The 72,089-nt window shown below is 44.7% G+C and overlaps 2 protein-coding genes, 2 long non-coding RNA genes, 1 other non-coding gene and 2 pseudogenes across 7 annotated transcripts; 2 read left to right on the forward strand and 5 right to left on the reverse strand.

Annotated features, from left to right (window-relative positions):
* Positions 1-1,540: 1,540 nt before the first annotated feature.
* Positions 1,541-5,250, forward strand: LOC109763139 (uncharacterized). Its single transcript, XR_012187242.1, has 4 exons — positions 1,541-1,775; positions 1,862-3,567; positions 3,649-4,679; positions 4,794-5,250. It is a non-coding gene; the product is annotated as an uncharacterized protein (transcript).
* A 6,587-nt stretch (positions 5,251-11,837) lies between these two features.
* On the reverse strand, positions 11,838-14,167 carry LOC109763137 (G-type lectin S-receptor-like serine/threonine-protein kinase LECRK1; annotated as a pseudogene).
* A 13,936-nt stretch (positions 14,168-28,103) lies between these two features.
* Positions 28,104-30,240, forward strand: LOC109763136 (G-type lectin S-receptor-like serine/threonine-protein kinase LECRK1). The gene has a single exon (XM_073500626.1). The coding sequence runs from the start codon at positions 28,104-28,106 to the stop codon at positions 29,796-29,798; it is 1,695 nt and encodes a 564-aa protein (XP_073356727.1). The 3' UTR covers positions 29,799-30,240.
* A 4,982-nt stretch (positions 30,241-35,222) lies between these two features.
* LOC109763135 (uncharacterized) lies at positions 35,223-35,933 on the reverse strand. Its single transcript, XM_020321991.3, has one exon. It carries the CDS (start codon positions 35,931-35,933, stop codon positions 35,223-35,225), a length of 711 nt encoding a protein of 236 aa, XP_020177580.3.
* A 3,477-nt stretch (positions 35,934-39,410) lies between these two features.
* On the reverse strand, positions 39,411-41,643 carry LOC109763140 (uncharacterized; annotated as a pseudogene).
* Positions 41,644-42,812: 1,169 nt separating this feature from the next.
* Positions 42,813-47,998, reverse strand: LOC109763132 (uncharacterized). 2 transcript variants are annotated; one of them, XR_012187243.1, is made up of 5 exons: positions 45,784-47,998; positions 44,739-44,829; positions 44,114-44,363; positions 43,911-43,998; positions 42,813-43,198 (listed from the first exon to the last, which is right to left on the reverse strand). It is a non-coding gene; the product is annotated as an uncharacterized lncRNA (long non-coding RNA). The 2 variants fall into 2 exon arrangements; XR_005759415.3 differs by having other exon boundaries at positions 44,114-44,412; positions 45,784-46,782.
* An 8,983-nt stretch (positions 47,999-56,981) lies between these two features.
* Positions 56,982-58,672, reverse strand: LOC120966194 (uncharacterized). Of its 2 annotated transcripts, XR_006665057.2 has the most exons (4): positions 58,190-58,672; positions 57,904-58,096; positions 57,741-57,820; positions 56,982-57,309 (listed from the first exon to the last, which is right to left on the reverse strand). It is a non-coding gene; the product is annotated as an uncharacterized lncRNA (long non-coding RNA). The 2 variants fall into 2 exon arrangements; XR_005759417.3 differs by having other exon boundaries at positions 57,904-58,672.
* Positions 58,673-72,089: the final 13,417 nt, after the last annotated feature.

Genomic DNA, 72,089 nt, shown 5'->3' on the forward strand with positions numbered 1-72,089 from the left:
AGGTGCAGTAGATTGACGGGTAGCTAATTGTGGTTCCGGTCGAGGTGAAGATACCCCGAACAAACCCCTCAAAGGATTGTTTTCCATAGTAACAAGTGACAATAAATTTCAGCACACTATATAAATGTTTCCTTACCAAATTCCACTTACCAAAGGCGCTTCACTCCCCGGCAATGGCGCCAGCAAATAGCCTTGATGACCCACAAGTATAGGCGATCAATTGTAGCTCTTTTCGATAAGTAAGAGTGTCGAACCCAACGAGGAGCAAAAGGAAATGACAAGTAGTTTTCAGTAAGGTAATGTCTGCAAGTGCTGAAATTGTAAGTAGCAGAGTAGTTTGATTGCAAGGTAATTTGTAACGAGCAAGTAACGATAGTAGTAACAAAAGTGCAGCAAGGTAGCCCAATCCTTTTGAGGCAAAGGACAGGCCAAAACGGTCTCTTATGATAAGCAAAGCGTTCCTGAGGGTACACGGGATTTTCATCTAGTCACTTTCATCATGTTGGTTTAATTCGTGTTCGGTACTTTGATAATTTGATATGTGGGTGGACCGGTGCTTAGGTGCTATTCTTACTTTAACAAACCTCCTACTTATGATTAACCCTCCTGCAAGCATCCGCAACTACGAGAAAAGAATTAAGAATAAATACTAACCATAGCATTAAACTTTTGGGTCCAATCGGTCCCTTACGGAATATCGCATAAACTGGGGTTTAAGCTTCTGTCACTCTCGCAACCCATCATCTAATTTCTACTCCACAATGCATTCCCTTAGGCCCAAATATGATGAAGTGTCATGTAGTCGACATTCACATGACACCACTAAGGGAATCACAACATACATACTATCAAAATATCGAACATATATCAAGTTCATATGATTACTTGCAACATGATTTCTCCCGTGACCTCAAGAACAAAAGTAACTACTCACAAATGATAATCATGCTCATGACCAGAGGGGTATTAAATCATAATGGATCTGAACATATAATCTTCCACCAAATAAACCATATAGTAATCAACTACAAGATGTAATCAACACTACTAGTCACCCACAAGTACCAATCTATAGTTCCGGTAACAAGATTGAACACAAGGGATGAACTAGGGTTTGAGATGAGATGGTGCTGTTGAAGATGTTGATGGAGATTGCCCTCCCCAAGATGGGAGAGTTGTTGGTGATGATGATGACGATGATTTAACCCTCCGGGAGGGAAGTTCCCCCGCGGAATCGCTCCGTCGGAGGGCCAAAGTGCTCCTGCCCAAGTTCCGCCTCGAGACGGTGGCACTCCGTCCCAAAAGTATATTTTTTGTCCTCGAACTCTGGCGGTAGTATAGAAATCGTCCCTCAACTCCGAAACCAGTAAAACCCAGTCGCTGAACTATTTAAACCGGATACTTTTCGTCCCTCGCTGCACTTTAAGTGGTTTTGGTATGACGTGGACCCGGTTTTGACTAAAATTGTACACGTGGCTGGTTTTGACCGCCATGTCACTTAAGTGACCCCGGCTCTCTCTCTCCCGTGCATTCTTTCGATCCCTTCTCACCCAGGAACCCTAAACCTAGCAGCGGCGGCGGCGGCGACTCGCTCATGGGCTGCGGTGTCGGCAGCGGCGGTAGTGGCGGCGGCCGGCGGTGAGGTCGCACTTCGGCGGCGGGGCGGCATGGCCTGCGAGGCGCCGCGGTTGCTGGCTGGGCAGGGGAGCGGCGGCAACGGTGATTTAGGCGGCGGCGACGGCTTTGACCCACGACAAGGAGCTCGATTTCCAGAGGTAATTTGTGCCTGCACTCATTCCAATCTTACATTCAGGAGCAAAGGGCACACCTCACGTTATGCTTCTCTGTTGTATGAACATAGGCCACTCAAATGGATCCAGGAGACGTGCTGTTCATCAGATTTCATTTTGAAGGCCAGTTTTTGAATGATGGGAAATCACTTGATATAGTGGGGGAAAAGTGGCCATGTCATTTGTTTATCGCAAGAACTTCTTTTTTTATCTGGTTCAGAGTTTTGGTACGCACTGCCAAACAAAGGATGACAAGATGTTTCATTGGTTATATCCTGGAAAAGAGATGGTTTGCGGTCTGAAAATGGTTGCTTTAGACACCGATTGCAAGCAGATTAGAGATTGTGTTGCTGTTGGAAGTATAGCTGAAATATATGTGGAGCTATATCCAAATTCTGAAAACGACAAACACGACAGGGATCCAGGCAGAGATGTTGAGCTTCTGATGGGTCCGAATGCTAATAGTAAATCAGAGGGAGCTGCAGATCATTTTGTTGCATTGGCTACTTGTCCACCTATGGACAATGATTGTGTTGCAATCAGTAACTCAAAAGAGCCTGAAGAAGAAAATTCAGATGCTGAAAATGACAATTCAGATGCTGAAAATGACAATTCGGATGCTGCAAATGAAAATTCAGAGGAAGATGAAGACGAGGATAGCGGCGAGAGTGATTACTGCCCTAATGATGACATCATTTCCGATGAAGATGAAGAGGCTGTCGAGATCAACAAGAAATATAAGGAGTATAAGGCAAAGATGAAGGCTGGACAACTAGAGCACCGTGATGATGCTATGCTAGATAGTGGGCCTGCAATAGGGTCATCAAATAAGGTGGGGGAAGAAAATGATGGAAATGGTACTGCATATGAAGATAGCTCTGATTTGTATGATTCTTTCGATGAGATTGGCAGTGATGGTGAAGTAAAGACATTCAGGTTTAGATATAGATGGTTCAAGGACAAAGGGGAGGTACCAGAGTTTACTCTTGGTATGAAGTTTGATGGCAATGAAGAATTTAGGAAAGCAATTATCAGATATGGTCTGCATCACAAGAAGCTTATCAGATTTCCAAAAAATGACAAGGCAATAGTTAGGGCAAAGTGTGATTGGCCAACATGTCCTTGGGTATGTCTTTTGAGTAAAACCTCTAGATCATGTAGTTGGCAGATCAGCTCTTTTCATGATGTTCATTTATGCCCAAAAAGGAAGGACAATAAGTTAGTTAATTCCACAAGAATTGCTCCCAAGTATGACAAGCTAATTAGATCTAATCCAATGTGGAAGATTTCAAGCTTGAAACAACACATTCAAGAAGATATGTTTGCCAATGTGACTACTGCTCAGGTGAAGAGAGCTAAGAAGATTGTGATGAAAAGGTGGCTGGATGCAAGGAAAGGTCAATATAGCAGAATATTTGACTATCAGTTGGAGTTGTTAAGGAGTAACCCAGGTAGCACAGTAGTGGTTAAATTAGAACCAAAGCAAGTGAAGCCTATCTTCCAAAGGATATATATCTGCTTGGAGGCATGCAAAAAGGGGTTCATCGTTGGCTGTAGGAAGGTTATTGGACTTGATGGGTGCTTTCTCAAGGGAGAAACCAATGGAGATATTTTATGTGCCGTAGGGAGGGATGCCAACAACCAGATGTACCCTTTGGCATGGGCAGTAGTTGAACAAGAGAACAATGATAATTGGGACTGGTTTTGTTCTTTGCTTTTCAGAGATGTGAATGTGCTAGATGGTGATGGTTGGGTGATTATATTAGATCAACAAAAGGTAATTGTTGTATACTGGATGTCATAACTTGCCTGCTTTTGCACTCTATTCCATGTCATAAGTTGTCTATCACCATTATAGGGTATCATCACCGCTGTTTCAAATTGGGCACCGAGGGCTGAACATAGGAATTGTGCCAGGGATATTTATGCCAACTAGAGGATGAAGTTCAAGAATAAGGAATGGAAGAAACCATTCTGGGCTTGTGCAAAGGCTGCAAGTGTAAGCTTTTTCAACTATTGCAGAGCCAAGCTTGCTCAACTTACAGTCCTTGGATCTAGAGCAATGCTAAAACTGATCCAAAGCATTGGTGTAGAGCATGGTTCAACTTAGGCAGCAATTGTGACTCTGTCGACAATAATATGTGCGAAAGTTTTAACAAATGGATAGTAGAAGCTAGGTTTCTCCCAATTCTTTTCATGCTAGAGACAATTAGGAGAATGGTGATGGTTAGAATACAAGAGAACAGAGACAAATGTGAGAAATGGGATGATCCTATATGTCCCAACATAAACAAGAAATTAAGCAAGGCCATCGATGTATCTGGGATATGTCATGCAGTTAGCAATGGAAATAATTGTTTTGAGGTGCAACATGGATCTCAAAGGTTTACAGTTGATCTCAACCAGATGACCTGTAGATGTAGGTATTGGCAGTTATCTGGTATAGTTTGTGCTCATGCCGTCTCTGCAATCCATCAACACACCAATCAGTTACATGGTTATGTGGCTAGTTGCTACTCAGTGGAAGCATTCAAGAGAACCTATGCACATTGCCTGCAACCAGTTGAAGGACCCCAAGGTTGGCCCGAATCTGACAAGCGTAAACCACTAGCTCCTAGATATGTTAAGATGCCAGGAAGACCTCGGAAAGAGAGAAAAAGAGAGGGTACTGAAAAACCAAAAGCTACCAAAGTTTCGAGGGTTGGAACTTTGATTAGATGCAGGAAATGCAAGTGTATTGGTCACAATAAAACTGCATGTCCAGGAAATGCTTCTTCAACTTCAAATGGACCAGCTACAACTGGACAAAATGCAGCTTCAACTTCAAATGCTAGATCATTTACCAAGTCCAGAAGCAATGCAAAAGCCTCCAAGATGTCTACTTCCAAGGTACAATAGACTTGCTGATGTTAAATCTTTCTTCCCTTGTAAATGAATTTCTTGCTCTTGTTAAATCTTGTAAATGAATTTCTTGCTGATGTTAATTCTTTCTTCCCTTGTCAGGAAAATGTGAAAACAGCCCAACAAAGCACCAGCCGAAAAAGAGCTGCTACAACTGATGAGAACCCTGGTCCTATGCAGAAGAGGGCATATAAATCCCTAGGACTGCCTAAGCACAAGATGAAGGCTTCCTCCAATATTGTTGTAAAAAATGTGACAGTAAATGTGCAGTCTAGTTCATCATTTACAGTCAATGTTACATCTGGTGCTGCAAGTTCTCAAGTTGGAGGAAATAAAAGAGCAAAGAAAGTCCCAGCGAAACTACTGGACTAGTGTACTAGTACTGATGTTTGTGGTTATCCCTTGTGGTTATGTCAGAATTCATGTTTATGGTTGCTTGTAAGACTAATCTGTACTATTTCTCATTTACTTTGTCAGACTTTGAGAATTCACTTGTGGTTTGCTTGTAAAACTATTCAGTATTATGCTTGTGGTTATGTCAGACTTTGAGAATTCCCTTGTGGTTTGCTTGCAAGAACAATCTTCTATGAACTAGTGAACAATCTGCTATCCCAAACCATCTAAGCTAGCATACAATTTGCTGTGACCAAACTGGACAAGTACTCTGCCCAATTTTTCATAAATAACATATGTCAGATTACATAGCACATTCAGTTCTCATCTATTTGCCATAGCAAATTGCCTACAATTACTACATGAAATGATATAGAAGAAGGGTGATAAAACACATCAGTACATGTAATTCAGTTGTCTTGTGCAACAGCAGCTCATCCTTCTTTCAGCACATAGCACTTGTCCAGAATGGGGGAGAAGCGACCGAGAGGGATCGATGGTGAAGAACGAGACCCACGGGAGCGGCTTGAACTATGCGAGGTTGCCATCTGCTTGCCCAGCCAAGGGATTCAATGGGCGACCCCCCGCCTGAATCGCCGCTGCCGCCTCAGTCGCCGCGGCCGCCTGAATAGCCGTTGCTGCCGCTCCCCTGTCCAGCCAGCCAGCAACAGCCGCGCCTCATAGGCCGCCTGCCACCTCACCGCCGGCCGCCACCACTGCCGCCGCCGACGCCGCCACAGCCCATGAGCGAGTCGCCGCCGCCGCTGCTAGGTTTAGGGTGCGTGGGTGAGAGGGGATCGAGAGAATGCCATGGGAGAGAGACAGAGCCGGGGGTCACTTAAGTGACATGGCAGTCAAAACGAGGCCACGTGTACAGTTTTAGTCAAAACCAGGTCCACGTCATACCAAAACCACTTAAAGTGCAGCGAGGGACGAAAAGTATCCGGTTTAAATAGTTGAGGGACTGAGTTTTATTGGTTTCGGAGTTGAGGGACGATATCTATACTACCGCCAAAGTTCGAGGAAGAAAAATATACTTATCCCTTTTTTCTAGGTCAAAATGACCTATATACCACAAGATGAGCACCAGAGGTGGGCCTGGGTGAGCACAACCCACCAGGGCGCGCCTGGGCTCCCTGGCGCTCCCAGGTGGGTTGTGCCCACCTGGTGGGCCCTCTCTGGTAGTTATTTGCTCCAATATTCCTCAAATATTCCATAAAAAATCTCCGTGAAGTTTTAGCTTTCTTGGAGTTGTGCAGAATAGGTAGCCCGACGTAGCTTTTCCAGGTCCAGATTTCCAGCTGCCAGAATTCTCCCTCTTTGTGTATACCTTGCATATTATGAGAGAAAAGGCATTAGAATTACTCCAAAAAGCATTATTATGGATAAAAATGTTATAAATAACAGTAAGAAAACATGATGGAAAATGGACGTATCATTCCTACATATTCTACGAACATCTTTATCGGTCAAACCGTAATGACAACATACGTCATTCCCTTTGTCATCGGTATGTTACTTGCCCGAGATTCGATCGTCGGTATCTTCATACCTAGTTCAATCTCGTTACCGGCAAGTCTCTTTACTCGTTCTGTAATGCATCATCCCGTAACTAACTCATTAGTCCCATTGCTTGCAAAGCTTATCATGATGTGCATTACCGAGAGGGCCCAGAGATACCTCTCCGATACTCGGAGTGACAAATCATAATCTCGATCTATGCCAACCCAACAAACACCTTCGGAGACACCTGTAGAGCATCTTTATAATCACCTAGTTACGTTGTGACGTTTGATAGCACACAAGGTGTTCCTCCGGTATTCGGGAGTTGCATAATCTCATAGTCAAAGGAATATGTATAAGTCATGAAGAAAGCAATAGCAATAAAACTTAACGATCATTATGCTAAGCTAACGGATGGGTCTTGTCCATCGCATCATTCTCCCAATGATGTGATCCCGTTCATCAAATGACAACACATGTCTATGGTTAGGAAACTTAACCATCTTTGATTAACGAGCTAGTCTTAGTAGAGGCATACTAGGGACACTGTGTTTTGTCTATGTATCCACACATGTATCAAGTTTCCGGTTAATACAATTCTAGCATGAATAATAAATATTTATCATGATATAAGGAAATATAAATAACAACTTTATTGCCTCTAGGGCATATTTCCTTCACGTTCTTCTAACATCATACCCTCAATGTTATTTTAGGACAACTGTTACACTTAACGATATCCTAAATCTGAAAAACGTGATCACCAACAACAGTTGAGCTAGTCTCAGAGGCGAGACTAGGAATCATATTTTACCGTCCATCATTCCACACGTGCATATGAGTTTTCAGCTGAATCACATATTCTAGGACCATAGTAGTTATAGCATAGAATATAAAATCTTAATTATGAACATGAAAATATAATAATATAATATTACTGCCTCTAGGGCATAGTTCCAATAGTTTTATGATGAAATTTGGCAAGCATCGAGAAAATTTGTCAATGTTTGCTAAAAATATCCGTTTTTTCATTTTTTTGGAATTTACTGTTCACCCGAGTTCATTTGAGCCCGGGCTGAGAAACATCACGTCCGTGAGTCTAGCGCTCATCTAGATGAGTCTTAACCAAGTCACATCTAACTCCTACACCACTTGATTTTCTTGAAGATTCATGCAGGTTTATTATTATTTCTCATCTAGATGAGGTTTAGCAAACATGTTCTATAAAACCCACCCATTTTTTAAAATCTACCAATATAGATTTTGCCCACTGCTACTTCTTGAGCTTGCATTGGTTTTTTCCTTGAAGAGGAAAGGGTGATGCAACAAAGTAGAGATAAGTATTTCCCTTAGTTAAGAACCAAGGTATCAATCCAGTAGGAGGTACAAGCAAGTCTCCAATAGATGCACCTGCACAAACTAACAAATTCTTGCACCCAATGCGATAAATGGGTTGTCAATCCCTTCACGGTTACTTGCAAGGATGAGATCTAATAGAGATAGATATAAAAATAAGTAAAAGGCAAAATAAAGTAAATATAAATAAATTGCAGAAAGGTATTTTTGGGTTTTTGGTTATATATATATGAAAATATATGATGATAAATAGACCCGGGGGCCATAGGTTTCACTAGAGGCTTCTCTCTTGAAGAAAGCATACGGTGGGTAAACAAATTACTGTTGAGCAATTGATAGAAAAGCGCAAAGTTATGACGATATCTAAGGCAATGACCATGAATATAGGCATCACGTTCGTGAAAAATAGACTGACTCCTGCATGCATCTACTACTATTACTCCACACATCAACCGTTATCCAGCATGCATCTAGAGTATTAAGTTCATAAGAATGGAGTAACGCCTTAAGCAAGATGACATGATGTAGAGGGATAGATCCAATCAATATGGTAAAACCGCCATCTTTTTATCCTTAATGGCAGTAATACAATACATGCCTCGCTACCCCTACTGTCACTGGTTGAGGACACCGCAAGATTGAACCCATCACAAAGCACCTCTCCCATTGCAAGAAAACCCAATCTAGTTGGCCAAACCAAATCGATAGATCGGGCAGAAATACAAAGCTATTTTAATCATGCATAAAACAGTTCAGGAAAGACTCAAATAATTTTCATAGATAATTTGGTCATAAATCCACAATTCATCGGATCTCAACAAACGCACCGCAAAATAAGATTACATCGAATAGATCTCCAAGAACATCGAGGAGAACATTGTATTAAAGATCAAAGAGAGAGAAGAAGTCATCTAGCTACTAGGTATGGACACTTAGGTCCGTGGTAAACTACTCACACATCATCGGAAGGACAGCAAGGTTGGTGTAGAGGCCCTCCGTGATCGAATCCCCCTCCGGCAGAGTGCCGAAAAAGGCCCCAAGATGGGATCTCACGAGAACAGAAGTTTGCGGCGGCGGAAAAGTATTTTTGGTGTGCCCCTTGACGTAAGGGGAATATTTGGCTATTTATATAGCCGGAGATAGGGTTAGAAGGTCTGCGATGGGCCCACAAGCCTAGGGGGCGCGCCCCTAGGGCTTGTGGCCTCCTCGTGGGTCTTATGGCCTCCTCCCGAAGCTTCCTAGGTGTCTTGTTGTCGAAGAAAAATCGTCAAAAAGTTTCGTTCCATTTGGACTCCATTTGGTATTCATTTTCTGCGAAAGACAAAAACAAGGAAAAAACAGCAACTGGCACTGGGCACTAGGTTAATAGGTTAGTCCAAAAAATGATATAAAATAGCATATTAATGCATACAAAACATCGAAAATAGATAATATAATAGCATGGAACAATCAAAAATTATAAATACGTTGGAGACGTATCATTTCTCTATTATAACATTTTCACAGATCTCCCCTTAAGCATCCCTTCCTTTCTATAAATATATAAAAAGTATATATTATCAACCATAATTTTTTGTTGTAAATTAATATAGTAAGACATCAATCTTTATTGCAAATCATATGATTCTTAACAATGGTTTTTCTCCCAAGTCCACGAGAGCATGATGGAACTACTCACAAGACATTATAATGAACATGGTCTGTGAGAAATGAAAATGTATGAAAATATTGCAATATATATCTTTCACTAATAAAACACAACACATGAAGTACTAAACAACGATTAACACAATCAAGTGAGCACGGTAACCGAGCAACACTGATAACCTATAAGTGTATGGGATCAATTGTAGATCTTTTAAAAAAGTAAAGTGTTGAACCCAATAAGGAGCAGAAGAAATTGGTTTGTGGAAAATATCAAGGAACCATAGTAAAAACTGCAAAGGTCGTTTGCATATTTGTTCGCTCATGAGAATAATTGTAAGAATCTAAACTAAAATAAAAAAATGTTATGGTGCAGCAAGTGACACAATCCTCAATTATGCTAAGGACAAGGCGACAATATTACTTATATGGATCAAATCGTTCTCAAGGACGACGAGAATTCCACCTAGTTCCATTGACATTAACTTTCACTACTTTGATAAGTGTTGTGTGGTGAAGCCTAAACTTATGTATTGTTCTCACTTGAACAAAATACGTACTTATGGTTATACCTTCCGTGCAAGTATCCACAAATAAACGAGAATATTAAGATAATATCCATAGCATTAAACTTTGGGGTCCCTAATTACTCCGTGTGCAATAACTTCACACACACATGACATGGTAATATCTGTCACCCCGTCCATTTATCCCAAGAAAATTTATCACATAATGCTCTCTAGGCCCATAGAGGTGAATTGACATGCAGTCCACGCTCGCACAACACCACTAAAGAATTACAACACAACATAATATCAAAATATTAAACTTTATTCAATTTTACATGGTCACAGCAAAAAGGTTTCTCCCAAGTCCTCAAAAACGTAAAAATACTACTCACAAGACATCATATATTATATGATTAGTGGGGTAATAATATGATAAACAATTTGTACATATAAATCTTTTACCAACAAATCACTAAGAGCATCTCCAGCGGTCTCCTCAAAATTCTCTCCCAATAAGTGTGTTTAGGGGCTCACTCAATTACTTTATTGGGAGAGAAAGGTGTGCGACTATAGCCGTCTCCCTATCATCTCTCTTTAATTTGTTTTCCCCGTTTCTCTCTACACTAGTGTGTACATACATATACAAAACCAATTGTCATCAAAATAACTCATTATTTTTCTCAAACACATATAATTCATCATAATTTCAAAGTAGTCATGAAGAAGTTCAACGCCCATGTAGCTCCCACAAGTGCTCCACAAGGTCATCACGAAGTTGTTCATGCTTCGTGCGCTCTTCAATCTGTTGATGCACTTGAAGAAATCTATGAAGACGATGTTCATCCATGCTTGGGTTCACATGAGCTATGTAAGTTTCTTGCCCTCATTATGATACTGAAAGCCCTCTCGTTGACCTCGCTCGTCTTCTATTATCACACTATGCATGATCATACACACTGTCACAATGCTTCATAAAAGCTTTTGATCCCAAAATCTTGTCGGGGCATGAACAATGACAAATCGAGCTTGCAATACTCTGGATGCTCTCATCATCCTTCCTACAAGGGATGCTCTTTCGTGCTCACGCATTACAACAGCTTGATTTCCGATAGCAACCTAAATCACGGCGTGAGAAAATCAAATGATGCACCGGGCCTCACCTGTTGAATTTTTTTGGGGGGGGGGGGGGGGGGGAGATTTATGGAAGGACATGCTGGGCCCCACCATTAGAATTTGGGGAGGGAGGTGAGGGGCCCGGTGGTCACTACATGGAAGGACAACGACCAACACGTAATGCTCGATCAAGCATTCCAACGCGCGGCCGTGAAGGAGCTTTCTTGCCTTCGTACGTGCTTCTTAGACGCTTAGCAAACCAAATTCTCTTGTTTCCTTGAGGGTTTAATATATGGGATCCTTAATATATCCTTTTTTTAGAAAAAAAAACAAAGAAAATAGTATCACCGTGTTTGTACCCTCCTTTCGAAAATATAAGGCGCATTCGACTTTGCGCGGTCTTTGATGCACGACTTTGACCGTTTATATATAAGCGTGGTCTTTGATGCATGAGTACCAAAATATATGGATTGAACATATATCAATAGTATCATCATTTTGTCTTGCAAAACAATTCTGCTTCATATGTCTATTTAGTAATTTTGTAGGGATACAATAAATAAAAATCATAGTCAAAATTATGTCATGAAGGAGGGAGTGCCATTTTTTGGACTCCACCAATTTTAACGGCATCTGCATTTGATAGCTGAGTTGTTCATCATGTTCCGAGCGACCTGGGTGATATGAAAGTTCATCACTAGCTAGGAAGCCGGGCGGGAAGGAAGTGGTACGTCTAGATGTCCTTCCAGCATTAATATGGCGGTTTTGATGGACGGCCTAGACTCAGGTTCTCCTTGCACGCACAAGAGACCAACCTTCACGACCCGCTCCACGGACGCCGTATCAACAACCTCCTCCTCGCTTTTCATGGCCCTCTTCACCTCACCCTTCAGTAGGCACTCATACACCAGCTCCATCAGCGTTTGTTCCTCGCCGGCCTCCTCCATTTCCATGCTCCTCGTGCACGTCACGATCTCGAGCAGCACCACGCCGTAGCTGTACACATCAACCTTCGCCGTGACAGGGCCCGTGCCCCTGTACCACTCGGGGGCCAGGTACCCACGCGTGCCGCGGACACCGGTGAAGGTGCGTGTCTGGTCAGGTTGGAGCAGTTTGGCGAGCCCGAAGTCGGCGATCTTGGCGGTGCCGTCCGCGTCTATGAGGATGTTCTGTGGCTTGACATCGCAGTGGATCACGCGACAGTCGAGCTCGTCGTGGAGGTACCGCAGGCCCCGGGCCACGTCGAGCGCGATGCCAAGGCGGTCGGACCATGGAGGCGTCAAGGCAGCACCCCTGAAGAGCAAGTCGGCCACCGAGCCATTGCTCATGAACTCATACACCAGGAGGCGGTTGGCGCCCTGGTGGCAGAAGCCGAGGAGGCGGACCAGGTTGCGGTGGCTCGTCCGCCCAATGGCGCGCACCTCTCTCTGGAACTCCCGTTCGCCGTCCTCCACGAGCTTCTCCAGTCGCTTCACGGCGATAGCCTGCTCGCCGTTGCGCAGCGCGCCTTTGAACACCGTGCCAAACACGCCGCGGCCCACCGGGTCACGGAAGCAGTACGTGGCGCGCTCCAGCTCCCGGTAACTGTACGACCTCAGGCTCAGGGGCGCCGCCTCTTCCAAGCCTTCGCCTTCGCCGCCGTCGGCGTCCGCATTCATGGGTGCCAAGTTCCGGAGCATGTCCCTCCGTTTCATGTGGAGCAGCCACCCAGACGCAATGAAGGCCGACAACGCGACGAATGCCAGGATGCCGATGCAAACCAGCACGATGATGGTCGTGCGCCCGACGGGTTTGCTGTGGGTGCCGCTGCCGCCTGTCACCGCTCCCGCGGTCTTGACGAACAGCGTGTATCTGCCTCCAGCGTGGCCATACCGCAGAGGGAGCTGCTGCTTGCTGCACGTGCCTTTGTCGGCGTCCCGCAACACTACGACACACAAGCAGTCGGCCATGCATGCCGCCATGCATTCTGCGGCGCTCGTGGCATTGCCCACCATATCGTACGGTATGTCCGCCTACTCCATGTTTGGTGTCAACTTCACGGAGAAGTCTGCGGCATCTTGTTGCTGCCCCCATTTACAGTCGCCGGCGCTGGAGTTCACCGTGCAACCGAGTTCCGCATTGCTCACGTCGAGAAAATCGAACCCCGGCGGGCACAAACAGCTAGGCCGATCCTGGTCGAGGACACAGTAGCTGTTGTGCCCGCAAACACCATGGACATGGCATCGATTGGTCAGAGCGCTCCAGACGACGGTGGTGGTATTGGACGCACCGCCAGACCTAGAACCAGACACGAAGGTATGACGGTACAAACGCAGAACTCCATCAGGATCAAGCGTGAGTCGGTAGTAGGCTTCCTCTCCAGCTTTTAAGGCTCCTGGCTGTGTCACTGTCAGGTTCTTGGTAAAGCTGCCATCGTTGTTCACCTAGTAGAGCAGGCCACTGGTATCAAGGCGCAAGATGAGGGTGAAACCCAAATCGAACGTCCCCGTGTTCCAGTATGACGAGGCTGCGTCGTTCGGCGTGCCCACCGGGTACAACACCAGGTTGCCGTCCTGTTGCTGGTTGGCGAGTCGGTACTTGACGGCCTTTGTTGGGCCTTGTTGGTGTCGGACACGCTGGAGAAGAGCTGCACCTCGGGCACGAGGTCCTGCCCGGCGATCAGGGTGTTCAGGCCACACCACCGCGCCGTCAGCGCCAAACAGCACAAAGTTGTCGTCATCCCGCATGGAGCCCGCCACAGCCAGCCTTGATGGCTGCGCGACGGCCCTGTCGTGATCACTCGCGCCGGTCCAGAGGAGACGACCGTTGTCGGCGAGCCTTAGCGTGCCGCCCGTTGCCATGTCGTTGCAGTTCGCGGTCCACGTGATGGTTACGTTGGGCGTGGTGGCGAGCCAGACGCCAACCGCGAGGCCGCCTTCCGTGGCGTAGAAGCTGAAGGAGAAGCGGCCTGACGGGGATGACCAGCCGGCGCCTGCGGCGGCCTTCAGGGAGGACCCAGATGTGATGCCCGTTTGCGCGCATGAAAAGTCGAGGGAAACAAGCATGGCTAGCGCTAAGCACAAGAGCGGATGCAAATGGTTAGCAGCCATGGGTGGTGAGCTGCTAACAAGGCTCAATCTATACTTGCTCGCTAACTGCGTAGAGTACGATGGTTGCAGTACTAGTAGCAGTACTAGCTACCAACAAAAAAAAAAGTACCGACCATTCAACAAGTCTTTTTTTTTCGACGAACCATTCAACAAGTGAATCATGTTTTCTAAGACGAGACTTGTTGAGTGAAATATTCTTAGCTTCGACTTTTCCATGGAAGAAAACCGATGACGGGATGTAGCTCTCGACGATTAATCAACGGATTTGCTAATTCTCATCTAGATGAGAAACAGCTTTTTTCTTTTTTAAAAAAGATGAGAAATAGCCATCTCACATCTAAGTCCTTCACCACAGGATTAAACTATTTTTTTAACTTCAACAACGTTTATTAAACTATGGTCAAGTCTGTTACAACAGAAGGAATAAAAAAAATCAGGAGGTTTATCACGCCAAATCTCAGAACATTGCCTTCTGTAACTAGCTCTAACTATCGCATGTGCAGCTGTGTTGCTCTCCCTTGCACAATGTGTAATTGTTGCTCTGCTGAACGATGTCATCATCTCCCGGCAATCATCGGTAATAACCGTACCCGAAGCACGGTAATCTGCAAGTTGAATTATATAGCATTAACAATCTCCAGGGAATCACACTCAACTGCCATAGCGTATATCCCTAGGTCTTCTGCAAGACGTAACCCTTCTAGGACTGCTCTTGCTTCCATTGATGGAGCATCAATGGCCGCCTCCCATTATGTGCAAGACGCCGCTATGAAACTCCCACTCTATTCCCTTAGAATAGCGCCTGTAGCCCCAGCCCCTGAATCCAAGTGGAAACTTGCATCAACATTCAATTTTATAACACCTGTAGCAGAGATTATTGGTAACATACTTTTTTGCCAACCACACTTATCTTTTTTACAACCATAACCACTTGTCTGTTTGTCATTCAATGAGCATCGCTCCACGCTACACGACCGTCCTCATCCCCCATGTTTTGCGCTTGTCATTTACTTCATTCCTTTTCTTGCTTTTTTTTTTAAATAATACATTTTTTATTAAATTACAGAAATAATACGCTGAAAATATTATTTTTAAAAATAATACACTGTCGGCCCGCTGCAGGCCGACTGGGCCTAATCGGCCCACAGCAGACCGATCGGCTAGCAGCAGGCCGACTGCAGGCCCGGCTGGCACGCGGCGGCCTCTGGTTGGTCGGGCCACGTCGCGAGGGGGAGGGATTGGGCTGTCGGCGTGGGTGCGCCCCTGTCGGCCTACCGCGCGCCGATCGGCCAGCTGCTGGCCGACAGGGTGCTGCCACCTCGCGCAGCTGGCCGGCCCGTACCTTATCCTCCCCTTCCTCCCTTCTTCTTCTCCCCTTGCTCGCTTCTTCTTCTGTTCTTTGTGTTCTTACCTTCTCCTCTCTCTACAGAAAAATGCCACCCATTTATACACCTAAATGAGCAAGATTTTCGCGATTTTGGCACCGTGAATGGATTCAACTCATTTAGGGCAGCCAAAAGAGGTCTCGATCTACTGATGGGGTAGCTCGTGGTGGTCGTGGTGAGCATTTTGGTGGAGGTGGTGGTGGTGAAGTTGGGGCAGTGTGGTGGTGGTGAAGTTGGGGCAGTGTGGTGGAGGTGAAGCTGTTGTTCGTCGTTCTTCGTTGGAGCCGGAGCACCGGCAGTTTGGTGGCCGCCGTTCGTCGTTCTTCGTTCGCACGCCCGCTTCAAGGGTATATTTCAGCCCACATTTTATTTTTCGTAGGTGCTCCGGTAGTATTTGTTAATATGTTTCGATGTGAAATAAATTAGGTGTGCGATTATTGTTATTTGCCCCGGTAGTATACGTAAATATATTTAGATGTCAACTAATTAGTTGTGTAAAAATGTGTAGTTGCTCCGGTAATAATCCGTACTATATGTGGATGTCAAGTATTTAGGAGTGTAAGTATTTGTAGTAGTTCCGAAAAAAGGTCCGTAATATAGGCAGTCCAGTCAAATATATTAATCTGTCAATATTTGTAGTTGCTACGGCAAATATTCGTAATATACTTGTAGGTGTGTGAATTGTATTAGTTGCTCCGTTAATATTCTGTAATATATAGCTAGGTAGTATATAGACATGTCTAATATTTGTTAGTGGGGATATTAAGTTGTTGCTTAATACTTGTATTTCGTTGTTGAAAAAAAAATAGGTGAGTCGAGATGTCCGATGTAGTGAAGTTGAGATTTTACTATGGTCCTGGTACTGTCCAAACAACTGAGTTGGGAGCAGATCTGAGTGAATTTACTCACATAGAGGTGGCAATGAGCGCACCACAAACATGGTCTGTTAGTCAGTTGAAAGAATGGATTGCGGCAAGTTTAGGTCTTGATACTGAAACACACACCGTCGGTGTTCATGCATTGTGGACACGGTCAAGTTCAAAAATTTACTTTTATTTGAGGCCAATAGAGGGAGACTCCGATTGGGTGCGGTGGTTACAAGGTTGTGAACGAAGGGGATGCAATCATGTTGCTTTAGTGCTTCCCGTCGTGAAGGAGGTCACTGCACATGAAGGCGAGGGTGGCTACAAAGGACAGAGCAGTCAGGTAGAAGGAGGAAATGCTTATGGTTACGAACAAGGACAGAGCAGTCAGGTAGAAGGAGGAAATGCTTATGGTTATGAACCAGGGCAGAGTAGTCAGGTAGAAGGAGGAAATGCCGATGGTGATTACAATGGCGAGGTGGACGCTCACGAGGTAGATGGGCACATGCAGAACCAGATGGAAGAAGAAGACACCGATGTTGAAAGGGGTCATGCCGATGATTCTGACGAGTCAGATGAAGAAGAAAATGCAGAGGAGGTCCCGAATCCTGCATGGTGGAATCATGACTTATCATCTGCAATGACCGTGAATGATGGACATGATTCAGCCTGGCAATATCACCAGAACAATATTGCGACGGGTGCTATGTATCCGAACAAGCAAGCCCTGAAGGATGCAATAATTAATTGGGCAATGTCCACGCGAAGGGTTTTCACAGCTCAGGTGACCAGTCAGAAATTCCTGACAATGGTATGCAAGAACGCAGATTGTCCCGGCAGGGTGCACGGCTTTCTCCCTAAGTATGGCACAAGTTGGGTGATAAGTGACTTAGTTAATCACACTTGTCTTATTCCCTGCACCCTCAAGATCATGCCAACCTTTCATCCACGCTTATTGCTCGATTGTTTTACGATGAGATAGTGCAGGGCAAAGCTATGGAAGTGAAGGCAGTCCAGACAAAAGTCTTCGCCAGGTTCAAGTACAGAATTTCTTATGGCAAGGCTTGGAGGGCTAAGCATGCGGCGCTTGAGAGAAGATTTGGTTCTTATTTTGATGCATATGACTCTGTTGTCCACCTCCTCCACACCCTGCAGGAGCGGAATCCAGGCACCTATATCGATATCCAAGACATGTTCATGGCAGAGTTCCCAACTGTGAGGGTGTTGCATCGTCTCTTCTTCTCTTTCGGTGTATGCATCGAAGCTTTCAGGCATTGCCGACCGGTGATATGTGTTGACGGTACTTTTCTCACAGGCAAGTACAAGGGTCAGATCCTGACAGCCATAGGTCCAGACGGACAAAATCAAGTCGTCCCACTGGCATTTGCTTTTGTGGAGAGTGAGAACATTGAAAGTTGGACATGGTTCTTCAGGCAGTTGAAAATATCAGTTGTGAAGGAGAAGCCCAATGTGTGCATCCTTCATGACAGGCATGCATTTATACTCAGTGCGATAAGGACACTGACAAACCCAGGCCCTGAGGAACAAGTTCCATGGCAGGACTTGCAGAGCCGTTGGTGCATGCGCCATTTGGGGGCTAATTTCTTCTCGCAGTTTAGAAATAAGAACCTGATGAATCTGTTCAAAAAACTCTGCAAGCAGAACCAGTTATGGAAGTACAATTTGATACGCGACAGACTTAATGTGTGCACGCAGAGACACGTGAGGGACAGGAAAGCTGCAAGAGATGCAGCGGTGAGGGCACATGTTGAAGCAGTAGCTGCACAGTTGGCAACAGGAACAGCGGCCGTGGAGGAGGAGCCTGTTGGGCTATGTGACCTGCCAGGCTTTGACCCACCTGGTACTAGAAGAAGGCTCGGGAGGTCGATTAAAACCTTCGAGCAGTGGATAGAGCATGAGCCTCTGGAGAGGTGGTCTTTGCTACATGACACACATGGAGCAAGGTACGGTGTCATGACAACGAACCTCGCGGAAACATACAACTTTGTCCTCAGAGGAAACCGGGCATTGCCACTTACAGCCATTGTTGAGGGTATTTTCTATGGCACCGTCAAGTATTTCAGAGACAGACGTCAAATAGCAGAGCAGCATATCTTGAACAACCCAAATACACGGTACTGTGAAAGAGTCACGAAGTACATGTACAACAAGATGCAAAAAGCTAGGTCACACACTGTAGTCGCCATCGGTAATCAAGAAAGAAGGTTTGAGGTCCGCTTAGCCAACAACAAATTCGGATGTGCAAATGAGTTGAGGACGCATGAGGTGAAAATTGGCAATGAAGCCTGGCCAACGTGTGAGTGCACATGCAATAAACCGAAATTGCTTCACCTACCTTGCTCACATGTACTTGCTGCTTGCGGGCAGCTTGGAATGGACGCAATATAGTTTGTGTCTCCATATTTTCTGAAAGAGTCTGTCCTCAATACCTGGACAGGTGAGCTGATGGGTTTTCGATCAATGGGTAATTTCAACAGCGTCAACCCCGCCGAAAGGCGTTACATTCCAAACCCAGAGCATATGCGTACAAGTAGAGGCAGACGGCAGTGTCAGCGCATCCGAAATGATATGGATGAATCTGAAGCAGGAGGTCCGACTAGGCAATGCATTCTATGCAATGAATTTGGCCATAGGGACACTAATTGTCCCACTTTCGTCACTGGGCGTGGACGAGGCAACCGGGGAAGAAGAGGAGGTAGAGGCAGTAGAGGAGTAAGGGCGAGAGGAAGAAGCTAAGCTAGCAGTAGTATGTTCTGAATTTGTATTAAGTGTGGTGTGCCACTATGTTCCGAATTTGTATTAAGTGTGGCACTATGTTCTGAATTTGTATTAAGTGTGGCACTATGTCCTGAATTTTTATTAAGTGTGGCACTATGTTCTGAATTTTTATTAAGTGTGGCACTATGTTCTGAATTTTTATTAAGTGTGGCACTATGTTCTGAATTTGCAATAAGTGTGACACTATGTTCTGAATTTGTATTAAGTGTGGCACTATGTTCTGAATTTTGTATGTGCAGGAATGTCGGGATTGTGGTTGCTGAATGGGGACATTGATAGGGGTCATCGTGCTGCGATATGGTATGAGCGCAAGCTTGAGCCTCTGGTCACTCGCGCTCCTAAGGAAAACTGGAAGATACACTCAGGATGGTTTCAGCGGTACGTGCTTTATTAATTTGCACACTGACATGCATATTAATGGTTGAAATGGGAGACACTAACTGAAAAGTTCTCTGATGAAGGTTGAAATGGGTCGGCCTTTTACCTTTCGCGCGTCTGGTTGAGTCTATCCCGGGTGAGAAACGCCTCGCCATCGATTGCTGAGCTGCTTAGTGGACCGTTGGAGGCCAGAGACCCACACGTTTCACTTCAGATGGGGAGAGATGGCTCCTACTCTGGAGGATGTGTCACTTTTGCTCGGACTACCGTTGGCAGGTCATGCCGTAGGACCGTTGGACGCACCGGCTGGTTGGGAGCGAGCTCTTACAGAACGTTTTCATGGTGTTTTTCCGGATGCTCCGGATCCGGTATGGGAGCATCACGGACCTAAGTATGAGTGGTTGCTAAATTTCCGGGTAATTTCCCCTACCTATTATCTTCAAGTTATCGTGCATAAAGTTTACAGAAAATAATTGCGGCTTACTAAAACTTTCTCTTCGCTTAATGCAGATCCAGAACTTCCGGGCGCCGTTGACTGCGGAATAGATCACTCGGAGCATGGAGGCCTACTTACTGTGGCTTTTCGGCAAGGTGATGTTCACGGAGAACCATGTCACCACTATTAGCGCCCTCTACATCCCTATGGCACTCGAGATAGCGAGCGCTCAGACGGCGGATCAGATCAGACAGAGGAGTTGGGGTTCGGCGGTCTTAGCGGCTACATACCGAGGTATGTGCAATGGTTGCCAGCTTACATCGAGAAAGCCAGCCCTTCTTGGATGCCCTCTATTCCTACAGCTGTGGTCGTGGGAGAGGTTCTCTATAGGGCGACCAGATATACGTGTTCACGAGCCTATAGACGCCATGTTTGATGTTGACGGCATCGACATGCCTACTTTCGGTCTGTGTTGGACTCGTCGCGAGGTATGCACCGTGTTGTAGTTTAATGCAACTTTTTCTACACAAGAGATAGTTTGATGCTAGCGGCTACTAACTTTTCTTCTCTGCAGAGACGCTTTGCTAGTGATCAGACCAGGAAGGCATACACAGCATTGAACGAGCAGTTCGATGCGTACACCGGGGTCATCTGGCAGCCCTACACGGAAGCAGACATACAAGCGAGATACCCTACTGGTATGTCTGTGCTATGCACAAGGGACCGAGTTAATGGATGACAAAATCTAAGATCATCTTCGATGTCTTCGTCGAGGAGATGGCACAACAGAGGGTTATGAGGCAATTTGGTCTTCTGCAGTTGGAGCTACCTCCCCCTATAGAGAACCCGGTGCCAGCACACATCCACAGGTATTAACCAGTTTTTCAATGTTGCATTATCTTTCATAGTACTCCATTCGAAGCTTTAGGTAATTGTTGAACACACACCACAATTTTAGGACGACAAGGAAGGGCATGAACAGGACAACTGCTGACTGGCTAGTTAGACTAGAGCCGTATGTTATAGAATGGGAGACAGCAAACACAAATCTATGGCACGAGAATCACAATTTCGATCTTGATGAATTCAATCTCTATTTGCGGTGCTACATGACCGGAACACGGTTACGCATTGTTGAGTACTCCCACCCAGAGGAGATACCGGATCCTACTCCGTCGGATATGTACCCGAGCTATGATACTTCGGGCTCTAGGCAGTACGCGGTAAGATATATTTTCTTTACGTAATGTTGTCACATACTTTGACGTGCAAGAGACAGAAATTATTAATCGTCATGGAAATTTGCAGGCTACCTTGACACGCGAACTCTACGACGACGTGACCACCTTTGGACGATCACTATCGTCTGGACCTCTTCTTCATCATCGTCCAGTGGTACAGCCCTTCTTGGAAAGAATTCAGAATAAGATACAGACTGTGTACGAGGCTATCACGTGCACCCGGAGAACCGATGTTGTTCAGCACCAGCAGGAGCAGCCGCGTCACTCCATGCACCGACATCAACCACGTCCACGTCTAGCACATCAGCCGACAACCAGGCCACCCCGTCCTGACCAACCTGGCAGTTCTACGTGGCACCCGCAGCACTATGGTCCCACGTCGAGCTTCGTGTTTTCTCCACAGCCACAGCAACACGGTCCCTCGTCGAGCTTCGTGTTATCTCCACAGCCACAGCAGCACGGTCCCTCGTCCAGTTTCGTGTTTGAGCCAGAGCAGGCGTCACAGCCAGCAGGTATGTGTCTTCATATTTATTGTTTTCAATATTAATTGACGCGACCTCATTCTTCATGATGAAACGTTCCATCGCGTAGGAGCCTATGGATATCAGGCGTCTATGTCGGCATCACATGATACGTGGGGGAGTGATCAACATCCCGAGGAGAACATACAGGCTCAGATGTCGCAGCACACCCAGTGGATGAACATGTTTTCGACTCCTCCACCAGGCCCCACACAGGATACACAGCATGACCAGGGAGAGTCTGAGATTCCTCCTCGTCACATTAGGCCACCCGACAGGTTGGGATGGTCCCCGCTTCCAGATCCGCCTCCCCGCCAGGCCAGACGTCGTCACTGACGCTTCTATCTATCAGTAGAGACATTACCATCTATTTCTGTGTCAGACTTATGTCTATTCTATGTATGAGACAAATGACTATGTACTTATGTACGAGACATATGCCTACTCTATTTTAGTACTCTGTTATCGGAACTACAAGATCATATTTAGATAGAACATAATATTCATACAACGAGACATTACAAACAATTAGATAGAACTACATCTAAATTAAATGGTACGTAACTGAACTCACAACATACAGCATAAAAACTACATGAAGTCATCATCGTCATCCTCGATCGATGCAGAAACCTTGCCCTTTGATGATGAAGAACCCTTTCCCGCCATATGTTCGCGCCAACTTTTTCCCGCCACCCGTTTCCCTCCTCCTATTTCCCGCCACCCGTTTCCCGCCACCCGTTTCCCTCCTCCCATTTCCCGCCAACCCTTTCCCGCCATACCGCAGTCGTTCTTTCCCGCCATTTTCTCCTCTCTACCTATAAAACCCCCTTCAGACGGAGGTGGATAAGCATTGCAGTGTGGTGGTGGTGAAGTTGGGGCAGTGTGGTGGAGGTGAAGCTGTTGTTCGTCGTTCTTCGTTGGAGCCGGAGCACCGGCAGTTTGGTGGCCGCCGTTTGTCGTTTTTCGTTCGCACGCACGCTTCAAAGGTATATTTCAGCCCACGTTTTATTTTTCGTAGGTGCTCCGGTAGTATTTGTTAATATATTTAGATGTCAACTAATTAGTTGTGTAAAAATGTGTAGTTGCTCCGGTAATAATCCGTCCTATATGTGGATGTCAAGCATTTAGGAGTGTCAGTATATGTAGTAGTCCAGAAAAAAGGTCCGTAATATAGGCAGTCCAGTCAAATATATTAATCTATCAATATTTGTAGTTGCTACGGCAAATATTCGTAATATACTTGTAGGTGGGTGAATTGTATTAGTTGCTCCGTTAATATTCTGTAATATATAGCTTGGTAATATATAGACATGTCTAATATTTGTTAGCGGGGATATTAAGGGGTAGGTTAGGTACTCAATGCGATTTGTGTGTTGCAGATGGCTAAGGGTACTCAGTGGGTGCTTAGCCCTATTGTTCATGTCCAAGACTTTTCTCCAAGTGTTGTGCAAGTTAGTGAAGTGGACCTCACTTTTGATTGGTTGAAAACTAAATTCATGTTGAAGCAAGGGTTGAAGGAAGACGATTTTGTGTACTACGTCAGCAGGAAGCAGTTAGATGGCCCTGGGGAAAGAAAATCGATTGACATAACTGATGATGGCAAGATTCAAGAAATGTTGAGCGAATGGGAATGGAAAAGGGTTGTTGAGTTGCATTGCTACAGGAAACCCAGTTATATGTGATGAATTTGTCATTCGAGATCCGCCTCTCCGCCAGGCCAGACGTCGTCACTGCCGCTTCTATCTATCAGTAGAGACATTACCATCTATTTCTGGGTCAGACTTATGTCTATTCTATGTATGAGACAAATGACTATGTACTTATGTACGAGACATATGCCTACTCTATTTTAGTACTCTGTTATCGGAACTACAAGATCATATTTAGATAGAACATAATATTCATACAACGAGACATTACAAACAACTAGATAGAACTACATCTAAATTAAATGGTACGTAACTCAACTCACAACATACAACATAAAAACTACATGAAGTCATCATCGTCATCCTCGATCGATGCAGAACTCTTGCCCTTCGACGATGAAGAACTCTTGCCCTTCGACGATGCAGAAACCTTGCCCTTCGATGATGAAGAACTCTTGCCCTTCGACGATGCAGAACCCGGAAGCGGCGGCATGAAGATATCATCTTCGTCCTCGCTCTCCTCAGTCCATAAACATGGATTATTTGCTGCAATCCTTCTGAAAGTTTCACTCTTCGGCACCACTACCTTCTTCCACCTGTCATGCAACCAAAGAAGTTCTTTACGTACCTCCTCATAGGTCCTTCCAGGCCACCCAGACCTACGTAATTGGTGAGCCAACTCATTCATTATGGTGTCACTACCGGTGAGTTCGTCCCATGAAACTATCCTATTATCCATCCTGAAATCGGTAGCTAGCCTCAGAAGAGTCCTGCTCATCCCAGGGTGAAAACTACGATCGAAAGGATAATGGGACATCTCAACTACACTACACTGCAATGCTTATCCACCTCCATCTGAAGGGGGTTTTATAGGTAGAGAGGAGAAAATGGCGGGAAAGAACGACTGCGGTACGGCGGGAAAGGGTTGGCGGGAAATGGGTGGCGGGAAACGGGTGGCGGGAAACGGATGGCGGAAAATAGTTGGCGTGAACATATGGCGGGAAAGGGTTGTGCGGAATACGTCATAGTTTTACAAAAAAACCAGCGATCATTCAAAAAAAATGGTGGCATGCACCAATCGGCTCACAGCAGGCCAACTGAGCCTAGTCGGCCCACTGCAGGCCTATCGGCCAACTGCAGGCCGACTGGACCCTGTCGGCCAACTGCAGGCCGACTGGGCTTGATCTGGTGGCCGAAAGCCCAATCGGCCAGCAGCAAGCTGATGGGCCACCAGTCGGCCTGCTGTGGGCTGACTGGGCTCAGTCGGCCTGCAGCGGGCCGACGGTGTATTATTTTTGAAAATTCTTTTTTCAGCGTAATATTTCTGTAATTTAATAAAAAATGTATTATTTAAAAAAAATAGCCCTTTTCTTCTTGTCGTTGTGGTCACTTTCATTCTTTGTTCTTCTCTTATTCTATTTCTTCAGTCCGTGCCCTTCTTTTTGTCTCATGGTTATAGTTGTTTTCTTAGCAAACCTCAATTCTTTATTCATGTTTTCAGTGGTTACGGCTTCAATATTAGTTTCTCTTTTTTTGATCTTCATTTTTTCTTTCTTCATTATGTGGTCATTTTTTTCTTAAGTACCTCGGTTCTCAATCTTTCTTTTTGAGCTGTTTAGTCTACATCCTCTCTTTAATTTTCTTTCTTCGGACATTAGAAGTTTAGAACTTTCAGTTTTCAGTCTCTCTTTCTTGTTTAGTTATTAGCCTTCTTATTTTTCATCTTTTTCCTTCAGTTTATTAGTTCCTCATAACTCCAGTTTGTTAATTCTTTTAAATTTCATCATACTTCATCAGTTTATTATTTATTTGTGCAGTCTTGTATGGTCCTCAGTATCCCGGTCCCATTATTCCCCTTTATTTCTACATCTTGCTCATTTTATTCAATTCATTGGCTACTTACACTTAGTTTAATCATGATTGTTCTGCTGAATGGTGATACTCCTTTTATTCCTCACACTGCTATTTTGAACATGCCCTTTACAAGTTCCATAAAAATCTTTCTGTCTGTCAATAGCATTTGATTTTGGTTGACTGAAATGCAGAATTAGTTATGACTTTTCTCTGCAGGTAATAAAACTGGAATGTGTTTGTCTCCGAAACCCTGTTAAGGTCACAACATTCTTCCGCATCCTTCAGTCTTGCTCTTCTTGGGAGCACTTTCTGTTTTGTTTTTCAACAATGCATGATGTAACTTTCTATTTTTATTCTGGAATGCACATTTCTTTTATCATTGGGTCTAGGAGATGTTGATACACTCGAGGAACCTGTACAATCAGTTGTTTTACATTCATTCTGTAGTTTTGTCCAGGAATCAATTACGCCATGTGCGTGGGTGCCTATTTTGATCCCCATTGGCCAGGATTCCTGGATGGAGGGGTAAACTTCTGTCCTACTTAGGTAAGATCACACTAATTAGATCCTGTTTAGCTAGCATCCCTTTATATCTGCTATCCTTTGTTAAATTTCCTAAATGGGCTCTCCAGCTCATCAACTCACACATGGCAAATTTTCTGTGGAGTGACAGTGAGGGGAACCATAAGATTCATCTAGCAAACTGCCCCTCCATCTGTATGAAGGAGTTTGGAGGGATGGGTGTTCTTAACCTGCACAATTTGAATGTGTGCTTGCTTGGGTCCTGGGTTAAAAGATATATTGCTGGGGAAGGATCTCTCTGGAGGAGAGTTTTAGACAGCAAATCCTTTGTTGTCATGACAATAACTCATCTCAGTTCTATAAGAATTTCATGTGGGCCATGCAGGCTGTTAGAGTAGGGTATAAGTGGTCTGTAGGGAATGGTAAATCTATTAGATTTTGGGAAGATATTTGGCATGGCAATGCTCCCTTGGCTACACAATTTTGGGATCTTTATTTCTTAGTGAATGAGAAAATAAGACTATTGCTCATCTGTGGGATGGGCAGGAGCTTAAATGTTCGTTCAGGAGAACGTTTACTGATGAGCTTATGACCCAGTGGTTTGACTTGGTTCACATTCTTAGGTTGACTAGAATTTGCCAAGATGAAACAATGTATGTTGTAGTTAACTTTCGAGGGGTGCAACCCATTTTCCCGCCACCAGTCTGGGACATTAGGTACCACGTAAAATTCAAGGGTTCCTTTGGCTATTTTCTCAAAACAAGATTATGACTTGTGATAATTTGAGAAAAGGAGGACTGCCAGAACCCCTAGAATGTGTGCATTGCACTGAGATAGAAACGGTGTTTCACCTGTTTTTTGAATTTTTAGTGGCTATATTGATGTGGAAAGAGGTCGAAACTTTGTTTAATTTGTCCATCACTAATTTCGACTCACTGGCCAAATGGTGGCTGTGCGAGAAAAAACATTTGCAGTTAAATGTGATCACATCTGCGGTTCCGCGGGGACCGTGGAATTGTAGAAATGCTATAGTGTTTGATAGATGCTCTTGGATTTCTACGAAACAGGTGTTTGGCCTAGTCCTGAGATATCTTAAGGACCGGACAAAACCTTTCGAGGATCTGCAAGGCGGAAGAACGAGGGAAGAAACTAAAAAACCCTTTGGAGCTGGCCGACGTGTAGCACGGGCTATTATCCATAGCCGGCGCCATTATTTTACGCGTCGCAGCCGGCAACGGGCACAGAAGAAGTCCATAGTATCACTATCCTATCGGGAGGGGAATTTTTGGTTTATGGAGACATATACACCCTATATCGGATTTTTTTTAGTAATTCAACAAAAAGTCAAAAATTCCTGAAAATATTTTTGAAATAAACTTGACCTTCTATTGTACTCGTGAGAAATAAAATCCACAAAAAAAATATCCTTTTGACTTCTTTTCAAAAAAGACAAATGTTTGGCTAAAATAGTGTGAATAGTGACCTATAATAGCAAATAAATTTTGTCTTTTTTGCTGTGAGGTCAACTTTTGTTTCTGCCGGCACGCCTTCTCTGCTAGTTTGATTAATCACCGAGAGCTACGTTCCGTCGTTCGTTTTCTTCCATGGAAAGGTCGAAGCTACGAATATTTCGCCCAACAACCTAGTCTTCCTTGAGAAAACATGATTGACTTGTTGAATGGTTGGTGGCTACTACTGCTAATAGTAACTGCAATCATCGTACTCTACGCAGTTAGCGAGCAAGTATAGATTGAGCTTAGTTAGCACTTAGCAGCTCACCATCCATGGCCGCTTACCATTTGCATCTGCTCTTGTGCTTAGCGCTAGCCATGCTTGTTTCCCTCGACTTCTCATGCGCGCAAACGGGCATCACATCTGGGTCCCCCCTCAAGGCCGCCGCAGGCGCCGGCTGGTCGTCCCCGTCAGGCCGCTTCTCTTTCGGCTTCTACGCCACGGAAGGCGGCCTCGCGGTCGGCGTCTGGCTGGCCACAGCGCCCAATGTAACCATCACGTGGACGGTGGACTGCGAACCGCAACGACACGGCAACGGGCTGCGTGCTAGGGCTCATCGATGACGGTCGTCTGCTCTGGATCGGCGCGCGCGACCACGACAGGACCGTCGCGCAGCCGTCAAGGCCGGCCGTGACAGGCGCCATGCGCGATGACGGCAACTTTGTGTTGTTCGGCGCTGACGGCACGGTGGTGTGGCAGACGTTTGAGTCCCCAACGGACACCCTGGTCGCCGGGCAGGACCTCGTGCCCGCGGCGCAGCTCTTCTCCGGCGTGTCTGACACCAACAAGGCCGTCGGGAAGTACCAGCTCACCAACCAGCAACAGGACAGCAACCTGGTGTTGTACCCGGTGGGCACGCCGAACGACGCAGCCTCGTCGTACTGGAACACGGGGACGTTCGATTTGGGTTTCACCCTCATCTTGCGCCTTGATACCAGTGGCCTGCTCTACCAGGTGAACAACGATGGCAGCTTTACCAAGAACCTGACACAGCCTGGGGCCTTAAAAGCGGGAGAGCAAGCCAACTACCGACTCACGCTTGATCCCGATGGAGTTCTGCGTTTGTACCGCCATGCCTTCGTGTCTGGCGGTGCGTCCAATACCACCGTCGCCTGGAGCGCTCTGACCGGTCGGTGCCTTGTCCATGGCGTTTGTGGGTACAAGAGCTACTGTGTCCTCGATCAGGATCGGCCTAGCTGTTTGTGCCCGCATGGTTTCGATTTTGTCAACGCGAGCAATTCGGCGCTCGGTTGCACGGTGAACTCCGGCGACTGTAAAGGAGGGCAGCAACAAGATACTGTAGACTTCTCCGTGAAGTTCATGTCAAACATGGAGTGGGCGGACATACCGTACGAGGTGGTGGGCAAGGCCACGAGCGCGGCAGACTGCATGACGGCATGCATGGCCGACTGCTTGTGCGTCGCAGTACTGCAGGACGCGGACAAAGGCACGTGCAGCAAGCAGCAGCTCCCTTTGCGGTATGGCCGCCGTGGAGGCAGATACACGCTGTTCGTCAAGACCGCGGGAGCGGCGACAAACGGCAGCAAACCCATCGGGCGCACGACCATCATCATGTTGGTTTGCATCGGCATCCTAGCATTTGTCGCGTTGTCGGCCTTCACTGCATCCGGGTGGCTACTCCACGTGAAACGGAGGGCCGTGCTCCGGAACGTGGCACCCGCAAACGCGGAGGCCGGCGGCGGCGAAGGCTTGGAGGAGGAGGAGGTGGCGCCCCTGAGGTCATACAGCTACCAGGAGATGGAGCGCGCCACGTACTGCTTCCGTGACCCGGTGGGCCGTGGTGCGTTCGGCACGGTGTTCAAAGGTGCGCTGCGCAACTGCGAGAAGGCTATCGCTGTGAAGCGGCTGGAGAAGCTCGTGGAGGACGGCGAACGGGAGTTCCAGAGAGAGGTGCGCGCCATCAGGCGGACGAGCCACCGCAACCTGGTCCGCCTCCTCGGCTTCTGTCACGAGGGCGCGCACCGCCTCCTGGTGTACGAGTTCATGAGCAACGGCTCGGTGGCCGACCTGCTCTTCAGGGGTGCCTCAACGCCTTCGTGGTCCGACTGCCTTGGCATCGCACTCGACGTGGCCCGGGGCCTGCACTACCTCCACGACGAGCTTAGCAGCCGCGTGACCCACTGTGACGTCAAGCCGCAGAACATCCTCATAGACGCAGCCGGCACGGCCAAGATCGCCGACTTCAGGCTTGCCAAACTGCTCCAACCTAATCAGACACGCACTTTCACCGGTGTCCGCGGCACGCGTGGGTACCTGGCCCCCGAGTGGTACAGGGGCACGGGCCCTGTCACGGCGAAGGTTGATGTGTACAGCTAGGGCGTGGTGCTGCTCGAGATCGTGACGTGCAGGAGGAGCATGGAAATGGAGGAGGCCGGCGAGGAACAAACGCTGATGGAGCTGGTGTATGAGTGCCTACTGAAGGGTGAGGTGAAGAGGGCCATGAAAAGGGAGGAGGAGGTCGAGACGACGGCCGTGGAGCGGGTGGTGAAGGTTGGGCTCTTGTGCGTGCAAGGAGAACCCGAGTCTAGGCCGTCCATCAAAACCGCCATCTTGATGCTGGAAGGACATCTAGACGTACCATTTCCTTCGCCCCCGGCTTCCTAGCTAGTGATCAACTTTATATCACCCAGGTCGCCGGGAATATGATGAACAAATCGGATATCAAATGCAGATGTTGTTAAAATTGGTGGAGTCCAAAAAAATGGTGCAAAATACAACATGGCGTTACTATTACTTTTGGAAGAAAAAAAATAAAAAAGGATATATTAAACCCTCAAGGAAACAAGAAAATTTGGTTTGCTAAGCATCAGGAAGCATGTAGGAAGGCGAGAAAGCTCCTTCGCGGCCGCGCTGTTGGAACGCTCGATCGAGCATCGCGTTTTGGTCACTATCCTTCCATGTATTGACCATCCAAAATTCTCTTCCCCATTGAATTCTAATGGTGGGACCCAAGGTCTCCTCCGTAATTCAATGGGTGGGTTTTCTCTCACCCTGATTTAGGTTGCTATATATCGGAAATCAGGCCATGTTACGCACGAGCGCCAAATAGCATCCCCCGTAGGAAGGATGTAGAGCGAGCATTCGGAGTGTTGCAAACTTGATTTGCCATTGTCCTTGTCCCGGCAAAATTTTGGAAACAATAGCTTTTATGATGCGTCATGACAGCGTGTGTGCGGGGCCGGTCCTGAGATTTTTGGGACCAACGCAAAACTTATTCGAGGCCCCTCTTAGTACAAATGCTAAAATAATAACCAACTTTTAAGCGGCAATATGCGGCGCCGCTCATCGGGCGTGCAAGTGATGATCATCTAGTGTGCACTCTTACGCACCAAACCCAACACGAATCATCCAGAGCGTGTACGAGTGTTACCGCATCAAAACACCCGATATCTATACATGAAATATTATCAATGATTCAATAAACTCTTAAAGTACATTAAAACAATGTTCATATCAAATAGAAACATACCTTCTGTAAACACATCGTCATGGTGGCTAGTGGAGACCGTGCGTAGTGCGGTCTCCTCTTGGCGACTCGGTATCTTGTCTCTCGGCGTGGCCGTGTGGGGGTGACAATGGGAAATCTCGGAGTCAAAAACACATCTTGGGGGCAGGTTATCCTTTTAGGAAAAAAAAATGGTCAGTATTTGACTGTTTATCAATCATATTTGTTCAGCAAGTGCAATTCGCAAATTTGCGGGAAAAGATCGAACGATACCTTACAAGTCCTTCAGAAGCCATTCAGATGTCCATCTACCCAACTCTAGTTGTGATCTTGAATCAAATCCAGAATAAAAATAAAAATATTGATGCCTCATGCCACATCTGTTGTTTAGTTTTGCTGCTGCTCTACATGTGCCTTCCCTGAAACTTCCGTATCAACGTACGTTCAGAGTCATGAAAGCAAAAGAGATGGTAAGTTTCTCCATCTTCAACATATAACGAACATAGATGTGCAGTTGTGCACCCGCAAAAAAAAAACGAACATAGATGTGCAATAGATAATGACCTAGATCACAGGTAGGAGGAATCAAGCCATCAGGGTGGGCGGGCGTGGGAAACTAGAAAAGAAGGAGGCGTTGCTGCATACTAATTGGTCGGCGCGGAAGAGCTGCATCGCCGACGAACTTGTTCCATGGATGGAAGTGCAGCATCGATGCGGCGGCGCAGGCCAGAAGCTATTCAGAGCGATATGGTGTGGTTAATCCCACGGTTTGCGGGAGGAATCCAGTACGCTCGCTGCAACCGGGCGATATCAGTGTCGCGTACGCCTCGCCTCTTTTTTAGCAGTGCGTACGCCTCGCCTGCGCTGATGCTACTACGACCACGCTTCGGCCTTTGGATGATTGGACCAAGCAGCACTGGCCCAGGTGCGTCCCCCCTCGATTTCAGGGGCCCGGGCCCCCAGAGGGCGGGCCTGATCATGCACAATATGATCATAGAAGACGAGCGAGGTCAACCAAAGGACTTTCGGTACTTGTAGGAGCTACATGACCTTGTGAAGGACTTGGGAGGAACCTTATTGTTGTGACCATGTGAAATTGAATAAAGTTTAATATTTTGATATTATGTTGTATTGTAATTCTCTAGTTCTGTTGTGCGCGCATGGACTGCATATCAATTCATCTTTATGGGCCTATAGGAGAGTCTTATGTGATAAATTTGCTTGGGATGAATGGCCGGAGTGACAGATATTACCGTGTCCTGAGTTTGTAAAGTTATTGCATAAGGAGTAAGCAGGGACCCCAAAGTTTAATGCTATTATCTTAATTATTCTCTTATAATTGTGGATACGGTAAGTATGTTTTTTTGTTCAAGTGAGAACAATACATAAGTTTAGGCTCCACCACACTTATCAAAGCAATGAAAGTTAATATCAATGAAACTAGATGAAATTCTCAGAGAAGTATCCAAAGTAATATCTTCGCCTTATCCTTAGCACAATTAAGGGTTGTGTCACTTGCTGCACCATTACACTTTTTATTGTAATTTTACATTCTTACAATTATTCTCGTGAGCAAACAAATATGCAAACAGTCTTTGCAGTTTTTACTATGGTCCTTGATATTTTCCACAAACAAATTTGTTCTGCTCCTCATTAGGTTCAACACTTTACTTTTCAAAAGGATTTACGATTGATCCCCTACACTTATCACTGTTGCTCGGTTACCGTGCCCACTTCATAGTGTTAATTGTTGGTTAGTACTTTCTCTGTTGTATTTTATTAGTGAAAGATATATACCATAAGATTTTCATACATGTTCATTTCTCACAGATCATGTTCATTATGATGTCTTGTGAGTAGTTCCATCATGTTCTTGAGGACTTGGTAGAAAACCCATTGTTAAGAATAATATGATTTGCAACAAAGATTGATGTCTGATTATATTAATTTACAATAAAAATTTATGTTTGATCATATAATTTCTACATATTTACAGAAAGGAACGGGTGTTTAAAAGGAGACTCGTGAAAATGTTAAAATAGAGAATCTGCTAGAGTGCCCAAAATCTATATTTTTAGATTTTGAAAAATGGGTGGGTTTTACCGAATAGATTTGCTATATCTCATTTAGATGAGAAATAACAAAGTCTTATCTAACTTCTACATATCATTTGAGTGATCAAACATATTATTATTATTATTATTAAACCTGCATTAATCTTGACGAAATCAAGTTATGTAGGAGTTAGATGTGACTTGGTTAAGTCTCATCTAGATGAGCGCTAGACACACCCAGGGTCTGTCTAGGGCACATCTAGATGTGCCCTAGTTATTCTACATATAAATGTCAATCATACATATAAAGAAAACAGTTTTGCTAGATGTACCATTAAGTATTGCACATCTAAATCTTATGTCATTGATCTTACGCGGAGATTCATGTGAGCATTTTTTTCTCTTCTTCTTTTTATGTTTGAATGAGTCACTTAGATGTGCAATAATTAGGGTGCATCTAGATGTGCCCTAAACACACCCAAAAGAAAAAGAAAAAAAAGAAAGAAAATAACCGCACGAATCTTTGTGCAAAATCAATGACACAAGACTTAGATGTGTAGTATTTAGAGCATATCTAGATGTGTTTTAGTAAAAGTGATACATTAAATAGAACACGACCACATAACCAAGGAAAAAGGTAAACACACAACATGGCATGATTTGGCATGGTGGGTAAAACATAAACTAGTTGGATCCATCTGTTTGATTTGCCCGTAGTTTCAAAAAATGAGATACTCGCTCTTTTCCGGTTTATATGGCTTAAATTTGAAATCTTATCAACCAAGGTAGATGATGAGTGGAGAAATGTATCTCGTAGTTTACAAAATTACTCAAACTTTAATCTGCATTAATTACAATATATGCATGGATGACCACTAAGACTAGGCACAGTGATGAGTAACTTAGATTAGTAACATGCATATGTTACTAGTCTATGTTACTACCTTTATAGTGGGGAGTAACATCTGTGCGGTGTCATGCAACACTTCATTTATTAGATTGTAGACTCATCTTGTATTGGTATGTGTGATGTTGCTCATAATATGAGTAACTAGCTATGTTACCACATGGCTCTCTTTCTTTATTAATTACTTGCCACATCATCTATTTTGCCTAGATATGTGTGCTGTTACCATCTATGTTACTCCCACTATGGGTAGTCTAAATGAGTAGGAATGGTTACATGCATTAGTTGGTTTCTTTTAATCCTTACATGCATCAATTTAATGCACCTTGGAATGTGAACATGTGGTGGAAAGAAATGAAAATAAGACTTATAATATGGTAAAACCAAGAAAATAAGATGAGCCCAATAAACCGGAAAGGAGGGAGTATGTATCTGGCACGCCGGATCTTTTGTGTAGAAGTACCGAACGCCTCGTCCCATGTTCGATTACCTAGCGCGATCCTCCTTCCCTGTTGATCTCTCTAAGGGCATCTTCAACGACGACCCGCAAAAACCTACCGCATCCATCCGCAGACGTGGGCTGGGGGGGAGGGGGGCAGTACGTCGACACGGATGCGGGTCGACATCCAAGCATACATCCGACCTTCCGGATTTTCCCCAGTCCACACGATCAAGTAGCTGCATGCAAAGGGCACAGAAGTTCAAATAGCCGCATGCAACACTAGTTTATATTTTAAAAGGTTCAATTATTTACATCCCAACATTGTTGTCCCCTTTCACGGTCCACTGATGCTCAATCAGATCTTCCTTGAGCTGCTCGTGAGTTGGTCGATGTCGAATTTGTTGATGCATTTGAATAAACTCCTCAAATGCGGCCGGATTCTGGTCCAGAAGTTGGATAGGATCACCCATGTTCTCAAATTCCAGAGCTGCGGCAACATACGATCATGTTGTGGCATGATCACACAACATGCCATCACCTCCCACAAGGTCTCCAGATCCCATTGTTTTGCAGGTCCATGAAGAACTGCAAAACGGGCCTGAAGAACTCCAAATGCCCTCTCGACATCATTTCTAGCCGCTTCTTGTCTTTGAGCAAAGTGAGCCTTTTTCTAGCCAATTGGGTTTGAGACGGTGCTGATAAAGGTAGCCCATGGAGGACAGATATTGTCAACCAGATAGTAGCCCAAGTTATACTCATGTCCATTGACAGTATAGTGGCAAGGAGGATCTTTTCCTTCAGTCAGACTCACAAACAACGGTGATCGTTGCAGCACATTGATGTCATTGTGAGACTCGGGCATGCCAAAGAAAGCGTGCCAAATTCAAAGATCCTATGATGCAACTGCTTCAAGAATGATGGTGAGCTTCTTAACACGCCCCTGATATTGCCCTTGTAAAGCCTTCATGCAGTCCTTCCAATTCCAATGCATGCAGTCAAGAGATCCAAGCAAACCTGGCCACCCTCTTGCTTCTGAGATTATCAGGAGCCTCTCGGTGTGTGCCATAGTTGATTCTCTCAGGTATTGAGGTCCAAACACCTCGACCACGGCAGTTGCAAACATGACCATGGCATCTCCGTATGTGCTCTCATGCATCCATAGGTACTCGTCCCACGAATCAGCGGTCGTGCCATATACAAGCATCTGGAGTGCAGTCGTGCACTTCTGGTAACCAGAGAAGTCAATCGTTCCCACGACGTCCTTTTTTAGGATGAAGTAGTCATCGTAGGACCGGACGCCATGGTACAAACAATCGAAGACGGTCTTGCGCATCCGAAAACGCCGGCAAAAATAGTCGGCAAATAGTGCATCGGGGGCAAAGTAGTCGGCCATCGGTGTCAAATGTCTGCGCGCCCTGTTGCGGTTGAGCACTCGATGACCCATGATTGAGCCCTTGGAATTGAGAATATGCTCCTTCGCACGCTCCGCGTCTTTAAGGACCGTCTGCATCATCGCCTTCTCATCGGAGTACTCCTCCTCGTCCGACGAGCCATTGAAGGACTCAACATACTGCTCGTATATGTACTCCAAATCGGAATCCATTGCTGCAAACAAGAAGGGACAAGTGTTTTTAGCTCCGGCAATTCATCGAACAGTTGTCGGGCATGGTAGAGGATGGTACCTGGTGAGGCGGTCAGAGGACAGGGGTTGAACGGAGACGGAGGAGAAGCGACGGGGAGCCTTGCTGGATCGCCGGAGGTGGCAGAGACGCGGATTTCCGGCAGGGTGTGGCGTGGTGGCCGGGATGGTGGAGCGGTGGCGGCAAGAGAGAGAAAGAAGGAAGGAGAGAAAATGGAGAGGATGGAGTTGTGGGGGCTGCGAAGGGTTTTGGGTGGGCCTCGGGTGTCGGATTCGTATGTTTCTCGTGTCCGGAATTCCGCAAACCTCCCTCACTTTTATCTCCGTTTTGCATGAGAAATTGCGTTCGGACTGCTTTGTGGACCGATACAAAACCACGTTGGATGGCTTCCTCGGTCCGGACATGCTGTAATCCCGTTTTCCTTTTTTTTTCTACAGATTGTTTTTTCTCTCATGCTATGGTGGTGTTTGGTTCTCTAGTCCTAGAACTTTTTCTAGTCCCAACTAAAAAGTCCCTAGTCTCTAAAAAGTCCCTCCCTGTTTGTTTCCAGAGACTAAAAAGTTCCTAGTCCCTTCCTAGAGGTTATTAAATGACCATGTTGCCCCTAGTATATAGAAAAATAACAATCAAACAACACCATGGGGTGGCGGGCCAATGGGTGCATGGAGGGGCATTATTGGAAAAGTCCCAAAAAATCCCAAAAAGACTCTCCTTGAGAGTCTTCTTTGTTTAGTCCCAAATGCCTAGTTTAGTCCCTAAAAAGTCCCTCCCGTTTGATAAAAAAGTCTCTAAGAGAGACTTTTTCTAGTCCCTACACAAAAAAGTCCCTGGAAACAAACACACCCTATGTGATCCCGATCGTAGCGGCCGTTTCCTTTTTCTCTCCGTGGTTTGTTTTTCTCTCGTACGTGAGCACTTCTCTAGCGCTCCTCCCCTTCTTTTTTTTTCTGCAGCTGTTCTTCTCTCCCGTTTCCTCTTATCTTTTCCTACGGTTGTGAGATGTGAGTTCATAGCCAACAAAAAATAGTGTCATGGGAGGGCATTGATCCACAACCTCATGAACAAATTCTCACACTAAAAACCAACTAGGTTAGGTGACTCCTTTTTTTTAAACTTGTGGCACACTTTATTCAAATCAAATAATTGTTACATCACTAACAAGTTCAGATAGGATAATCTGCGGAGGATCACCCTCCCAAGAAATTATAGAATTAGAATCATAGGAACTCCTAGCGAGCTTGTGTGCCACCTTGTTTCCTTTCCTTGGACAGTGAGAGTACAAAACTAAACCAATATTTTAAGCTAAACGAAAACACTCATTCAGAGTGGCAGAATAAGGACTCAGGATATCAACTTCCCCCTTGCATGCCTGGATAATCTCAAGACAATCAGATTCGAAGATTACATTTGAGCATCCCCACTGGTCCGCTAGCTCCATGTCATTCTTCAACGCCAAAACTTCCGCTGCAGCGACATCAAGCACACACATAAAGAGAGTTGTTGACCCAGTAAGAGTCTCACCCGAGTGGTTTCGAAGAACTCATCGCGATGCATTTTTCATGTGAAAACGGTTTTTGCAACGGACCGATGGTTTGAGCTACAAAACATTTTGAATTTTCGAAGTAAAGAGAATCGAGGATGACAACTGTTTTGTTGTCAAATAGTGCATACATGTTATTAGAGAAAGGAATGCAAGTGAAATAAGAGTAATTAGGGAAGAAAGGAGTTGGGTGGTAGTTTTTGCTATTTGGCACATGCGTGCCAAATATCGCGGTCCTTAAAAAAAACCACCAATTCTGCCCAAGCATGTTTGCTCCTCTAATGCTTTTTCTCTTTGACTGTTTGACGTCATTTTGAAAAATTCATATTAAATCAAAAAATATAAATAAGATATCAAAAAGTTCTAGAAAACGTCATCTATATGTGCATGTCATTTGCATTCACAACAAAGGTGTTATTTAAGCCACACGAGATTATTAGTATTACTAAAGTTATTACAGATGATGTTTTTTTAGAATATTTTGATATCTTATTTCCATTTTTTGATTAATATGAATTTGTTATGAAGTTTTTAAAATAATGGTTAAATGGTCAAGGGCAAAAGTATAAGAGGAGCAAATACACTCGGGCAAAACTGATTTTTTAAACTAGTGGCAAATCAAACCGGTGGGATACAAGTAGGGGCTTAAAATTAATTATCCAAGCCATCACCGCCGCCATGGTGCCCGCTGGAGAGCCAATCATGCGGACCATGATACGGGGCCGCCCCCACGACATCCATGTCCGAGATACCACCAACTGCCCACATTGCGGTAGGAAAAGGAGAAGGTGTCTCCTTTCACTCCTAACCTGACATCAACCATGGACTGTGGGTCGACGCATCCATGGTAGGAGGCGCCCACACCTGCATCTCCAGCTAGTCTCGGTGGACCTGCGGAGATACAACCCCGTGACTACCGACGGTTGTTGTTGAGCAATCTCACACGACGCCATGCCCATGACCTTCGACGTCGATCTGCCTGACAGAATAGCGGTGACCGAACCACCACCATCGAGCACCGCACCCACGATGAGAGGGACCTCATCGCCCACGGGCACGGCCCGAACCGAGCCCGTCATCGCCTACATGGAGCAGGAGCTCCGAACCGCCATGAGCCCCAATCTGATCTTCCCGAGTATGAGCCCCAGGTCCTAGCCATCTCCCCCACGCAAGTAGCCCGATTTGCCGGCATGGACCCAGGAGAAGGGAGGAGCCAGCACGACCCGCGTCTCGCCATCGAACACCATCCGTCGTCGCCCAAGCTACTGTGACCACATCTCCAACTAGTGCATACACCGCACCACGATCGTACCAGATCATGGCAGGGCGCATGAGATTCCCGCCATGACCCAGCCCTCTGCTTGACGGATTCACACCGAAGGCTGCCAATGGAGGCGCCAAGCACCTCGCCGCCACCCGACCAAGGGAGACCAGAGTCAACCCCCACATCAGATCTGCATTCACGCTGTCGTCCCTGCACCTGTCGGACACCGACGCCATGCCTTTGCCACACACCACGCAACTACCACGGCCTAAAGGTTGTCCCACACCACCGCCCGGCTGAGCGCCTTGCCGTCGCCGCGCCCCCACCACTCCGCCGTGTCTCACGCTTCCGCTGCTCGCCGGGGATCGAGCTTTGCCCGACGGCGCCTTTCAACGACGTGAGGGTACATGATATTTGTTCTCTTTGGCTTGAATGATCTCTTTTCTTTCTAACCACCTCATTAATAAAATTTTAATGGAGTATGATTAACCCATCTTAAATAAACCTACCCTTTTGCGAAAGATGTTTGTAGATGAGAAATAATCTTATCAGCTAGACTAATAGATCTATTATTAATAACTTCTGTAAAGATTTTAAAAAAGGCATTAAGAAAGCAAAGCAACCTAAACATGTGAATTTTATCAGCTCATGTACCCTTAATTAGCAACAGAAGTTAACATACCATGGTTCAACCTAGCAAGATCAAGCCTACTAGTCCATGATATATATAGAACTACAAAAAAAAATACAAATCCCCATAAACGAATGGCCAAAACCGCAGCTGAAATTCACTAGCAAAACCATGGGGCCAGCAGCCTTGTTATGCTGTAAATTGAAAAATGGCAGTATTACTTCTTAATTCCACGCTGAACATCTTATCTAATAACTCTCAGGTCCTAAGTAAACATGTACATTAGATTCTGCAGGACCAAAATAGATTCTTGTAGAAATCGGTAACAAAAAATAAACATCTCCCTATCACCTGAAATAACCCCTTCCTCTTTGAGATTCCGTAAAATCATGCTAAGAATAGCTAGGATTTTCAGAGATTCAAATAGACCATTATGTTTTGATAATATATTAGATACATAGCTGAAAAGAGAAATATCCAGAATACTGTCAGTACCTGCGATGATCGAATTCCATCAAATTACTGTCAGAAAAACCTTGAGATGGAGATGGAGAGGTTTTAATTGGCTGCTAGTACAATGGCGCCATGCTGGAGTGGTAGCCGAAGACGACGAAGTCGTCGTGCTTCTCCCTGCCGACGAGTTCCGCCACCGTGGCCGTGGCGTCGGTACGCATGTCGTACCGCAACACCTCGCGACGCCACACATTCTCGTTGTCACCACCACCACCGACGCGGCGGCGCTGCCTGTACCCGATCCGCACCGCCAGGCCCAAGACCTCCTCCGCGCCGACGTCCACTCCCGCCGGCACCACCGACCAGAGGAAGCGCGACGCGGGGGGCGCCATGCCAGGGATTTCGTGCCAGCTCCTCCGGTGCACCATCTCCCACCGCGCCGGCGACGAAGCGTTGCCTGAGGAGGGCGACGACGACAGCGCCCACACGGCCAGCAGGGCAGGGCTCGCCGACACCATCGCGATCCGCCCGCGCCACGCCACCAGCTCCCTGCTGCCCTCCATGAACCCACCTCCGTGGATCAGGGAGGACGGCCTCTTCTTCCCGTGCGGCGGCGGCGGCAGCTTGCCCGCCGCGTCGGCGCCGTAGTTGTACCAGAGCACGTCGCCCCGGTTGCAAAGCCAGTACGAGAGCCCGCCCAGGTGTAAAGCCTTGGGCTGCACACCACCGTACGGCGGCATCCGCACGGTCGCCCACGACGCGCGCCATCCGCGCGAGAGCGACGAGAAGGAGAAGATCCAGAACCTCCACAGCTCCATGTTTGCCCGGGCGGGGACGACGAGGTGGTAGCTTCCCTGGTGCGCCGTCGCCGGGTCGTACGCAAGGCACGCCCTGAAGGCGCCCTCGCCGGCGTAGGGGATCTCACGGAACGCGCGCGTCGCAGGGTTGACGACCCAGAAGGCGCTCCCTGTGGTGACCAGAAGAAGGCCGCTCGTGGTGGAGCAGAGCCGGAGGTGCTGCCGGTGCGCGTCGACGACGGGCAAGAAGGAGAGGCCGGCGTCCGGCGGGGCGACGGCGGCGGCTGCGGCTCCGGGGGTGAGGACCTCGAGCCGGCCCTGGTGGAAGCGAGCGAGACGCCGGAGGCCGGCGAGGGGCACTGCGCCTGCACGCGGGCGAAGACGGGGTCGTGGAGGATGAGGCGGCGCCACGCCTTGCAGACGGGGGCCAGGCGGAGGAGCAGCCGGAAGGGGAGGCGGGCGAGGATGCTGTAGTGGATCAGGTCGTCCGGCAGCTGCGCCGGCGGCGCCGACGTGATCTGCCGATCCGGAGAATCCAGCCGCCGCCGTACTGATCTGTCGACATCGGTCTGCATCGAGTATCTTTTCTGTTGGAGGCGGCTTTGCGGGCCGAGACTTGTGTTGCTGTCAGTTTTGGGGACAATTTTGATGGTTGTACGGTTGTGATCGGCGCGGGTCGCTCGGTTCCCTATAAAGTAGCTACTGTCGCGATACGAGTTCAATTTGGTTCGCGGTGCGGCGTCTTGTTTTTTGGCACGGCTAGCCTGATGGCAGAAGCTTGGGGTGGCTTTCAGTTTCATACGGTATCTCTGAAGATTAGTTTCGGTATTAATCATGCAATCTTTTTGTATGGTCTGTCGCAGTTCTTCTTTTTGTTTTTGTGAGAAAATAAGATTTTTGTTTGTTGGAGAAAAGTCAGTCGATTCACGTTGTTTTGAATCCAAGACTAGGTCGATATACATGCTCCATGTTGCATTATACAACATTTCTTATATCCTAATGACATTTCCAGGATCTAATTCAGCTCCGCAGTTTCATCCGATGAAAGAGTAGTTGTGCATGGAATTGTCTTTCAAACTATTTTATTTGTTCTTGTTCATAAAACACATTTTTTCTTGAAAGGGTGTTTATTTGGCTAGCGGATGTCGGTGCTTCCTTGTTGCCTTTCCGTCGTCCTCTGCTTCGGCCGCCCCTTGGCTAGCCGACGCCAATCACGACACGGGCGTCTGGCCGTGGGAGGCATGGCGGCAGATTTATATTAACTGTTGCGCTTTGAGGCGGGGCGGGGGGGGGGGGGGGGGGGGGCGGACCCAGAGCACTGTGGGTTGAATATTCTAAGTGAGAGGGGGGTTTTGTGCAAAAACCGAATCGTTTCTCAGACACACACTTAAAAAGGGACCGCGTGTTTATTTCTCAGAGGGACTTTTCTATAAAAACGCTGATGACGTACCACCAGAAGCCGTAGACGCTTTATTATTAGAGAAAGAAAAATAAATTTATTTGTCTTATCATGCCTTAGGAAGGAATGCGGATAAAGATCCAGTGGCCTGTATTTTTGCACAATTATCTTTGTGTTATCATGCCTTTGTTAGGCAGGAATGCGGATATATATCAGATAGTTTGTATCCTTGCTTACAACTCGGAGAACATTATTCAGAAAATTACAGGGTCTTCTTTGATGAATTGATTTTGCTCATGCATGACCCATTATACAAAAATTACAGGGTCTTCTTTGATGAATACAGGGAGGACTGCAGCAGCAGGTACTACATTTGAAATGTATACTTTTTTTCACATTTGTAATTCTTGCATCCACCATTAATTGAGAAATCTTTATTAATTACATGATGTAACAACAGGGTTCTTGTTGTGCACGTGTGCATCGGGTTACACTTAATCAAGCTACACTCAAGGTATTACATTACAGACAAGAAAAGGAGTCTCAGAGTACTTTTCGGTGAAGTAAATAAAATTTTGCGGATCTCTTTTGTGCAGTGGGTGACTCATTAAATTTGTTGCTCCACAAATACATTTACAGCATTAAGTATTGCTGCCGCAGCCGTGGAGCCATCGAAGCATTCTTTCTTCTGCACTAGATGACCCGGTTGCGCCAATGGCGCAAGAAGCGAATTAGAAAGAATGTTAGTATTGAGTAAGTAGGAGATGTAACTGGAAATATAATGCAATGTGGATTGTATTACATCATGTATTAACCACAAATCATGAAATCAATACCAGAGAACCAAATAATGTCACCACCTCTATACTAACAACCAACATTTTAGCATAAGGAGTATCACAGGAGTGTTTAATTGCACATCAGGAGTACCACAATTACAACTAAAGAGGCATTGTCCTCACTGCTGTCCCTGAGCCCTTCACAAGGAGAGTTCCAATCCTCGCAACTTCTTCCTCTAGCTCTGCACATGACCCTCAGTTACAAACCTCGTCCCTCAGATATGATTATTTCAAGATGAAATCAGCATGCTATTTCTCTCACATGGAACATGTTCAGAATTTAGCCAGTCTCACTAATCTTTCATCTACAAAGGCAGAAAGAAAAATGGCATGATCAATAACTAAAAAAACTGGAACAATAATGCTTGTAGCATTAAAAAAACCGAGAAAGTGAATTGAGGACAACAGAACAATTATTTGTAACAACGGCAAGCTTGGCTGATGCAAAATGATCACTCTGAAACTATATCTTTAGAACCAAATTAAAAATGAACAAAATAATCTAATACTCCTTCCGTTCCAAAATAACTGTCTCAATTTTGTACAAAAACATCATGTATCTTTAGGGCCAATTTTTAGACCATGGTACCACATAAATCAAGAATTAGACATATCAGATTGCAACGTATTCATGGTCAGTTACCAATCATGTCACACCAAGGATTTGCACATATAATCTGAAATAACCGCAGCTAGCTTGAAGTCTGAAATCTACCGGGTGACAGACAAAAGCAATACCACCAAACCTTATTTTTATTGGACGAGCACAAGATTTATGAGAAGATAACACACACAAAATCCTATTTGGTTTCTGGATGCATGCACTTTCTGGACTGTGCACATCAAAGCATGGAAGAACATTCCTAGGAGAGCCATTGTAGCACAACGAAGTAAACCAAAAATCAAAGAAGAGAAGTGAGTTTGTATCATGTAATTTAGCAATGTATCAGCCCATATCACCATTTATTTTTCAGAGACCAAAGAAAATGACAGAAGTTTCCCTATTATTTCCCGTACCTTTCTACCAGAATGCTCTCTATTTACGAGAGCCACACAGACTATTTCCACTTGGCGGCAGGTTGGACACAGCAATCCTCGCCGCGAGCTGCAGAAGAACCACACACGCACATACGTCAGGCCAGGAGACACGAACACGGGTGCCGTGAGGGGGGAACGGAACGGACCGGAAGGGGAGAGACAAATCAAAAGAGGGAACGTACGGAGGCATAGTCAGGCTGGGAGGCGGTGAGCGCGGCGGCGGTCTCGACGGCGAGCTCGTCGAGCTGGCTGGTGGTGACGCCCATGTATACCCTGATGCAGACCTTCTACGCAGAGCTTCTGCGCGACGAGCACGGGGTCGCAGTGCTCCTGGCTGAGCCCATAGCTGAGCTTCTTGAGCCGCACCGTGATCTTGTCGAAGTGCACCGTCTCTGTCCGCCCGTCCCGCTTCACGGCGTACATCACCGAAAACTAACAAAAACATACTCATGTGCATCATCCAAACAGCCAATGGTTTTGCCTGTTTGTACATCAAAATCAATAATTGAATTATCAACGGATTGGTATATGCAACATGCTTAAATATCATGCCATGAGAAGAATTAAATGCCACATTTATGAATAGCTGAACATTATGAATGCCATGCTGCATTTTGTAATGGTAATGATCCAAGATAGTTAAATAGATGGTCATTATTAGGAATGCTCCATAGGATCTAAAGACACGTGTGCATGTTTCTTAAGTGTGCTTTCTAAAATTGGATATCTATTTAGCTCTATTAGCTTGACTTGTAGCGATGGGGACACCACAAAGTTGATCCCGTCCTAATAGTCACAGACAACAACCTTGTAGAAGATCATGCCCACCCTTGGTCCTTGGAGGGACGTGTGTTGTAGTGGTAACCACATCAGTGAACTTGAAGGGATATACATGTTCCTACATTACAGAAACGAAACAATAAGCATCTTCACAATAGGACTACATCACTGATACATGCTTTAATCATCAAATCAATCTGTAGTGGCATATGCCTGAAGAAACAAAAAAAAACAGTGCAAACAATAGACATGCAACATTGGAAGACTCCCTACAGTAGCCAACCCTCGCAACACCTTAAAAGGAAATAGACCGCAACTTTCAAAGCCAAGTTGCAACTGGATAACAAGCGAATAAGCATGTCAACAAATCAAACAAGCAACACCAGCCCTACAACCAGGTAGCCTGAGCCTGAAACCAATGCTTACCTCGGGATTTCTGCATAGAACAAAGGATCACAATCCAAGCACCAAAATGGAGGCATGAGCTAACCAATAAAGAAGCACCTCAATTATGCTTCACAGTATGAAGCACCTCACCTAGACCATGGATGACTTTGTATACCTTAAACTGCAGATCATGCAATGCAAAATAATAAGCACTGAAAAGGAAGTAGTCGAAACAACCGAAACATTGTTCTCTCCTGATCTTGGTTGCACCTCGGAGAGATCAGACCATGCAAGTAGGATAAACAATCAATAAGGTCTTGTATGATCAGACTACGGTCTTTTTCGACGCCACACATATGATCCGGTTCATCGCAAAGAGGAATGATTTGGCTTCAGTTTTTAAAAATATAGAATAGTTAGTAAATCGAGGCCCTAGCAATCAATAATTTTCTCTAGAAGTCCTTTCATCAGTTCGGGGTAATAACTCTATAGAGTAAAGCACATCAAAGGACACACAGTTAAGATGCAAAAAGCAAATCCAGTTCAGTTCTACTCAAAGACAAAGATGATGATACAGATTCTAAGCTAGCTGGCACATCTACACAAAGAACCAACATGACAAATGCAAGGAAATCGGAGATAAATCTTCGGCTAAGATTGAAGAAACAAAATAGGATGAGCTCACCTTCAATCTGCATGATAGCTCAAAAGAAAGTTAGCAGCGGCTGTGAGGGTTTCTCCCACGGCAGCGGTTGTGATTTATACCCCTGCACATGAAAAGACTAAAATGCCCTCGGCGGGGTGCAGAATTTACAGGCGGTGGCACATCACTGTTCATAGCGATTTAGGGGCCGTTGCGCCCATGGCGCAAAAAGCGATAGCAAACATTGCAAGTGAGAGTTATTTAGAGCCAATTTAACAGAAAATTAGGTACACATAGCATTATATACTTCATTACATTGTAGCATGATAGCTCAAAAGAAAGTTAGCAGAGAGAAGCGCTGGTCTCTAAACCTCTGGCTGAGTCGTGTATCTGCTGCCAACAGAAAAGACTAAGACATGAGGGCGGTGATATTAGGTAGAACCATTGCTTCATGTCCCAGCAATATCGAGCATGATTTTATCATCTAAGAAGCTCTTCATGGTAGGTGTGTTTGGTTTCTATAGACCTCAATCTAGCCGGGCTTTATGAGCCTAATAATATTCCATTATGCAACTGGCGCAGGTACCTGAGACGACCCAGAGTTACCATCAATCCATGAGACCATGATCATTCAGTGCCAAGTGATCCACTATGTTCATTGAATTTTTTGTTTAGGCAATTTCTTTGAGTTTGTCAGGATTTAAGACATGCATAGGTGGACATCGCATGTCATAGATGCAAAGCATTAATACGAAATTGACATTGTGCATGATGTGCCAAAAGGAAGTGAGATGATATAGCCAAAATGAACAGATAACAGGAAATATTACTTCACCTGATGGTCATACATAGTAAAACATTTATTGGTACATGTGTGTAACCTACATGACCTCATTATAATGTTAGAAAGCAAATGAAAGTTGGCAGGCTGCTGCATGAACAACTAAATACATGGATTGATGTTATATATTTCTTAGGCAATTCTCCTAGTGTGAAAGCACTGAAATTGTCTTGCACTGCTGAGCTTGGTCATCTTTTTCCTCGGTGACCATCAAGAGATGCAGCTCCATCGTACAGTAAGAAATTATATACTCCTTTAGTCCGAAAAAGCTTGTCCTTCAAATGGATGTATCTAACATCAAGTTATACATCCATTTGAGGGACAAGTTTTTTTCGGACGGGGGAAGTACGTACAAGAGTAAAGATAATAACATATCCAAAGTTATCTCCTTATCTGCATGTTGCTTTCAAACCTAAGACATCTTGTTTATTAAATCCACTACTGCAGAGAGTGTAATCTGTCACTATATCCACATAGAGTATGGTCATGTCACGGTGCTGCACTGAAGAAATAGGAGTCAGGTGGCGATGTGTGTGCGTGCAGTTATCTGGATGCACCAGCCGCCGGGGTGTTGTGTGTGAGTTGGCCTGTGTGCCTGTCTGGTGTCCTAGGTACTTAAATCAGGAGCTATAACTAAACGGAGCATCGTTGATGTGATGAATAGAATTCCCAGTTCCCCTCCTGATCTCTCTCTCCCTCTCTGTTTCTTTTCCTCAAGTTAGCTGCTCAAATCAAGCAAGGCCCTCACGCTGGCAACCATACCGGCCAGGGGGTGGTATAGGCCACCAATCTAAATGTTTCAGAGCAAGGAGCATTATGCGATTTTTTTTGACGGGAAATTATCAATTGAGCCTAAGATATTCACTACTTGTCTGCATTTTTGTGTCAAAATGTTTCCATAATAACAATGTAGATTGGAGAAGCCATATTGACTGAAGTCTACATCACACAATCACACATTCACATTCATTAAACTATTACTTCATGTGTAGAAGTAAACACATTTTTTTGTGGGTAGTAAACACATCACTTCAGGGTGTCAAAATCATTCATACGTTTTCAGTGCAACTTATGCCTTAGCTACAGGTCTTCAAGAGTGTATCATTTGTTTTACTCTGGCAAGTGATGGATGTACAGGTACAAAAAAGGAACATGTATAAACAAAAATTAGGAACACAAGAACGAATACCTAGCAGCAGAGGAAAAGAAAATGTCAAAAGGCAGAGGTCATAGTCCACGCACCGACATCGGAGGGGCCAAAACACAGGTATGAAGGACAGTAGGTACAAAATAAATACTCCTATATAACATTGGCCAGAGAAAAAGGAAAACCCAGGTTTTTCAGATTTTACTCAATCAATGATAGGAATAAGAAGTAACTGATTTTAAAGATAAATTGTGATCCATATATTAAAGAAGATAGGGTCACCAGTGCCCGGGATAATATCTAAAAGTACTTTGATGCTCAGGATGTAGGAGAGAACTCTGGCTCGTAAAAAGGAAACAAAACATTACATGTGATAAATGGATGGCTTTTTAAGATACAGAGACTATTTGATTACATCCAATTTGTCAACTCACTGCATATCACCAGTCCTTGCAATAATAGATTGATATAACTGTGAGAAATTTCAGAACTGCATCTCCTGGGAAGGCCAGCATGCCATGCCCACGGTTAGAACCAAAACCAAATTTGCAGTAGTAGAAATAACCATCGACTTGGTTGAGGAAAAAAACTAAATAGCACTCCATCAAACAACTGCACTGAAATGACCAACATACACTGAAAACAAAGTGGTTTCTGGTGGTCAATAGGCTAATTTGAACAGACTTGGCATTAGCTAAAGTACTTGTGGCTGCTGGGCATGGTAGGGAAAACATATATATTAACACAACCTAGGCTGACCATAGATTTTCTTTTATTCTTTTCTAACCTTATCTGTAACAAAACATGAATAAGCACCAATAAGTGAGCACGTTAAAAACAGTGGGGGACCTTACGCACCGGGCGGATGCTGCCACACAACAATCTCTTGGCTCACTCATGGTCGGATTCAATTAGTTACCACTGAAAATAAGTTTGTCTCTTTCCATTTGAGATATTGTAGTTGAACAAAGATAGAAGGTCAAAATATGTCCTTGGGTGATAGATGTGGAATAACAACAGAGAATGCGTGAGCAAGTGGCGCAAGTAGCCGAAGCAAAACAAGCATTAAAACCATTATACTTAGATGACATATTTATCCATCCTGATAACATTATGGTTCAGGCATACCAACGCAAGGAGATACTTAGATGGTGTCTTTATACATAACTCGCTCAGGCATATACTACAAGAAATATGTCAACTTGTGACCCTCAATATTGGCCGCTGAAAGGTCATTGTTTTTCATTTGCGACCTTTTTTTTGACCAAAAACAGAAGGTCAAAAGCTGGCAGTCGTAAACTGAAATTAACGACCTTCTGTAAAAGGTCGTTGGTTCTTCGACCAAAATTTTGGTCACTAGCAGCCTCCCTAGACCACGTAGAATCCAGCGTGGCAAGCTGACGTGGATAAGAATCAGCCCGGTCCAGTTCGGTGTTTTACATGGGTCGAGCCCAACAATTCAGTCGGTGCTTTACTTGGGCCAAGCCCAACAATTCAGTCTTCCTATTATTATTTTCCTACGAATTTTGTTCAGCTATATGGGTCAAGCCCAATAATTCAGCATTTTGAATTTTTGGACCGTGGCCTTCCTGGCTCAATAGTTTCAGTTTTTTTCTCATAAGACGGGTCCTAATTGTCAGTTTCTAGTAATGGGTCCCAAGGTCAGTTCATATTTCAATTTGACAGTAAATAAGTAACCAATATTTAAATCAGCACCGACAAAAAACAATGTTTGAAATATAACTAGAATGGCAATCACAGTATTACAACGCGGATACATTTTTTTATAGGTAAACACAGATACATCATACAACAAAAATACAATGGCAGTCACAGTAATACAGATACATGTATTACAAGCTCTACTACTCCTGTCCATGGACCTCCTTTCAATCTGCTTTTGCATGGAGCTTCTTTTGCATAGAGCTCGTATCAGAGGAAATCCACATTGTTAGTACTACTAACAATAAAAACAATTAAGAACAAAATACAGAACAAGTATACAAGCAAGCAGTTGGGTACAAATCACTTTGGAAAGCACAAAATACCATTTGGCTGGACATGAAAATCATAGTACTAACCACATTAACAGTCTTTTATTGCAGGGTCAACAATGAAATAGAAGCATAGCAACAGAACTAAAAAGATGAATGACACCCAATGCGTCATAGCAACACCCTATTATATTGCCTTACCAAAAGTACTAGCAGAAAAAACTCTAATAACCAGGTCTACAACTCAATGCATCATAGCAACAGAACTAAAAAGATGAATGACACCCAAGTAATTTTAGATGAAAACAAGTACAGCTAGCAATCTAACATGTATTGTGGCACCAGCAAAAGAGCAAGACACGAAGGAATTTTAGCTTTAGATTACAAACAATTATGTGTACAAGGCAATTCAGCATTTAAGTTGAAGGTGTTCGGTAGCAAAACAAAACATGATATATACTAAACAACTTGAACTGGTAATACACAACTAAATTGGCTATTAAGCAAGTTCAGGTTTCTTATCCAAACAAGGATGAGAAATCTGCTCCTAAAATAACAATGCTATGTGCAGGCTTGGAGAATGACATGAAAGGCTATTTACTTCTCCATAAGTACAGAAGTAGTATTTGCATCAGTACAGCTACACTAGCACATATTAGCAAACTATAGGCAAGTTTGTGGTTTAAAAAAAAGGCTGCAACAGATACATTTTTGGGCAATACAAGTTCACAGGGACCATAACACCTACGCAGCAATGATTTCTTTTCCGATTTTGCTGTTGCGCTTCATCTTTTTCAAATTTTGGGCACCCTGAGGCAAAGAAATAGCTGGTATAAGAATATGCATTAAGAGGCGAAAGATAACTGTACTTTTTTGTGTGAGAAAAGATAACTATAGTTAGCTAGCAAGCATTAAATTTTGCAGAGTCAGAGACAACTAAACTACAGTCAACTACAGTTAGCTAGCAAGCATTAAGGGCTAAGTCAGAGACAGCTAAAACATGACATTCTTTCGCAGAGTACAACACGAACGCATACTGCATACGCACTTCCGCAGAAGCTAGAGACAACCAAAATTTGCACAGGGAGTTGACCTTGAATCTGAACTACTGCAACATGATGCAAAAGAGCGTGCCAAGAATAGGTCATCTTCCTCCCGGTGATCTTGCAGGAGCGCCACCCCATGCAGAGCGGCTGGAACGTCCAAATCCTCCGCCTAGCCACGTGCCCCTGGAACAAGCTGGCGCCACCGGTAGAGCCATTCCCTGATGGCACCCAAAAACATAGTCAGAAATACCAAACTCGAGGGGACTGGATCGGACGAGGGAGGCAGAGCTTGGGTCAGCGGCTTACTGTGGAGAAGGGGGGCGCTTCTGAGAGCGGAGGTGGAGGAGGACAGCGAAGAGGCCCTGTGGAAGAGCGTGCCCAAAGCCTGCAGGGCGGACGCCATGGACGGCGGCGGCCGCAGGAGCAGCGGAGTGGAGCACGCGCGGCTGGTGCTCGACGGTTTGCTGCCCTGGGCAGCAGCTGGGTGGGAGGACTTGTGCTGGGAGCGAGACTGGATCTGGGGGATTGGAAAGGACTTGTGCTAATATGACGAGGGGGTCGTCGACGGTAGCTGCTCGATCGCACACAACAGGGAGACGCGGTCAAAACTGAGGCTCCGCTGCGGGGAGAAAGGGGACAGGATCGAGAGGAGCATCCTTGTGATCTGGATCGCGAGCCCACTGCCGCCGTCGTGGGTCTGGAAGCACCGCCTCACTTGCTCAATCTGGGTTGTAGACGGTGGGGGTGACAGCGGATGGGGGTGGGAGGGAGAGGGTTTGGGTTGGGGCGGCGGCGGCTGTGGGTGTGAGCGAGACGGAGGAAGGGGAGCGGCGAATCCCGCCGGGGTAGGGGATGGATCGGGGTGGGTGGGAGAGAGAGGCGGCGGCGGGATGGGGAAGGAGGGGGCGGCGACGGGGGGCCGTCGTCGTCGATCTGGATCGGGGAGAGGGATTGGGGTGGGTGGCGGATCTGGAGCGAAAGAATGGAGGCATGGGAGGGAGGAATGAGAGAAAGAATGGAGGCGGGGGGGGGGGGTGGGTGGAAAATGTCCATGAGGCCATACCTAGGGTTTCGGCACGGGTGGGTTTGGGCCGTTGGATCCGAAAGCATCCGACGGTGGTTGATGCGTGATCCGCGTGATATGCCCATGGTCCAATCAGAACGCAGCAAACCATTTGATGACCTTATGACCATATAAATTGGTCAAGATCGATTCAAGATAAAAAATTTCATTCCATTTTTCAGTGCTCAAAATGAGTTTTTTTGTGAAAGTCCTATCAAATATTTGTTAAAATGATCTCATATTGTGCACAATGGTGCATCTTGAAATTCCAAAAAATGTTGCCTAAGGGAGTTTTCATTTTCTTTGCACGGAAAATTCATTTTCCATTTTTCGAGTGCCCGAAATGAGGTTTTTTTTGTGAAGGACCTACCATATATTTGTTGCAAAATTGTACCAAATCAATTTTCTAAAATACCAGGACATATTTAATGCACAATTGACCAAATGGTTGGGTGTAAAAAAATTTGATCCACCTCTCGTGAAAAAGACAAATTTCTGCCGATTTAGGTGGAAGCGGGTCAAATTTGAACTGTAGCTACCTCGTAGTTTGCTCTTTATTTTTTCCAAAAATCATTTCTAGGTACATAAGTATCTATTTAATCAGAGAAACACCAAAAAAATTCCAAGATTCAACCACTAGCTAGGAACGGTTATTCCCGCCGTTTTGACCGCATTTTGAAACGGGCATAAAAAATTCAAAAAAAAATCAAAAAATTGGAAAACCTTCGCATTGTTTCATTATATGCGGTCAAGTTACCAGAAAAAATTATAAACTTGTAATACGGCAATTATTTAAAAAAAGTGTTCTCAGAAATGAGGTATCATGCGTGAAGATTCATGGCCTTTAAGCCAAATGATCAATCTTATGGCCACATTCATGGCATAGTTTGTTCAAATGATGTCATATTGTGCACAAGGGTACATCTTGGAATTCCAAACAATGTTGCCTAAGGGAGTTTTCATTTTCTTTGCACGGAAAATTCATTTTCCATTTTTCGAGTGCCCGAAATGAGGTTTTTTTGTGAAGGACCTACCATATATTTGTTGCAAAATTGGACCAAATCAAATTTATAAAATACTAGGACATATGTAATGCACAATTGACCAAATGGTTGGGTGTAAATTTTTTTGATCCACCTCTCGTGAAAAAGACAAATTCCCGCTGATTCAGTTGGAAGCGGGTCAAATTTGAACTGTAGCAACCTTGTAGTTTGCTCTTTATTTTTTCCAAAAATCATTTCTAGGTACATAAGTATCTATTTAATCAGAGAAACACCAGAAAAATTCCAAGATTCAACCACTAGCTAGGAACGGTTATTCCCGCCGTTTTGACCGCATTTTGAAACGGGCATAAAAAATTCAAAAAAAAAATAAAAAAATTGGAAAACCTTCGCATTGTTTCATTATATGTGGCCAAGTTACCAGCAAAAATTATAAACTTGTAATACGGCAATTATTTTAAAAAAGTGTTCTCAGAAATGAGGTATCATGCGTGAAGATTCATGGCTTTCAAGCCAAATGATCTATCTTATGGCCACATTCATGGCATAGTTTGTTCAAATGATCTCATATTGTGCACAAGGGTACATCTTGGAATTCCAAACAATGTTTCCTAAGGTACTTTTCATTTTCTTTGCACGGAAAATTCATTTTCCATTTTTCGAGTGCCCGAAATGAGGTTTTTTTGTGAAGGACCTACCATATATTTGTTTCAAAATTGGACCAAATCAATTTTCTAAAATACTAGGACATATGTAATGCACAATTGACCAAATGGTTGGGTGTAAAAGTTTTTGATCCACCTCTCGTGAAAAAGACAAATTCCAGCCGATTCAGGAGGAAGCGGGTCAAATTTGAACTGTAGCTACCTCGTAGTTTGCTCTTTATTTTTTGCAAAAATCATTTCTAGGTACATAAGTATCTATTTAATCAGAGAATCATCAAAAGGTCTCCAAGATTGAACCACTAGCTAGGAACGGCCAAGGCCGCCGTTTTGACCGCATTTTGAAACGGGCATAAACAATTAAAGAAAAATCAAAAAATTGGAAAACCTTCGCATTGTGTCATCATATGTGACCAAGTTTCTAGGAAAAATAATAAACTTGTAATACGGCAATTATTTTTAAAAAGTGTTCACAGAAATGAGCTATCATGCGTGAAGATTCATGGCTTTCAAGCCAAATGATCAATCTTATGGCCACATTCATGGCATAGTTTGTTCAAATGATCTCATATTGTGCACAAGGGTGCATCTTGGAATTCCAAACAATGTTGCCTAAGGGAGTTTTCATTTTCTTTGCATGGAAAATTCATTTTCCATTTTTTGAGTGCCCGAAATGAGGTTTTTTTGTGAAGGAACTACCAAATAATTGTTGCAAAAATGGACCAAATCAATTTTCTAAAATACTAGGACATATTTAATGCACAATATACCAAATGGTTAGGTGTAAAAAGTTTTGATCCACCTCTCGTGAAAAAGACAAATTTCTGCCGATTCAGTTGAAAGCGAGTCAAATTTGAACTGTAGCTACCTCGTAGTTTTCTCTTTATTTTTTCCAAAAATCATTTATAGATACATAAGTATCTATTTAATCAGAGAAACACCAAAAAAATTCCAAGATTCAACCACTAGCTAGGAACGGTTATTCCCGCTGTTTTGACCGCATTTTGAAACGGGCATAAAAAATTCAAAAAAATCAAAAAATTGGAAAACCTTCGCATTGTTTCATTATATGTGGCCAAGTTACCAGAAAAAATTATAAACTTGTAATACAACAATTATTTTAAAAAAGTGATCTCATAAACGAGCTATCAAGTGTGAAGATTCATGGCTTTCAAGCCAAATGATCAATCTTATGGCCACATTCATGACATAGTTTGTTCAAATGACCTCATATCGTGCACAAGGGTGCATCTTGGAATGGTAGACAATGTTGCCTAAGGAAGTTTTCATTTTCTTTGGACAAAAAATTCATTTTCCATTTTTTCTAGTGCCCAAAATGAGTTTTTTGTGAAGGACCTACCATATATTTGTTGCAAAATTGGACCTAATCAATTTTATAAAATACTAGGCCATATATAATGCACAATTGACAAAATGTTTGGGTGTCAAAAGTTTTGATCCACCTCTGGTGAAAAAGACAAATTCCCGCCGATTCAGGAAGGAAGCGGGTCAAATTAGAACTGTAGGTGCCTCATAGTTTGCTCTTTATTTTTTCCAAAAATCATTTCTAGTTACATAAGTACCTATTTAATCATAAATACATGGTTTGGTGGTGATACGTCGAGGTTTGGACGGTGGTCGAGGGCCCCAACTCTAGAGCGCGTAAACTCGCATGCCTGCCGCGTGGTCACCGCGTGACCGTGGCGTTGCCATGTGTTCTGGGCGGCCTAGGCATGTCTAGTGGGTTGGGCACTCCCCAGGTAGGTGCTAGGAAGAAAATCACAACATAAGATTCTCACGAGGAGACCGATCGATGCTCAAACATGAATAAGCAGCCAAGTGTTTGATTAGCGGTACGGGAAATGCACATGGCTAATGGGCGTGAGTTTTGGCTGAGGATGATCAGTTACTAAGAAGACCGTCTTCACAAATTTTCAGCTCAAAAGGAGGAGCCTAGGTGGTACTTGCTTTGCAAAGTACCACACTGGACATAAATACGAATGTTGAAGCTGGGCTCAAAATAATGAATGGATTGAGCTGACATTTGGTGGAGGATGGTTATTTGGGCATAGGAAAGCACTGTAGAAAATGGATACCATTTGGATATGCCAAAGTGGTACTTCCTTCACAAAGTGTTTTTCTAAACAGTAGGAAAATTAATATTTTTTAATTATTTTTGAACTAGGCAAGGAAGGTTTTTTACATATTTGACAAAGATATGACCCAAAGAATTTATGAGAATTTTTTGAGAATTTTGGGAATGACAGAAATATAGGTTGCTTCACAACCTAGGGCAAAAACTGCCACATGGACATGACACATAGGCAAAACTGATGAGGTGGCCCCTAGTCATAGCAACCCACCACAATTTACAAGGTTATGACCATCTATATTGGTCATGATCAGCTAGAAATAAGGCAGCAGACCAGTGCTATCTGCTTTATGACCATTTCATGTAAGGAAATTACGACCTTCCTGACCAAAATGGTCGTTATAGTTTAGGGTTTGGAGCCCCCCGAACAGCTTTTGACCAATTGGTCTCAAATGGTCATAGATCTATGACCAATTCTTCCAGGGTCACTGACAGAAGGTCACTAGTTGACATATTTCTTGTAGTGATATCCGGCCTGATAATAGCATGGGTAACACGATAGACTAACAACATCAACTTACATCCAAAGAAAGCTATGAAAGCAGTTTGTGATAGCTTATTTACACCGACTTCATAAAGCAAACGACATAGCCAACATATAAACAGAAGTAGAACTAACTATATAGATTTAGGAATATAGTGCAAGTCAATGATAAGGGAGCTTACATTTCCTTACTATAGTACATGTCAGTGTCTCATCTAGCACAAAGGCCTGAACCACTGTGACGCTTAACATATTTTTGAACATCTAATTTAAAGGAGCAAAAAAGAATGAAATGTATGTGAAAATAAGATCAATGCTTGACAAACAGTACCATATATGATAGTTTGATAGAAAAAAGAAACAAAAAACAATAGAACAGATTAAAAAACAATGATGTTTATAAAAAAGACAGAAGGTAATCGATGAACCAAAGCTTGTGTCAAGCTCATCACTAATGTGAAGTATCAGCAGGCAATAGCAGCCTTATTACATTAGAAATAAGTGACCTGTGAGACCCTGCCCTGTTTTGCTTAACTACAGGGAAAAGGTACAGATATCTCTACCTATTTATGTGCAGAGAAGTTATAAATCAGCATGTTCATCTGAGGACTAATGAAACTGAAACACTGAAATTAGCAGCATAGTACAACTACTGAACTGGTAAAGAAAAACAGTCTTACAGTACATGTTAAAAAAAAACTAAATCTGTAACATGCGCATCCCGCAGAAATATATAATTCACGGGTTTAAAGCAATACATCGTGTAGGTACTGTACATGGCCATATCCAGTGCGTCTTGTTTTGTAGTTAACCATAAGCATTCGAATAGAAAAAGGGGGCACCATTGATATTGACGTCAAAATTAAATATTTATGCCTACTAATAGAGACATCATGAGGTAGAAGGTGCAACAGGTTTAACGTGACACTAAATTAGACAAAGGTAACGACCTCACTTCCAAACCAATTTAGCATCTCCGATCTACACATAGAATCTAAACCATTTGCTCAACAAATCAGGATACAGTAGCCATATACCGCCATATACCAACATAATAGAAGAAATTGTATAAGATCAAGCCATCTAAAGGGGGTTCATGTTGTAGATGCAACCGGTAGATGGAGTAGCACCAGCAGCAAGATAGAGAAGTTACATCAAATAGAGACCAAGGACATGACCTGGATGGAACACAAAGCAACCGTCAAGGCAAATTAAAAGGGGCGTGATGTTTTATAGTAGAGATATATAAAATATGCATTTATATTTAACTATACATGTATTCATTCCATCTATCTATTATCCTGATTATTTAGGACATTGTTGTTCAAACTGTCAATGAAGAATTTTCTAAAATATTATGGACCACAAGATGCTATATAAATGAATATACGTATCGCCATAATTAGCAAGAACCATGGAAAGAAAACTGGAAGATGATGGACATCAAATCTGAAGTAGAAGCACTATGGATAACAAATCAATGATTTGTATATGCAGCAGCAGCAACCTAAGGTCCTTACATGGAGGAAAAGCATGGAAAGTGAAGATGGTTCCAGGCCTAGAAAAGAGGAGAAGTCGAGGTGAAGAAATAGACAGATAAAAGGTTGACCTGGACTTGGGAAGACGACGGCCATGGAGAAATGACCTAGTGGATGCAGCGAGACCTCAACACTTGCTCTTCCTCGCCGTCTGCAAATAGTATAATGGCTAAAACAGTAAGAAAATGCAAACACACAAGCACAACAGATATATAGAAATATAAAACACGAGACCTGAAAATTTTAATATAGAAGGGTGTGATATGTGAAGCACCATTTTCCAATAGTAGTGAAGGAGTCCAACAATGGTCGGCCTTAAGAAGTCACCTAGCAATTTGCTAGCCAGTCAATTAGCATCCCGAGGCTTGCAAAGTCGGTGAAAACACATATGACAGCAACCACCTAGAGATAGATAAAAGGAAAACCGCTACCATGCAAATTGAGACAATCGTCAGGCAGACATAACCATCCACTCCCAAATAATATAGCAAACATAGAACCAATAAACTTGGAGACTTACATGTTAGACTGCAAGAACTCTCCTGCACACCAAAGTAACATGGCCTCATGCAGAACAAAGGGACCTAAGAATGGCCCATAGACCAACTGATGTAGCAGAGAAAACGCAGCAAATTTGAATCACTGCACGGCATCCGCTAGAAACCAATGGATTGAACAGGACATGCAGAAAGATTATGGTAATGCATACATCAAAAGAGGCCAAGACATGACATGGAGGAGTGCATATCCTACGGGAAAAGAAAAACCAGTTGGAGGTTAGCCATCATGGAAGGAGGTGGATTGCGACCCCCTTGTCAGATCCAGCATCACATATCCTTGGGTATTCTCGTCTACACATCGTCATGGAAGGACCCGTACCCTTATGCCTGGCTCCCTGCCTTCATGGCTACCGCCACACCCCCTTTTCGCCCGGACAACTTCCTCCTTGCCAGCTAACACTATCTGCATAAGAACCCAAAAAAAAGGACGCCATGAATTAGAGGGATGAGCTCAGGCGTATAATCTGCACATAAAGATGAGAATTTGTTGGGATCAAATTAAAAGATACATGGGCACCCAAACCATAGCTGCAGAATAAAGATTAATTATGAGGAACTAAACAGAAGGACGAACTCATGTGGGGATGCAGCCGGAAGGAAGAAGGGAGGATGTGTTGCTGAAAGAGCTCATCTGTGTCGGCATCTCCTCCATGAACTGGCAGCCATCCTCGACCTGTCCTCCTCTGCAGGCAGCACGCCTGGGTGGTTCCTCTGCTGCAGCAGCCGCCCCTACTTTCTTGGCAGAGACCCGCGCCCGATCCGGCCAAATCGAGAATGCGGGGAGGTGTCAATCTACAGGCGCGATGACAACGGCGGTACACAAAGGCCGAGCAGGCGGCAATCGGGGTTGCGCGTAGAGAAGGCACATGGGCAGATGCATCCGCGCCCGTGAGGACAAGTAGCGCCTCCATTGCTGCACCAAGTGCGCCGGAGAAGAGGCCCGATAGAACAAATGGGAGCGCCGCCGCCGATGAAACAGGTGGGGAGAAGGCGATGGCGCAAGAGGCTGGACGACCACTCCTCCTCCAGGGCATCCCCTTGGTCACGCCCTCTCCTCCTCTGTGAGCCCCCTCCTCCTCTGCATCCCCTCCATTGTAGCCTCTCCGCCATGCAAGAGGGGACCTGGACGGTGGCGGCCAGTGGGTGGAGGGGACGCACGGGAAAGGCTGGTGTCGCCGCTGCCGCCGGGGAAGCTCGTCCGCGCCCGCACACCTCGCATCCCGTGGTGGAACAGATGCGGGAGGATGGAGGACGAGGAGGAAGCGAGCGAGACGGCTAGGGTTCGTGAGAGGGGAGGGGGAGACGCGGGCGTGCGGCGGCCGAAGCTTGCCGGAACCGGCCGGCGTGGATAGGGGCGATGGGGAGAGAGGGGTTTGTGAGAGAGAGGGGGGGAGGGGGAGGCGAGTTGGACGGGAGGCGGCGGCGAGGCGAGGGTTTCTCCATGGGAGCGGCTGCAATTTATACCCGCACACGTAAAAAGACTAAAATGCCCTCGACGGGGCACATAATTTACAGGCGGTGGCAGCAAGCGAATTAGGGGCGACGTGGCTGGCTTCGTCGTGCCTACCATTTCTTCAGGGTTTATATGTTCAATTGGACATGATCTGCTATGACTATTTTCACAGCAGCCTTGAAGCTGCAGTACTATCTATGTTACGTGCTTCTGTTATGACCGGGGTAACTTATACCCCGTAGGAGGCCCACTAGGCAGGTTTAGTAGGGGTTTAGCCCATAAGTTATCTTATTTTTATTAGCATCGTGGTTATATAAACAAGCTGTAAGACTCTTTTGAAGATTAAGCAATAAGACAATTCTATTGCCCGGCTCCTCCCACGCGCACGACGGCGCCCAGCCGCCGGCAGCCGCGTGCTCATCCACGTCCAACTCCCTCCTTTCCCTACAACCTCCGGCCTAGACCCGGTAGAGCCCTAGCTCCTACCAGCTTGGTATCAGTTAGCTCAGTTTCGATCATGTCTTCGCCGCCGCCAACCCCATCCCTCCCGCTGCCGACCTCCACCACCGCGCCGCTGCCCTCTCCATCTACGCCGCTGGTCCCCACCTCTGGCGCACCCACCGCCCAAATGTCGGCTCCCTCCACCGCGCTGCCCGCCGCCGTCTACACCTCGGAGGAGGTCACCGGGGTCCTCCACGACCTCGTCACAGCAGTCCGGGGGATCCGGCTATACTTGGCCAGCCCCTACGGGCCGCCGCCACCCCGCCACCGGCCGCCGCCACCGGCCCTGCCGTGGTACTCGCCGCACATGGCGGCGTTCACTAGGCCGCTGCAGCCGCCGCCCGCCACCACCCCGCAGTGGCCGCAATGGCCGTCGCTGGCCCTCGCGGCGCCCCCCACGCCGATCGCCCCCGTGTAGCAGCCGCTGCCGCTGCCGGCCCCTCCGCCGCTCAGCACCGGTAGGCTCCGACCACGCCGGGAGGCGTTCTGATCAAGCAGATCCGCTTCCCACCATCGCCATCACCGCTCCCGGCCTGGCTGTCCGGGTCATCGCCGCAGCTGGTCTACACTACGGCTGGGGACCAGCCGGCGCCCACCCTACCGTACGGCGATCCATCCGGCTCCGCGGGTCCCTACGCGGGCCGCGCTGACCCGCCGTTCCACGAGGGACCCCCGGTCCCCACCGACCGGGCGCCACCATCCTTGCTGCTCCGCACCACCGAGCCATTCGGCCACAGCGGTCATACCCAGATGCCGTCATGATTCGCCAACATCGACTTCGCCACCTATGACGGTACTGAGGACCCCCTCAACTGGCTCAACCAGTGCAAGCAGTTCTTCCGCGGGCAACACACACTCGCGTCGGAGCGCACCTAGCTCGCCTCTTATCACCTCTAGGGCGCCGGACAAACATGGTATTACACCCTCGAGCAGGACGAGGGCGGCATGCCCCTTGGGAACGTTTTCACGAGCTATGCCTCCTTCGTTTCGGGTCGCCGATCCGTGAGAGCCGACTGGCGGAGCTCGGCCGCCTTCCCTTCATCTCCACGATGCAGGACTTCGCCGACCGTTTCCAGGCCCTGGCATGCCACGCACCGGGTGTGACGGTGCAGCTGCGGGCCGGGCTCTTCGTCGGCGTTCTTCCGGATCACATCCGCATGGACGTGGAGCTGCGGGGACCCCAGGACCTCCAGACGGCCATGTACTATGCTCACGCCTTTGAGCGTCGCGCGCAGGCCTTGCAGCAGGCGATACTGACTCGAGGTGGCCGACAGACCGCCCCCGACAACACCTATGCCAGGCTGGATGCCCCCGGCCGCTCCATGCGCTCGCCGGCATCCGCGACGAGCGGACTATGCTTTTGCCGGTGACGATTCACGGCTAGCGCCTGGTGGCCCTCCTGGATACGGGCTCCATGCATAACTTCCTGCCCGAGGCTACCATGCGCCGCTTAGCACTTCAGCCGACGGGCAGGGAGCAACTTCAGGTCACGGTGGCTAACGGCGACCGCCTCTAGTGCCATGGGCTGGCGCAGAACGTGCCCCACACCATCGGCGACGAGCACTTCACCATCACGTGCGCCGGCATCGACTTGGTCTGCTTCGACTTCATCCTTGGTGTCAACTTCTTGTGGACTCTCGGTCCCATCCTCTAGGACTTCAACGCCCTGACGATGACCTTCTGGCGTCCAGGTCGCCGCGTCCGGTGGGAGGGCATTGGGGGCGCCTCACCAGCAACGCCGCAGCTTCAGCTGGCCGCGACCGCCACCGAGCCTGAGCATCCACTGTTGGATCACATCCCGCAGCAGCACGGCGACCTCTTTGACGAGCCTCAGGGCCTTCCGCCAGCCTGGGTGTATGATCACAGCATTCATCTCCTGCCGGGCACGAGACCGGTTGTAGTGTGATACGTCCATTTTGCATCATGCTTTTATATCGATATTTATTGCATTATGGGCTGTTATTACACATTATGTCACAATACTTATGCCTATTCTCTCTTATTTTACAAGGTTTACATGAAGAGGGAGAATGCCGACAGCTGGAATTCTGGGCTGGAAAGGGAACAAATATTAGAAACCTATTCTGCACAACTCCAAAAGTCCTGAAACTCCACGGAAGTTATTTTTGGAAATAATAAAAAATACTGAGCGAAGAAAATACCAGAGGGGACCCACACACTGGGCATGAGGGTGGGGGGCGCGCCCCCTGCCTCGTGGGCCCCCTGGTGGCCCTCCGGTGTCCATCTTCTGCTATATGAAGTCTTCCGTCTGAAGAAAAATCATAAGCAAGCTTTCGGGACGAGACTCCACCGCCACGAGGCGGAACCTTGGCGGAACCAATCTAGGGCTCTGGCGGAGCTGTTCTGCCGGTGACACTTCCCTCCGGGAGGGGGAAATCATCGCCATCGTCATCACCAACATTCCGCTCATCGAGAGGGGGCCAATCTCCATCAACATCTTCACCAGCACCATCTCCTCTAAAACCCTAGTTCATCTCTTGTATCCAATCTTTGTCTCCAAGTCTGGAATTGGTACCTGTAGGTTGCTAGTAGTGTTGATTACTCCTTTTAGTTGATGCTAGTTGGTTTATTTGGTGGAAGATCATATGTTTAGATCCTATATGCATATTAATACTCCTCTGATTATGAACATGAATATGCTTTGTGAGTAGTTACGTTTGTTCCTGAGGACATGGGAGAAGTCTTGCTATTAGTAGTCATGTGAATTTGGTATTTGTTCGATATTTTGATGAGATGTATGTTGTCTCTCCTCTAGTGGTGTCATGTGAACGTCGACTACATGACACTTCACCATTATTTGGGCCTAGAGGAAGGCATTGGGAAGTAATAAGTAGATGATGGGTCGCTAGAGTGACAGAAGCTTAAACCCTAGTTTATGTGTTGCTTCGTAAGGGGCTGATTTGGATCCATATGTTTCATGCTATGGTTAGGTTTACCTTAATACTTCTTTTGTAGTTGCGGATGCTTGCAATTGGAGTTAATCATAAGTGGGATGCTTGTCCAAGTAAGGACAGCACCCAAGCACCGATCCACCCACATATCAAATTATCAAAGTACCGAACGCGAATCATATGAACGTGATGAAAACTAGCTTGACGATAATTCCCATGTGTCCTCAGGAGCGCTTTTCTTTATATAAGGGTTTGTCCAGGCTTGTCCTTTGCTACAAAAAGGATTGGGCCAGCTTGCTTCACTTTATTTACTTTTGTTACTTGTTGCTCGTTACAAATTACCTTATCACAAAACTATCTGTTACCTATAATTTCAGTGTTTGCAGAGAATACCTTGGTGAAAACCGCTTATCATTTCCTTCTGCTCCTCGTTGGGTTCGACACTCTTACTTATCGAAAGGACTACGATAGATCCCCTATACTTGTGGGTCATCAAGACTCTTTTCTGGCGCCGTTGCCGGGGAGTGAAGCGCCTTTGGTAGGTGGAATTTGGTAAGGGAAAATTTATATAGTGTGCTGAAATTTACTGTCACTTGTTACCATGAAAAGTAATCCTCTGAGGGGCTTGTTTGGGGTATCTTCACCCCGACCAGTAGAGCAAAGAGTTGCTCCTCAACCTACTGAACCTATTGAAAATGAAAATGTCTACTTTGAAATTCCTTCGGGTATGATAGAGAAACTGCTAGCTAATCCTTTTGCAGGAGATGGAACATTGCATCCCGATTTACACTTAATCTATGTGGATGAAGTTTGTGGATTATTTAAGCTTGCAGGTATGCCCGATGATGTTATCAAGAAGAAGGTCTTCCCTTTATCTTTGAAGGGAGATGCATTGACATGGTACAGGCTATGTGATGATATGGGATCATGGGACTATAAGCGATTGAAATTGGAATTTCATCAGAAGTTTTATCCTATGCATCTTGTTCATCGTGATCGTAATTATATATATAATTTTTGGCCTCGTGAAGGAGAAAGCATCGCTCAAGCTTGGGGGAGGCTTAAGTCAATGTTATATTCATGCCCCAATCATGAGCTCTCAAGAGAAATGATTATTCAAAATTTTTATGCTCGGCTTTCTGACAACAATCGTTCCATGCTCGATACTTCTTGTACTGGTTCCTTTATGATGAAGACTATTGAATTCAAATGGAATTTATTGGAGAGAATTAAACGCAACTTTGAAGATTGGGATCTCGACGAAGGTAAGGAGTCAGGTATAACACCTAAGTTTGATTGTGTTAAATCTTTTATGGATACCGATGTTTTCCGTAAATTTAGCACTAAATATGGACTTGACTCTGAGATAGTAGCTTCTTTATGTGAATCCTTTGCTACTCATGTTGATCTCCTTAAGGAGAAGTGGTTTAAATATCATCCTCCCATAGAAGTAAAAGTAGTTGCACCTATTTAAGTTGAAGAAAAGACTATCACTTATAATGATCCTATTGTTCCTACTGCTTATGTTGAGAAACCACCTTTCCCTGTTAGAATAAAGGATCATGCTAAAGCTTCAACTGTGTTTCGTAGAAGCAATATTAGAACTTATACACCTCCTGAGCAAGTTAAGGTTGAGCCTAATATTGCTATTGTTAAGGATCTCTTGGCTGATAATATTGATGGGCATGTTATTTATTTCTGTGAGGAAACTACTAGAATTGCTAAACCGTGTGCTAAAGATAAACATAGACCTGTGGTAGGCATGCCTATTATTTCAGTTAAAATAGGAGATCATTGTTATCATGGCTTGTGTGATATGGGTGCCAGTGCTAATGCAATACCTATTTCTCTATATCAAGAAATTATGCATGATATTACACTGACTGAGTTAGAAGAAATTGATGTCACAATTAAGCTTGCCAATAGAGATACTATTTCACCAATTGGGATTGTTAGAGATGTTGAAGTCTTGTGTGGGAAAACTAAATATCCTGCTGATTTTCTTGTTCTTGGTTCCCCACAAGATAGCTTTTGTCCCATTATATTTGGTGGACCCTTCTTGAACAGTGTTAATGCTAAGATAGACTGCGAAAAGGATGTTGTTACTATTGGTTTGGGTGATATGTCTCATGAGTTCAATTTTTCTAAATTTCGTAGACAACACCATGAAGAGGAATTGCCTAGTAAGGATGAAATTATTGGTCTTGCTTCTATTGCCATGCCTCCTAGTGATCCTTTAGAACAATATTTGCTAGACCATGAAAATGATATGTTTATGAATGAAAGAAGGGAAATAGATGAAGTATTCTTTAAACAGGGACCTATTCTGAAACACAACTTGCCTGTTGAAATCCTAGGGGATCCTCCTCCACCCAAGGGTGATCCCGTGTTCGAGCTTAAACCTTTACCTGATACTCTTAAATATGCTTATCTTGATGAAAAGAAGATATATCCTGTTATCATTAGTGCTAACCTTTTAGAGAAGGAGGAAGAAAAATTATTGAAAACTCTGAAGAAGCACCGTGCTGTTATTGGATATACTCTTGATGATCTAAAGGGCATTAGTCTCACTCTATGTCAACACAAAATAAATTTGGAGAAAGATGCCAAACCAGTTATTGATCAACAACGACGATTAAATCCTAAGATGAAAGAAGTGGTAAGAAAGGAAATATTAAAGCTCCTTGAGGCAGGTATAATTTATCCCGTTACTGATAGTTAGTGGGTAAGTCCTGTCCATTGTGTCCCTAAGAAGGGAGGTATTATTGTCGTTCCTAATGATAAACATGAATTAATTACGCAAAGAATTATTACAGGTTATAGGATGGTAATTGACTTCCGTAAATTAAATAAGGCTACTAAAAAGGATCATTACCCCTTACCCTTTATTGATCAAATGCTAGAAAGATTATCCAAACATACACATTTTTGCTTTCTAGATGGTTACTCTGGTTTCTCTCAAATACCTGTGTCAGCTAATGATCAAGCTAAGACCACTTTTACTTGCCCTTTCAGTACTTTTGCTTATAGATGTATGCCTTTTGGTTTATGTAATGCACCTGCTACCTTTCAAAGATGCATGATGGCTATATTCTCTAATTTTTGTGAAAAGATTTGTGAGGTTTTCATGGATGATTTCTCCGTCTATGGATCCTCTTTTGATGATTGCTTGAGCAACCTTGATCGAGTTTTGCAGAGATGTGAAGACACTAACCTTGTCTTGAATTGGGAGAAGTGCCACTTTATGGTTAATGAAGGTATTGTCTTGGGGCATAAAATTTCTGAAAGAGGTATTGAAGTTGATAAAGCTAAAGTTGATGCTATTGAAAAGATGCCATGTCCCAAGGACATCAAAGGTATAAGAAGTTTTCTTGGTCATGCCGGTTTTTATAGGAGGTTCATTAAGGACTTCTCAAAAATTTCTCGGCCTCTGACTAATCTATTACAAAAAGATATACCATTTGTCTTTGATGATGATTGTGTAGAAGCATTTGAAATACTTAAGAAAGCATTGATTTCTGCACCTATTGTTCAGCCACCTGATTGGAATTTACCCTTTGAAATTATGTGTGATGCTAGTGATTATGATGTAGGTGCTGTTCTAGGGCAAAGAGTTGATAAGAAATTATATGTTATTCAATATGCTAGTAAAACTGTGTACAGTGCTCAGAGAAATTATGCTACTACTGAAAAGGAATTCTTAGCAGTTGTATTTGCTTGTGATAAGTTCAGACCTTATATTGTTGATTCTAAAGTAACTATTCACACGGATCATGCTGCTATTAAATATCTTATGGAAAAGAAAGATGCTAAACCTAGACTTATTAGATGGGTTCTCTTGCTACAAGAATTTTATTTGCATATTATAGATAGAAAGGGAGCTGAGAACCCCGTTGCAGACAACTTGTCTAGGTTAGAAAATGTTCCTGATGACCCACTACCTATTGATGATAGCTTTCCTGATGAACAATTAAATGTCATAAATGCTTCTCGTACTGCTCCATGGTATGCTGATTATGCTATGTACATTGTTGCTAAATTTATACCACCTAGTTTCACATACCAACAAAAGAAAAAAAATTCTATGATTTGAGACATTACTTTTGGGATGACCCACATCTTTATAATGAAGGAGTAGATGGTGTTATTAGACGTTGTGTACCTGAGCATGAACAGGAACAGATCCTACGCAAGTGTCACTCCGAAGCTTATGGAGGACACCACGCTGGAGATAGAACTGCACATAAGGTATTGCAATCCGGTTTTTATTGGCCTACTCTCTTCAAGGATGCCCGTAAGTTTGTCTTATCTTGTGATGATTGTCAAAGAATTGGTAATATTAGTAGACGTCAAGAAATGCCTATGAATTATTCACTTGTTATTGAACCATTTGATGTTTGGGGCTTTGATTATATGGGACCGTTTCCTGCCTCTAATGGGTATACTCATATTTTAGTTGCTGTTGATTACGTTACTAAGTGGGTAGAAGCTATTCCAACTAGTAGTGCTGATCATAACACTTCTATTAAGATGCTTAAAGAAATTATTTTTCCGAGGTTTGGAGTCCCTAGATATTTAATGACTAATGGTGGTTCAGATTTTATTCATGGCGCTTTCCGTAAAATGCTTGCCAAGTATGATGTTAATCATAGAATTGCATCTCCTTATCACCCACAGTCTAGTGGTCAAGTAGAATTGAGCAATAGAGAACTTGAATTAATTTTGCAAAAGACTGTTAATAGATCTAGAAAGAATTGGTACAAGAAACTTGATGATGCATTATGGGCCTATAGAATTGCATATAAAAATCCTATGGGTATGTCTCCGTATAAAATGGTTTATGGAAAAGCATGTCACTTACCTCTCGAACTAGAACATAAGACATATTGGGCCATTAAAGAGCTCAACTATGATTTCAAACTTGCCAGTGAGAAGAGGTTATTTGACATTAACTCACTTGATGAATGGAGAACCCAAGCCTATGAGAATGCCAAGTTGTTTAAAGAAAAAGTTAAAAGATGGCATGACAAAAGAATACAAAAGCGTGAGTTTAATGTAGGTGATTATGTAATGCTATACAACTCTCGTTTAAGATTTTTTGCAGGAAAACTTCTCTCTAAATGGGAAGGTCCTTACGTTATCGAGGAGGTCTATTGTTCCGGTGCCATAAAAATCAACAACTTTGAAGGCACAAATCCGAAGGTGGTGAACGGTCAAAGAATCAAACATTATATCTCAGGTAATCCTATAAACGTTGAAACTAATATTGTTGAAACCGTAACCCCAGAGGAATACATAAGGGACACTTTCCAGAACGTTTCAGACTCCGAAAATGAATAGAATGTGGTACGGTAAGTAAATCGACTCCAAAACGGTTCTAATGGCAAATTTTCTCCGTTCTGGAATATTTAGAAAAATAGAAAAATAAGAAACAGACCGGGAAGGACACGAGGCCTCCACGAGGGTGGAGGGCGCGCCCCCTGCCTCGCGGGCACCTCGTGTGCTCTCCGAACTCCGTTTTCTTGCACGACACTTCTTTTGGTCGGTAAAAATTCATTATATAATCTCCCGAAGGTTTTGACCACCGTACCACGCAATTATCCTCTGTTCTTGTTTCGAGTTGTTTTTTGTCTGGGTTGTTAAGGCCAGGCATCATGTCGTCCCCCCTCCTCCAACAATGGTGACAATGATGCTTGGCTAATGAAGATAGAGCTGAAGAGGGAAGAACCCATGGAGATCAACAAGGATGAAGGGACCAAGAAGGCCACGGAAGACCAAGTTCCGGCAGCAGAGGACATCCTTCAACTTGATCACAATCTTCTTACCCCAACTGAGATCGAAGCTTTCAAGATGATTGAGTTAGCTCATATACAAAACAAGTATCTCACACGTGAAAATATTTTGTTGAAGGAGCATATCGTTGCACTCAAGGGCGTTATCCGCAAGTTGGAGGATCTCTTACGCTCGATGTGTGACTACCCATCATCACCACCATCTTCTTCACCAGCAAGGGAGACATAATCATATGGGTATGGGCACTCCCCTTGGCAACTGCCAAGCTTGGGGAGGTGCCCCGGTATCGTATCACCATCACATCTCTATATTTACCTTTTTTCTTAGTTCGATCCTTTTAGTAGTATCTTGATCTAGTAGAATAAAGTTTTTGGTATGATCTAGTTTTGAGTTTTGCTTTATGATCCCTTTATGTAATCGAGTCCGTGAGTTATATAATAAAGATTAGTGTTAAGTCAAGGGCTTGATTATCTTGCTATGATCTTGAGGGGATAAAAGAAAAGAGAAAGAATAAAAAGGAATAAAAAGAGATCATATTGATCTTATGGAGAGTAATGAATTCACATAGAAAGAGTATGATGATTAAAAGTTGTTGAGATTTGACAAACATAGCTTTGGTCATCGTTGCAATTAATAGGAAGTAATAAAGAAAGAGAGGGTTCACATATAAATATACTATCTTGGACATCTTTTATGATTGTGAGCACTCATTAAAATATGACATGCTAAAGAGTTGATGTTGGACAAGGAAGACAACATAATGGGTTATGTTTCCTTACATCTGAAATAAAGTATTTTGTCATGGATCATCCAACATGTTGAGCTTGCCTTTCCCCCTCATGCTAGCCAAATTCTTTGCACTAAGTAGAGATACTACTTGTGCTTCCAAATACCCTTAAACCCAGTTTTGCCATAAGAGTCCACCATATCTACCTATGGATTGAGTAAGATCCTTCAAGTAAGTTGTCATCCGTGCAAGCAATAAAAATTGCTCTCTAAATATGTATGACTTATTAGTGTGGGAGAAAATAAGCTTTATACAATCTTGTGATGTGGAAGAAATAAAAGCGACAGACTGCATAATAAAGGTCCACATCACAAGTGGCAATATAAAGTGACGTTCTTTTGCATTAAGATTTCGTGCATCCAACTATGAAAGCGCATGACAACCTCTGCTTCCCTATGCGAAGGGCCTATCTTTTACTTTTATCTCTTACCCTTATGCAAGAGTCATGGTGATCTTCACCTTTCTTCTTTTTCATTTTATCCTTTGGCAAGCACAGTGTGTTGGAAAGATCCTGATATATATATCCAGTTGGATGTAAATTAGCATGAACAATTATTGTTGACATTACCCTTGAGGTAAAAGGTTGGGAGGCAAAACTATAAGCCACTATCTTTCTTTGTGTCCGATTAAAACTCCGTAACCATAAGTATCGCATGAGTGTTAGCAATTGTGAAAGACTAAATGATAGTTGAGTATGTGAACTTGCTGAAAAGCTCTTACATAGACTCTTTCTGATGATATGATAAATTGCAATTGCCTCAATGACTGAGACTATAGTCTGTTAGTTCTCGATAAAGTTTCTGATTCATACTTGACATTGTGAATAGATTATTACTTGAGCATAAGAAATCATATGACAATATCCATATATGTTGCTGCTATAAGAATGATCATGATGCCCTCATGTCCGTATTTTATTTTATCGACACCTTTACCTCTAAACATGTGGACATATTTATCGTTATCGGCTTCTGCTTGAGGACAAGCAAGGTCTAAGCTTGGGGGAGTTGATACGTCCATTTTGCATCATGCTTTTATATCGATATTTATTGCATTATGGGCTGTTATTACACATTATGTCACAATACTTATGCCTATTCTCTCGTATTTTACAAGGTTTACATGAAGAGGGAGAATGCCGACAGCTGGAGTTCTGGGCTGGAAAAGGAACAAATATTAGAAACCTATTCTGCCCAACTCCAAAAGTCCTGAAACTCCACGGAAGTTATTTTTGGAAATAATAAAAAATACTGAGTGAAAAATACTAGAGGGGACCCACACCCTGGGCACGAGGGTGGGGGCGCGCCCTACCCCCCTGGGTGCGCCCCCTGCCTCGTGGCCCCCCTGGTGGCCCTCTGGTGTCCATCTTCTACTATATGAAGTCTTTCGTCCGAAGAAAAATCATAAGCAAGCTTTCGGGACGAGACTCCGCCGCCACGAGGCGGAACCTTGGCGGAACCAATCTAGGGCTCTGGCGGAGCTGTTCTGCCGGGGACACTTCCCTCCGGGAGGGGGAAATCATCGCCATCGTCATCACCAACGCTCCTCTCATCGGGAGGGGGCCAATCTCCATCAACATCTTCACCAGCACCATCTCCTCTAAAACCCTAGTTCATCTCTTGTATCCAATCTTTGTCTCCAAGTCTGGGATTGGTACCTGTAGGTTGCTAGTAGTGTTGATTACTCCTTGTAGTTGATGCTAGTTGGTTTATTTGGTGGAAGATCATATGTTCAAATCCTATATGCATATTAATACTCCTCTGATTATGAACATAAATATGCTTTGTGAGTTGTTACGTTTGTTCCTGAGGACATGGGAGAAGTCTTGCTATTAGTATTCATGTGAATTTGGTATTCGTTCGATATTTTGATGAGATGTATGTTGTCTCTCCTCCAGTGGTGTCATGTGAACGTCGACTACATGACACTTCACCATTATTTGGGCCTAGAGGAAGGCATTGGGAAGTAATAAGTAGATGATGGGTTGCTAGAGTGACAGAAGCTTAAACCCTAGTCTATGCGTTGCTTCGTAAGGGGCTGATTTGGATCCATATGTTTCATGCTATGGTTAGGTTTACCTTAATACTTCTTTTGTAGTTGCGGATGCTTGCAATACGAGTTAATCATAAGTGGGATGCTTGTCCAAGTAAGGACAGCACCCAAGCACCGGTCCACCCACATATCAAATTATCAAAGTACGGAATGCGAATCATATGAACGTGATGAAAACTAGCTTGACGATAATTCCCATGTGTCCTCGGGAGCGCTTTTCTCTATATAAGAGTTTGTCCAGGCTTGTCCTTTGCTACAAAAATGATTGGGCCACCTTGCTGCACTTTATTTACTTTTGTTACTTGTTGCTTGTTACAAATTACCTTATCACAAAACTATCTGTTACCTATAATTTCAGTGTT

This window comes from Aegilops tauschii, chromosome 6, assembly GCF_002575655.3.
Source record: "Aegilops tauschii subsp. strangulata cultivar AL8/78 chromosome 6, Aet v6.0, whole genome shotgun sequence".
Taxonomy (NCBI): Eukaryota; Viridiplantae; Streptophyta; class Magnoliopsida; order Poales; family Poaceae; genus Aegilops; species Aegilops tauschii.

Excerpts from the sequence above, each read along its gene's own strand:
- LOC109763136 (XM_073500626.1), top strand. The coding sequence starts at position 28,104 with ATGCGCGATGACGGCAACTTTGTGTTGTTCGGCGCTGACGGCACGGTG.
- LOC109763135 (XM_020321991.3), bottom strand. The coding sequence starts at position 35,933 with ATGGATTCCGATTTGGAGTACATATACGAGCAGTATGTTGAGTCCTTC.